The sequence below is a fragment of the Vigna umbellata genome, chromosome 1 (genome assembly GCF_029865625.1).
Source record: "Vigna umbellata cultivar VRB3 chromosome 1, Vumbellata_1.0, whole genome shotgun sequence".
Lineage (NCBI taxonomy): Eukaryota > Viridiplantae > Streptophyta > Magnoliopsida > Fabales > Fabaceae > Vigna > Vigna umbellata.
Genome location: NC_142165.1, coordinates 39,132,434 through 39,198,340, shown reverse-complemented (window position 1 = coordinate 39,198,340; position 65,907 = coordinate 39,132,434). Strand labels below are relative to the sequence as shown.

The window sequence follows — 65,907 nt, the reverse complement described above, 5'->3', positions numbered from 1 at the left end:
ATTTCTGTTTTATTTGTGATTCATATTTTCCTCACATTATGCATTGATTCCTCTAGTGTTAAGGAAACGAGAGAAGAAAATAATACTTTTTAACACCTTTTGAAAAATACACTCACTTAGCAAATAACCCACTTTAATAATATAACAATGTGTATTAAAATTTAAAATTTAAAAGTAGAATAAATACGGCTAAAATATTATTACCTGTAGTAGTCTCTACTTAATGAGATCAAAATGCTACCATCTATATTGAATTATTAATCAATTATGGCCCAATATTTCATTAATTTGAATTTTTAAAAAAATGTACCCATTATTTTAAAAAGGGTCCGGCACTCCTAAGTGGATACGGGCTGTCCCAACGCCATCGTTGAATCATTTTATTAAGCATCTGCATCACATTTTTAAAATGCAGACACACAAAAGTACAGACATGTCAAAATGTCTCTTTAGTTTGTTAAATTGATTAACAAAATCTAAGATCTTATCTAATTTATTCAAGGACAAAAACAATCAGTACTATGTTAAAAATGAACACTACAAACGACCTTTGAGTGGCTAGAAACACAAAGCAAAAACAGCTACTAATTGCTGTTTTAGCCAAAGGGGCAGATATACACCCCATTGGCCATTATTGATGAACAGTGTATTCTGCAAGAGCTCAAATACTGCTAATTCATAACATCGACAATCTGTCATCGAATTTATGTTCATAGTTTTGTAGCTAAAATACGAGGGTGACATTCACGAATTAAGAGTTTGCAAAATCCAAGTACATCAGTATCAATCTCTAAAGCCAAACAGACAAACCAAACACCAAATTCGCGAAATAGACAAATCACACGAAAAAAGTACACATCAATAATAGAACGTGGTTCCCAATCATCCACCATACATCGAGCACATCAGGTAATAATAATATTCATCAAACCAAAACCAATTCAAACCATGCAACAGTGACATGCCATATACCACATTCTGTGACACAGATCGAAAATGAATTGCCAAATATGGGAATACACAGCATAGAGCATGGATAAAAAAAAGGTATTATACTAAAAGGGGAATACAAAATAAAAAAAAGATGACAGGGAAGCAGTTAAAGTGGTAGGTGAATAGTAGAGAGAGATCAGTGGCGATGAGGGCAGAAAGTGAGCAAATAGTTAGCTTTGGTGCAGGTGGCGATGCTGGTGGGGTCGTCGTAGGCGTATGAATAGGCCTTTGGGCAAGCGGTCTTGAAGATCTTCGAATAAACGGTGGGCTTGCAGGCCTGCGGGCTTCCGTAGGAGCCCGTGCAGCAGTACTTGGGGGAGTTGAAAGCGGAGCAGGCGCTCTTGCAGGCCACCACGCGTTTGTTGTCGCGTGAACGCACCTGCAGGCCCACTGGGCACATGGTGTTGAGGTCGCTGACGCAGCCGGCGTAGCTGCATTTTCCGGATCCCTTGAAGGGGGTGATGGAGATGGGCAGGTTGTACCCGTCCACAAGGCTAACGTCGTAGAAGTCCTGCTCGTTGCCGAGGGTGAACTCGGCCAGGGTGGCCGGCGGGGTTCCGCCGATGCCATTGCAGTAGAGGGACCCGCCGCAGTCGCCAGTGGCGCAACGGCCTCGTCCGGAGGCGTCGAAGGTGCAGCCGTGACGGCCCCAGAAGCGGCCCGACCAGAGGGCTGGGAGTTGGAGAGTGTAGGCCCGGTTGGAGGCGAGCTTGAAACCTCCACGGGCTAGAATGGGCTTTCCGGCACTGGGCTGGATCCCGGGCCACACTGGATGCGGACATTTGTTGTAAAGTACGAATGACGCCGGTGCTGAAGCACCGAGCGGTGAGAGAGTAGAGACTAGAAAGAAGATTGCAGTGAGAGCGATGGACATTGAAGCCATTGTGAGAGTGATGAGTGTGTTGGTAAGGAAGTTAGTAGGTTTTATAGAGTGATAAAGGTGGATTTAAGAGAGATTAGTAAATGATGTTGTTTACATTGATTGGTACAAAATGAGGTGAAAGGATTGAAAAGGGGAATTAGGTTAAAATGTGGACCCCATTGTTAGACATATACGTTGAGAGACTCAGCTTTTATAAAGTGTGAATGTGAAAGTCTCTGGCTTGAGCTCATGACCCGATGAAGAACAGTGGGAAGAAAAAGTAGAAAAGAAATTCGTATGCTACAAAATCTGCGCACATTTGATAAGAATCACACGCGCTCATCCATGCACGTCTATCCCACTGTCACTGTGTGTACGGTACGATTATTTGGAGACAGCATATGCATGCATTATAGTTTTGTTTATTGTCGTTTACAAAGATCTATTTGGCATAATGCAAGATTTAGTATTAAATTTTACTGGTAAATGATAAAATGGAGAGAAAATGAAGAAGTTTAGGTAGTTTGAATAAGTTGCCATTGTATTGTAGCAAAAAAAAAGTTAAGAGGAGAATTAGACAGTGCAGAAGGCTAAAAGGCTACACGACATCTATCCCACGTGAGAGCTACTGTTTTTAAGGACAACCTCTTCTACTACTGTTTTTGGTCACAAAGTCAAATATACCTGTTACATGTAAGTATATTTTCACAATTTTTTCTTTGCTTTTAAATTTTTACTCTCAATTAAATCAAAATAATTTAAAAAACAAGTAAGGCAGTTTTTTTTTTAAATTAATATTGCTGATATTACTAAAACTAATCCTACCCAACTTCTTCAGATGGATGGAAGTAGTGAAGGTAACGCTGTAGCATTTTAAACAACTTTTCAACAACGGTTACCTAACGTTTACAAACTTTGGACAGGGAATCGTAGTATCTTTACTAAAGCATATTTATTATAAGCTATGTTAATGGCTAAAGATCATAGTGTCAAAAAAATGGTTAAGAGATTTTTTTTCCTTTTTGAGATAAGAAAATATTGATTTATGTAATGGGCATGTGGCAAATTATAGAAATCATTATCTATTTATTTTTATTTTTTCCATTATTAATTAATGTGCCCAGTTTAATTAAATAGTTAGCTTTTTCTCTTGGTGTTTTTATTATTTCAAAGTTTTGGTCAATGAAATATGTTTTTTTTAGCTATAAAAAATAGATAACGCAATAAAGCTCCTTGGAAGAATGGCCCAATGGTTTTGGGTTCGCTAAATAGCCCAGTGTAAACTGTATCCAGGGCTTTATTCCAATTCACTTTTAGAAACAATTCCAAATGTGTTTTTTCTTTTCTCCCACTTTATTTCTTTTTTTTTCTCTTTAACTATGTTTTGTACATTTTCTTTTTTCATTCATTCATTTCTTTTTTGAATGTCAAATTTAATTTTATTGGGAATTCAAAATCTAGTATGTAAAAGGACTCATTAGATTTTGTAACTTGTGGAATGAATAGTTTCAATCATTATTCAATTTCAAAATTTGGTGGAGGAAAACATTATATTTGGAAATCTGATTTATAGAAGCATTAAATTTCCAAATATGATTAAGTAACTCTTGAAGAATTCATTATCTCATTTAACAATTTACTTGAAAATCCTTTTTAAAAATTTATCTAATTTTAAAATTAATTTAAAAAACTTAGTAGATTTTGAAATCAAGTTAAAAATCTTGTCAAATTTTAAAATTTGATTTATAAATTCATTAAATTTTAAAATTCTATCAAAATATTACCAATTTTCTAAATCTCATTGTCAATTTTTAAAATCCAGTTGATAATACTACTAATTTCGAAATCCAGTTAACTAGATTTCAAAATTTAATTAAATATCCTTCTCGTATCAAAATCAAATTAAATATTTTCCCATATTTAAAGTTCAGTACTATTTTTATTTACTTAGAAAACATAAAAGAAAGGCCTGTATACCCGTAAAATGGGTCAAATTGAAGCCCAGAAATGACAAACGTTAACAAAATTTATATTTATACTTAATAAAGAAAATTCATTTTAGTTTTTATATACATTTTTTTAATTTTATGTTTGTATTCATTATTTTTTAAATTCAAATAACTACTCATAATAAAAAAACATTAACATAATAAACAAGGTTAATCTATAATAAAATGATAAAATTTACTATTTTTATAATTTTTTAAATTACTTTATAATTTAATAATATATTTTATTTGAATAATTATAATTTTGTTGGTATAATTAAAAAAAGTGAACACTGATGAACACATGCATACTACATTTAGTTTTACTAGTTACAGATAAATAAAATTATATATATTTAATAAATAAATTAATCATTGTATTTTAATATACACCAAAAACATAAAATGAAGTTATTGTGGTAGGAATATAGATCTGCTAAGAGTTATTGATTACAAAATAATTATTCATTTAATATGATATGTCTCTTTTTATTTATTATTATTATTATTATTTTACTACGATTTAAATTTTGTTGTCATAATAAACCACTTATTTTTTTATTTTGGTAACATAATTAACAGACAATTTTTTTTTTCAAAATATAATATATTAAATGCCACCAGCATCAAACTTCAAGTCATTTAGGCAATTTTAATACAAATAAATTATTTATTAATTTAATATAAAAGATGTCCTTTTAGTACTTAAAATACCAGACTTATATAGCATTAAATTTTTAGTACTTTAAGTAAAGTTAATATCCAAGTTAATTGAGAGTTTAAAAGTTAGTTAGAAACAAAGTTAAAAGGTATAAGTGTTCACTCTGAACTGTTGTGGTTACAGTGTGATTGCTTTTCATCATGTTTTTATTTTAACATCTTTATTTAATGTTATTTTTTTAATTAATATCACATTTATGTTTTTCTTTATTTTGGTCATTTGTATTTTAAGGTGTTTGTACATTTGTATTTAAAATAATTAAATTATATAACCTAATATTTCAATTTATTGAGTTTATTTATATAATTATTAATTAATTATCTATTTAACCTTTAAAATAAGTAGTGAATCAAGTTCTTGACTCAAAATTTAAACCAATATAGTTTTTTAACTTTAAAAATTTGAATGGTAAATTTGATGAAGTAGAATAATTTTTTCAAATTTATTTATAATCCTTTACCATTAACTTTGAATTATTAGAGTTGTGTATGTTTTTAAACATTGAAAGATTATTTTTTTATATATTTGGAGAGATCAAAAGTCAACCCACTGTATATATTTCAGAGACCAAAACCATTTTACAGCTGAAATTAAGGTTTAAATTTTGTTAATAGTTAAAGTAGCCATTAAATTTATTTCTGCATTTTATTTTTAACATCCATTCATTCATTTCTTGAACAGTCTCTTACCTTTAGCTTCTGAACCTTGACACTTTTATTATCATTGTGTTGCTAAAGAGCATTATTCCTAATTGTAAAACATTGATTTGAACATAACTGTAATTTCATAATAAATAGGTGGTTCGGTTTAACTGTTCAGACACAACATGTACATTCAACCAGTTTTTGTTCTCTCCGAGAATGAGATCCTTTTCATTAACTACATGAAAATTTAAACAAAGCTAACGGTACTGGATAGTTTTTTATCCTTTGATTTACTAACTATAACAGAAGTGCGATGAATATATCCAGTTGAGTTCCATGTTGAAATCATTTAATAGTAAGAACACAGAGAGAAATGAAACAGATGTAGGAAGAAAAAAAAGAAGGAAACGTATGACCCATAGTTCCTATCGTTGGTTCAGTTTGGTTCTACAGCGACGGATCTGTGGGTGGCTTGGATTTTAGTTTCTGCAACTTTGGAGTAGATGCTGTAGGGACTAACAGAGTACCAAGTAGGTAGGTAAGCAACAGCTTGGAAATCACCCCCTTTTCACAAACGATTGCGCCACCCGTGATCACCAATCCTCTTCTCTCTCTCCATATACACATGCATACATGTTTTCAAACATATTTCAAACATACTTGTTCTTTCCAACCTAATATGTTTTAATGTTTGATTAACCCTTGTAGATAAAACGCGCAAATATATATGTATGGTCCAAAATATGAGACTTACTGTGCATGCATATTGTTTTAAACTATTATGGTCCCCCACTCACGGCTTCAATGGCTGCAGCGGGAATATTTTAGCCTTCTTTTTACCCTGGTGATGCTTGACGCTTCTTGAGTGACACGTCCTAGTCTTAGCCCTTAAGATTTTTGAAAGGTTGATCATATGCCCTAATGTAATAAACCCTATCTCACATATACAGCTAGCATCTAAGAAGCTGCCCAAATGTCACAGGTTTATGTCTGTAATTTTTCAGTGTTGTCTGTCGGTGACAAAAACAAACAATTCCTTCTAAACTATACTCAAGATAATTGTTTTTTTTTTCTTTATAGAATTAAGAAGGGTCAAGAAATGGTACTGGTTTAGATGGGTATTCTTAGGAGATGTTTGGACAAATCAATTCAATCAAATCAGACAAACAAAGACTGTATATTTATGTATTTCTTGTATTTAATATAGTGTGTTGGTTGTTGGAGGATGATGGGTGGATATTCTCTTCGTAAAACTCAAATTCTACTCTGACTATAGCATCAGGATTATTTAATTAGCTAGGAAAATAGTTTAAACCTGTTTGGATTGAATTCACTAACTTTACCTTAAATGCACAGGCTGTGTTTCCTATCGGTGCATTGATGTGATTTCTTTATTGTAATAAATTGGACTACAGAATTCATCCGGTCAGAACATTGATGGTAATGTACTGTATTGTTTTAAGAATGCAACAAAAGAACAAAAGTAATTCTCCAACCCATGCTCATAGTTACTTCAACATCCTAGTCTGTCACATCTCATTCCCATTTCAGATACTATGCCTTCAATCAAACCCTCACATCAAATTCCTTATACATTCTTTATTTACTTCCCTTCCCCACCATCTTTCCTGTTTCTCTCGCCACACATATCAGATACCAGAAGCAACCATGTGTACATACATATCAAGTTACTCGAATAAGGTCCCTAAACAATGAACTCTTGGACTTAACTACTTTTTTGATTCAATCAACATAGTCCAAATGCATTTTAAGGCAAAATACCTCACTCAAACTACCGTCCTATTACAGCACCAATTCCTTGATACATAACATCCATAACAATAAAAGTAGTACTATTTTCTAACAAAATACAATGTTTAAACGCAGCCCCATGATTTTACATACACGGCAAGTTTTTGTTTTCTAATATCAGTTCAGTTCTTCAATGGAAGGAACTCAAAAAACTGGCTTGGAGCATTCATTGCTGAGACTGATACATCTGTCTCCTTTTGGTGGTTAATGTTATCACTGCTTTCATCCCCATTCCTGACCGGGAAAAGTTGAAGGGTTTGAGACTCCACAGAGTTATCATCTGGGGTGTAGGTGTTGATACTGCTTAAATGGATAACACCATTTTCTCTGTTAGGTGAAATAAAGAAGCTGAGATCATGAGTCTTAATGAGCTTTGGGTCCATTATTCTTGGTGTAACTGAGGGTGTGGTGGACATGCTAGCAGTAGATATGGTGGGAGGTGCGTTTATGAAGTGGGGTGAAACTGTAGGAGGGGAAGGACAAGATAGCTGCATCATATGCCACGTGGCATTCCTCTCCATTAAGTTTCTTGTGTGCTGTAACTCTCCTTCATCGAATTGGAGCCATCCATCTGTTCTACAATCTGCAACCGCTGCTTTTGCTGCTCTTTGTATTGAAACAGATTCCTGAAGATTTTAAATGTAGGCATGCAATGAAAACAAACTAGTGAAAACCTAAACATGTGTGGTAAAAAGCCAAAGAGCAAAGGTGAAAAAGTTATTGGACAGCACAGATTTCAAATGGGCATGCACTCCTAGTTGGTAGTATTTTCAAATAAAGTTGCATGGTCTATGAGAAGTCAAATTAAAGTAGGGTGAGAGTTGTCTTTTCCACCATCAATACGGGTGCTCAATTCCATAGAATATTGTATGGAGTGTCCAAAAGCTACTGGCCTGAATGACATGAATAAGCACAAGCCCCAAAAGCCCAGCTAAGTTTCATAACAGCAGCCCCGACAGAAAGGAAGGAATGCAGCTTTTAGGACCTTTTCATTTCCCAACAAACAAAGCTTTTGTTAGGGTCCTTTCCCTAGCTAAAGCTAGCCAGCTAGTGCATATCTTTCTATAACGTTTCCAACATCAACTTCATTCTCCAGTAATCATGTGCCAATAATTAATTAAAACACTGCTTAATGGACCCTTATCATACCATAACACTTTTGGGTGATGAAGTAGTGAAAATCCCAAGTTCAGAAAGAAAAAAAAGGTTTAATTACTTCATCAACCAGGACCAAGACAAAGGAGGATATAGAATAATAGACCTTTGCAAGCGTACTGCAGTTTGTAGAGGGTGCCCAGTTCTTGGTCTGTTCAACTTCAAACACTGTCCTACTTGCGCCTGTAGACAAAAAGAAAAACAAAAAAGAATATAACTTTACATCTCAAGCAACAATCCTGATGAGAAAAAAAAGAAAAGATAAGCAAGGCATGTAAGAACAAACAAAACTCAATTGGAGAAAATGAAAAAGAAACAAAAGAAGCCATCGGTCATGCATTGCAAATCAAGACATGAGAGCCTCTCATTAGTTGTCACTTTCATGCAAAGAAACAAGTATGGTGGTAATTATGTCGTGCGGTTTTTACCTAAGTCTTTCTTTTCAAGAGTACCATCAAAGTCACGGGTGTGATGACCCTCAGCCGCTGACTCCATTTGACGGCGGCGTTTCTGTCTTTCCCTCGCTTTGTGATTCTGAAACCAATAGAAAACATTCTTCCCCTCAATTTTTCCAAACCTTCGAAGCTGTGCCGTGATTTGTTGGATTTGCTCCGCAGACGGTGTTCTTGTCCCTCTTCTGTACAATTCCTCCAATGCCCTCAGCTGCTCCGGGGTCGGATTCCACCTCGAACTCACCACTACGGGTGGAGGGTTGAACTCTCTCTTGCCCTGATCTGCGACTGATGCTAATAATAATAAAAAAGAACTCTTTATACACACACCATATCTCGCATGCAAACACAACCAGAGAAAGAGAAAGGGTAAAGAAAAAGGGTGGTGGGCTGGTGGGTGGGGGAACTCAAAGAAAGGAGCATACCCAGATTATGATATTGTGAGAAGAAATCGTTGCCATGATGAATACGGGTCAAGCATGGAGAGTTGGCGTTGGGAGTGTTGTTAGGAGAAGACACGGGCCTTGGCATGAGAGGCCTGAGTTTTCTTCCATTGAGTGCATAATCAGCCATGGTGAAGTCGGCAGCTTCGTTGTAACCAACCATCCACATTGGTGTTGAGTTAATAAAAACGAAAAGTTAGGGTTTGAGGAAGTGTTGGGGTGGTGGAAAGGGGTTATAAATAGGTGAAGGAAGGTAGCGTACCTATATATGGGATCTAAAATCAATGAAGTGCAATAATAGTTAGAGGGGGGGTTGTGTTGTGGGTGATGGAAATTGAAATGGAGGAGTGGGGGAGTTAAAGTGGAGAATCTAAAAAGGGGTGTGGAGGATGGAAGGCAGTGAGTGATGTGAAGGTGGCCCAGAAAATGGTAAGAGGTAGGTGGTTTAAATGAAAAGTAGAGAAGGCTTATATATGGCATGGGTTGATGGGAAGAAAGAGGTGAAGGGTTTGGCCATTGTTGAAAGTGAGTATAGTTAGTTGAAGTTGAAGCTGAAAGTAGAGAAGTGAGTGAAGTATTTTGTGTCTGAGAGGATTCAGAGATGGGGATTGATCACTCTCTCTCTAGCTAGCATATGGGGGAGAGAATGAGAGAGAACGAGAAAGGATGGTGTTGTTGGTTTAATATGGGACAAAGTGAGGGGGACATGAGGTTGACTAGGGTATTTAGAGAGAGAAAGAGGGAGAGAGGACAAAGGCAAAAAAGAAAAGCAAAGAAGGGAGTCAGTGAGGAAGCGTGGAATTCTGGGAGATTTTTGGGAGTAGCGAATGAAAAACGACGTGACGATCATGAGGGTTATCATGAGCCTCATCACCCCTTCTCTTTTCCCCCTCTCATTTATTGTTCCCTTCACGTCTCGTGCCTTTCACACTAATTCTCAATCCGAACTGCCCCTCTCTCCCTCTCTGCTACTCCTTAACCTTTTCTTTGTCTAATATGCTGTCCATGCACACCACACTCTCTCTCTGCTGCACCATCCACTGTACGGACTTCAATTCTCTCTCTCTCTCTATATATATATATATCTATCTCTCTTCAATTTCATCTCACCACATTATGTATGCATAGTAGTGTGTTTGTATATATCTATCACTATTCTGTGTATATTTTCCTTTCCCAACAGTTATTTTTAAAGGGTGAGAGAGCTGAGATGTTGTTTTGTTGAAGTAGGGTGGCTAGGTAGCTAAAAGTTAAAATCTTTGAGCAAGGAAAATTACTGCATGTTATGTTATGTTATGATATGTTATGTTACCCATTTGGAATCTTTTTGCATGGTCCAGATGTATTAATTGGAGGGAAATGTGTAGATTGCTTCTCTCTCCTTTTGCCTCTTAGGTATAATCCCTCGGTCATTATGAAGGAATGACTCAATTCTCGAGCTTGGGAGAGGAAGTATTCTGTCACAGCTGATATATGGAATTTGAAAGCTATAATTGATTAATTATTTCTAGCTTTTCGTTGGGTGGAGGGCCTACACCCTGCAAATTCTGAATCCCTACTATTTGTATGTCTGTTATTTATGAGATGTGCATGCAAAATATGTAATGAGAGTACCATGCAAACTACAGCACAATGCATATCCCATATCCACTCTCCACTGTCATTCTGTAATGTTGTGCATTTCCCCTACTTCTGCCACTGCCAATAAAAGCCCTAATCAGTTGTCATTTCTGGCTGGCTATGGAAAACCAAACCAAACAAAACAAAAGAAGCAGCACCACCACCACACTCACCTACTCAATACATTTCCATTGCTACTTCTCCCTAGGGTGGCCCCCTAAACTGTTCTCTATTAAGACCCTTCACCTGCATTTCCATTTAGTCAATGCTCTCTATTACATTGTGTATGGGAATGTTTTCTTCTCCAATGCCTCTTCGTCTTTTTGCATGTTTAAACAATAATAAAACAAACCCCATAACTAACATACCATCAATCAACCCAACTTGTCAAGTCATATTCAATGTAATCTTCCTCTTTTCTTTCTCTCCGTTCTCTCTTCTACATTACGCCTTACCCGTGAATCTGAATCATTCACATATGCTAGCTAATACCTGCACCTACTCTTGCATGTCTGCTTTCCAACATGTGCATGATTAATTCTTCCTTCACTTCGCCACTATTTTTTTCCCTGTTTAAGATTTCAAACAAATATATAACTATTATGTATATGTGTTGGAATATCACGTCAGTCAATCTACTAGAGAGAAAGTCAATATAAAATATGTAAGTATAAATTTTACTTTATAAATATTTTTTAAATTAAATTAAGCTTAAAATCTACTTTTTATTTAATGTAATTTTCTTAAATAATTATTTTAAATATTTATCCTAATTATAAGATTAATTTAAAATATATGAGTGTATAAATAAAAGGTTTCAGTCACGAAAAGTTTAAAGACAAAACAAGTTCCTTTTTTTAGGTCGTAGACATAGCTTTAGCAAGAAATGACATTCTGTAATTAGGCAGGTTTCAAAAGCTAAACCACATTAAGGTGGTGTCTTTAGTTTCTCAGAGTTTGTGTCCCTTTTTTATAATACTTACTGTCATTCAAGAAAAACACTTTAAATATTTAATACGACTGTATTGGAACTGAATAAATAAACTGAAACTATATTATATACTGTAATTGATTAATACACTTGGTTATGTTTCATTGCTACAGTAGTTCATTAAATCATTTTTCTTTTTTGAGTTTACAAGGTATTGATTAATATTTGCATTTTAACAGGTTTTTAGAAGTAAGATAATAAAGAAAAAAATTGAATATTTTTATAGTAATCGGATTTTATGTTCTTTTTATTGTGATTGTTATTTTAAAAAATATATATAAGAAGAAAAAAATGAAATTTGTTAGTACATGTTGTCTACATGTGCACGCGTTGGCATTCATTGTTTTCACAAAAATTCAGGTGACATTGGTCTTGTTCTAACTCGAGAATTTCTGTATTTCCCAAGAGTATAGTAAAACTCTCAATCTCTACGACAAAACATGATGAAAAGTAATCACACTGCAACGACAACAGTTCAGAGTGAACAGTTATAGCTTTTCCCTCATAAGAATTATATGCGTAATTTTTCTTTATGCAGTCACATGATTAACTTTTTAACTTTTAACTTTTAACCATAAGTTTCTAACTAACTTTTAAACTCTCATTTAACTTGGAGGTCAACATAGCTTAAAATAGTACAAAGTTATTACTGATTACTCTGGTATTTTAAATACTAAGAGGGCATGTGTTATATTAAATTAATAAAAGAATCTTTTTTGTATTAAAATTGCATAAATGACTTTAAATTTGATGTTAATGGTATTTAATAATGTATAATTTGTAAAAAAGAAATGTCTTTTATGTTATTCATAAGGTGTGCAAGATTTGATTACAAAACTACATTTTACATCCTCACGACTTTTGTTATTAAATTTTACAATTATTACTATCTTTATCGTGTTATTTGTTTTCACAATTAGTATTTTTTTTTAATATTTTGTCTCTTGATGTATTAGTTTTATTAATGGAAGGAAGAATGAAAATATGAATAGACTTGCTTTCTATAGTTTCAAGTATTAAAAGATTCTAGTCACTATTGTAGATTTGGCTTTTAAATTTATATTATATGTTTTTATTTTGAAGAAAATGAAATATATAAAAATATTGTGACAATTTTGAAAATTTGGCGAATTTATAAGTCTTGTTTGTATTTGAAGTGAAATCATATATCTCTTTTTGTTTTCATTATTCGATATCTAAGGATGAAAAGTACGCGAAATTTTTAAAAAAATTTCAATGTTATTTTAATTATTTTATCTAAAAGAGGATATTTAACTTTGATTTTTAAATAATTGAAATATTATATATATGGCTTCGATTATTATAGAATCAAGACAAAAATGTGTACCAAATAAGTCCTACTTTATTTAAATATTTTATATGAAAAATGTTATATAGCCTTGGTTGCCAAAAAAACTCATGCCAAATCTAAAGAAAAAAAGTTGAAGAGAACTTTAAAATTGTTAATCTTTTTATTTAATAATTTGAGAAGGGATATAACCTTGGTTACCAAATAATCGATGTCATATATAATCTAGATCCGAAACAAAAAAAGTTAATGTAAATTTTAAAATTATCACTCTTTTTATTTAAATATTTTATCTAAAAAAATATTTATGATAGCTAGCAATCGAAACCATATACTGCTATGACTTCGATTTTTCAACCAAATCATAATACTCATATATTGATTATAACTATTTCTTATAAATAAACAATTAAATTTATGTCAAATCACTACTCAATATTTAGAAATACCTATAGAAACACCTATGCTGTTTTAGGTCTCTATAATTTCAATATGACTCTCACAAACTTAAACACTTAAAATTTACTCTCTCGTTTAAGATTTTCAATTTCAATTCCGAATTGAAAAATCCAAATATGTTTTAAAATGTACAATCCAAATTATAAATTTGTATTATGTGCATTCCAAAATAAGAATTTTTATTGTAAATTATATTTAAGAATGTATAATCCACAATACAAAAAATGTATTCAAAATGTACAATAAAAAATACAAAATAAAAATACATTATAGATTATATAATTTTTACAAAAAATATATATTTTTAAATGTACTTTCTAGAATGCATAATCTGTGATAAAAAAAAAACTAAAGTCTGATAATGACTTAATTTCCATTTGGATTTTTTTTTTAAATTCTTTTTTGTCCTTATCTTTTCCTACCTCGCCCCGTTTTCTTTTTAAATTATGTAATTCATAATATATTAGGAATACTTCTGACATTTACTACACTTTTTGGCATTTCTCACAATGGTGGAGGTGTGGGAAGAAATGGCCTTTTCTTTTTCTTATATTAACGCGGGAATTATTGGGCCAGCCCACATAATACTGCATGGAATATAGAATGGTTAATGATGGCTACGGTATCGATGAATTGCAATGTTACTGAAGTGTAGAACCAGAATCTCCAAGCTTCATGGATTTCTCAGAAACCTTGTACCTTGTCCTTCTACCAAAGCCAAAGCCATGCATTTCCTCAAGCAGCATCAAGGCAAACCAAAAAGCAAACCCATTACTCCATTTCGCAGTGACAGCAACACCAACATGAAAAAACCTGAGAAATTGAATTTGAAATTGAAAGAAAAGAAGAAGAAGGATGAGCCCAGAGAGTATACGAGGAATGTAATTGGGAAAATTTACAACACGCTAAAGTACTCAACCTGGGAAACAGCTGAGTCAGAGCTCAACAATCTCCCTTTGAAGTGGGACTCATACAGGGTGAACCAGGTTCTGAAGTCACACCCGCCAATGGAGAAAGCGTGGCTGTTCTTCAACTGGGCCTCTGAGCTCAAAGGGTTCAAGCACGACCAATACACTTACACTACCATGCTTGATATTTTCGGGGAAGCTGGGAGAGTATCTTCCATGAAGCACGTTTTCCAGAAGATGCACGAGAAGGGAATCAAGGTTGATTCTGTTACCTACACTTCCATGATGCATTGGCTTTCCAGTTATGGGAACGAGGATGAGGCTATGCAAATGTGGGAAGAAATGAAATCCAAGGGGTGTCATCCCACTGTTGTCTCTTACACGGCTTATATGAAGATTCTGTTTGATAATAAAAAAGTAAAGGAGGCCACTCGTGTTTACAAGGAGATGATTGGCTCTGGTGTTGCTCCAAATTGCCACACTTACACTGTCCTAATGGACCATCTTATTGGGTCTGGTTAGTGTACCCTTAACATGTTTGTCGTATGGTCTAGCCGGGTATTCAGTTCTTGTCTGTGATACTTATTGAACGATGATTGTTATAAATGATACAAATGTATGATTTGATTGTGTGCCATTAGTTAATGAGTGTAAATTTTTTCACTACCTACCTAATGTAAATCATTTTAGGTATGACCTCTAAAGTAACATTATAGAAGTCAACAGTCCTAACATAGACCATATTCATGATTGGATGACAGTACAAGTGTCAATGCATTCTTGTTAAATTCTTAGTGATTTTATCCTGTCAGTTGCTCTACCGTTTTATAGCTAAATGAGCTTGGGTCTGGCTTAACGTGTCATGATTCTTTTCTGTAGAGTTTGACGAAACAGTAGTTTACTTGCAGAAAGCTCAAGCTTATGGCCTATTATATTAACATTTTCGTTCATGGAGTCCACTTAGGACTTACTCAAAGCCATATGATCTCAGTCCTGATGAAAAAATTTAAATGATGTATTTACTTTAGTTGCATCATCTATAAAGTTAAAGACATATTACTTGAGTTTACAAAATTCTGCAGATCAGAATGATGGCTTTATGCGGTGCACTTTCAGCGCAATTTCATTTTGAAGCTTCTAAGTTACTCGCCACCTTTCCTGACTGTTCCTGACTTTTGTTTATTGTTATGGAGTTAAATGTGGTAATTTCATTTATTATTGTATTGTAGGAAAATGTAAAGAGGCCCTAGAGATTTTTGAAAAGATGCAAGAGGCTGGGGCACGACCTGACAAAGCTGCATGCAATATTTTGATTGAGAGGTGTTCTGAAGTTGGTGGGACTGAGTTCATGACACATATCCTTCAGTACATGAAAGAAAACCGTCTTGTTCTCCGATACCCTGTTTTTGTTAAAGCATTGGAAGCTTTAAAAGTTGCTGGTGGGAGTGATACCCTTCTAAGGCAAGTGAATCCTCAGTTTTACATTAGCATAAGGAAGAACAAAATTGATAGTGTCACGGTTGCTGCAGATTCTCCTACTAACATGGATAAAGAGCTTTTATTTGTTTTATTGAAAAATAGAAATGTTGTTGCTATTGACCATTTACTTAGAGGGATGATGGAAAAGAAACTATCTTTAGATCATAAGGTTATCTCAACCATTATTGAGGTAAATTGTAGTCATTGCCGACCTGAAGGTGCTTTGTTGGCTTTCAAGTACAGTGTTACAATGGGAATAAGTATAGAGAGAACAGGATATCTCTCCTTATTGGGCGTGTTGACCAGATCAAATAAGTTTTCAAAGCTGGTGGACATTGTTGAGGAAATGACTAGAGCTGGACATTCTCTTGGAATCTATCTAGCTTCACTTTTGATCTTTAGGCTTGGTTGTGCTAGGAAGCACACTTTTGCTATGAAGATTTTCAATTTATTACCTGATAGCCACAAGTGCACTGCCACCTATACTGCTTTGATTAGTGTTTACTTCTCTGTTAAAAGAGTTGATAAGGCACTTGAGATTTACAAAACCATGTGCAGCAAAGGATTTTGTCTTGTGTTAGGTACATATAATGTACTAATAGCCGGCTTGGAAAGAAATGGTAGACACGCTGAAGCAGAACATTATAGGAAAGCAATGAAAACCCTGAATTCCAATAATGGTTCTCAGGAAAGTGTTTCCATAGAGGGAAACATATGCAATCTTATATTTTCTGTGGATGTCATACTTTAATCTTGGTACTCTGGGAGTTTTCACTTTTGAGTTCAAGTTGAGGGCATGCTGAATAGTTGCTACTGGAGAGTGAAGGAGTGCTGGTTATGCAGCACATCTATCAAGAAATAAACCGACATTTTGATCTAAGTGGCAGTTTATTGGAGATGCCAACAAGGTCTAACTGTTATGTTCTACCTCCGCTTGAAGCAACCATATGATGCATAACACAACTTTTTGAAGTGTGTTCACATGCATACGGTCATGGATTTGTGAAGTCAAAGGCAGATAGAATTTGTGATTGAAGGAATGTGGGATGACAACTATTTACTGAAAAGTCCCTATATTAAGCATAATTGCTTTGCATCTGTTTGTTTTCCTTACGTATATTTGGTGTTTTGTAGACAAAGTCATATCTGTAGTGTATATGAAAGGAATTGCAACATTTTTGTCACGTAAATTTTAACCTTTTTGCTGCATTAATTTTGACTGCCATTTAAAAAGTCCACAGACTTTTTAATCTTATAATTAACACTTTTCAAATTGCATAGAATCATTACTTTAGCTTTTCTTATTATTAGTTAAACTTTATTAAAATATATAAAATTACACGAGTTTCTTTTGTTCTTTAGTAAGTCTTCACTAAATTTTAAAAATAATTTACATATTTTAATCTTTTATACTTATAATTAACAGGCTTAAGTTCATCCCTATTGTTATTATATATATGTAATTTTGTTTTTTAAAAAAAGGAAGTTTAAATTCACTTTTGATCTTTGTACTTTTGAAAATGTGTAAATTTAATTCCTGTAAAATTTGATTACACATTTCGTCCTCTAATTTTTCAAAATTAAATAATTTTGGTCCATTGCAACATAAATTATGCATATGGAAGTTAGAATAATATTTTTTTTAGTCAATAAGATATTAATAATAAAGGTTAACGATAACCTTCTAACATCTACCATCTTGATTGATTCATTAACATTTAATATGAGAACCAAATGCAAAACTGAATTTTTCTAAGGACCAAATTTACATATTTACTCTAGGAAACAAAAAAAAAAGAGTGAATTTCAAGTTTTATATATCCTTTCACTTTACTTTAAACGTTTTGTCGATAAACAATTCTCAACATATAAACACCGTGCAATGTTGAAACAAATACTGTGATTTGTCAATGTGATTCTTATACTTAAAAAGAAACAATTCATAGGTAACAATCAAAAGAACCATCCATCGCGCAGGATATTAGAGATGCTGCTACTACGGATACTGCTCCAATGGACTATAATAGCTAGGTCGATTTTCTTTAGGGGAATAGAAAGTAGTATAGTTCAAGCTTTTGTGCATCTAAGCAGCAACAAATACTACTTTTTTTTATCAGCATATATATATTAGTTAGAGATTTTGAAATATTTGAACAAATTCAAGCTTTTGTGCACATAATCAACAATCAAAGGAAATTGTGCAAACAAATAGTACTTTATTGGTTTTACTTCTAGATAAGGTGGAGCAACATTTATTGCAAGAAAGCTGGATAGTTACTGCATGCTCATCGTTGATCAGAACTTGCCGGCCTTAGCATACCCAACAGATTCTATTTTTCAATTTTCTATTCTATGCTTTCTTTAAGTTGCAGTCACTTTCCACTGTAAATAAAAGACAATAAATAAGTCATTTGGGTCTCTCAAATGGACCAGTCCTTTATATTGTAAAAATAGATGCTGATGTTATATTAAGAAAACCAAAAACTGAAAAGAGTAAGTCCTCTGTGCTAACTTACTATATGGTGGCTTCCAATCTTCTGATATTTGCGTACGTCAGTGGTATAATAAAAAAACCAAGTTGAGCAGGAAACATAGTAACCCTCTTGTGATGCCGGCGAGGTTGCAAGTAGCATCTCACAAATGGCATTCAACCATTCATCCAAGTCCAACTCAACCTTCACTTCATGCTTATTTTCAAAGGGCAATCATGTAACTAGGTCCATTTTCATTTATCTATAAATGTAACCTCTTTCCTTATTTAATCCAAGTGCAAAGAGTTAATTTTGCCTTCTAAGCCAAGCTAGAAAATGCGTGAGATTCTGCACATTCAGGGAGGGCAATGCGGGAACCAAATAGGAACAAAGTTCTGGGAGGTGGTGTGTGATGAACATGGGATTGACCCTACGGGGCAATACGTAGGGAACACCGAACTTCAGCTTGAAAGAGTGAACGTTTATTACAATGAGGGCAGCAATGGTCGATACGTGCCACGGGCAGTGCTTATGGACCTTGAGCCTGGTACCATGGATGCTGCCCGCACAGGCATTTATGGCCAGATTTTCCGGCCGGACAACTTTATTTTCGGCCAGTCTGGTGCCGGAAACAACTTTGCAAAGGGCCACTACACTGAGGGTGCTGAGCTTATTGACTCTGTCCTCGATGTTGTAAGGAAGGAGGTTGAGAATTGTGACTGCTTGCAAGGTAAAAAAGTAACCAAACATCATGCTAGACAGTTTCATTAAAATATGAGACATTTATGTATTTTACGGTTCTGGTTTTGAATCTAGGATTTCAAGTGTGTCACTCCTTGGGAGGGGGAACGGGTTCTGGAATGGGAACTCTGCTGATTTCGAAGATAAGAGAGGAGTACCCTGATCGGATGATGCTTACATTCTCTGTGTTTCCATCTCCAAAGGTGTCAGACACGGTTGTTGAGCCTTATAATGCTACACTTTCTGTTCACCAGTTGGTGGAGAATGCTGACGAGTGTATGGTCCTTGACAATGAAGCACTATATGACATCTGCTTCAGGACCCTCAAGCTCAGTACACCAAGCTGTAAGCACAATTGCCGTAGAATTGAACTAATGAGCACCTGTGCAAAAGATGTTCTTCCTTTTACTTAATAAGCATTTCCTCAACTAACTTTTTGCAGTTGGAGACTTGAATCATTTGATATCAGCAACAATGAGTGGAGTTACTTGTTGCTTAAGATTTCCGGGTCAGCTCAATTCAGACCTGAGAAAGTTAGCAGTAAACTTGATCCCATTTCCGCGACTTCACTTCTTCATGGTGGGTTTTGCTCCTCTGACATCTCGAGGATCGCAGAACTACCGTGCATTGACTGTCCCAGAACTGACACAGCAAATGTGGGATGCCAAGAACATGATGTGTGCAGCCGATCCGCGCCACGGTCGTTACTTGACTGCCTCAGCGGTTTTCAGAGGCAAGATGAGCACAAAAGAGGTAGATGAACAGATGTTGAGTGTACAAAATAAGAACTCTTCCTACTTTGTTGAGTGGATTCCCAACAACGTGAAGTCTAGTGTTTGTGACATTCCTCCCAAAGGCCTTTCTATGGCTTCGACTTTTGTTGGTAACTCTACATCCATACAGGAGATGTTCAGGAGAGTGAGTGAGCAGTTCACAGCCATGTTCAGAAGGAAAGCCTTCTTGCACTGGTACACTGGAGAAGGAATGGATGAGATGGAGTTTACTGAAGCAGAGAGTAACATGAATGATCTTGTTGCAGAGTATCAACAGTACCAGGATGCATCTGCTGGTGATGATGATGATTCTGGAGAAGAGGAAAATGAGGGTGCTGAGAGCTGAGAGCGTTCGACAAACTTGATGCTTCGAATGTTACAAGCAGTATTTAATCTTTAATATTCAGTTCTTTGGCTTTTAGAAGGTTGTGGTTGTTGCATTGCTTCTGTTGACCCCCTTCCCTCCATATGTGTTTTCTTTCTTATATTTTTGTCGAAATACTAGACTTACCGCAGAATGAGTATTTCGTAAGCTAACTTGGTAAATTCTTATAATATTTCAATACAGCCATCTCATCATGACATTGGACACCGCATAGTACATATAGTGCAAGCGTGCAAGTAAGGGTGTTTGCCGAGGGAATATTCATACATCAATCGAATTGGAATGAATATCACGTAAATCGTGAAAATGTAATTTTATATCAAGTAATAACAGTTAATGATTGGAAACGGTGAACCGCTATGGAAAAGATGTATAAATACTCAATTGGCATGAGATATGCATCTATATGAATAAATCTTCTACTCCAGGCAATTTCCATAGATAAATCTGAAGGATAGTATTAATACAGATAATTAAAGCAGGCAATGTAAATATGCATTGTATACTCCATATGAACACCATTCTTTATATACAGACAGATGGGTTGACTGTTTCTGCAGTCTTGAAACGTTACCAAATAACATTTCCCTATGCTTGAACTAATCCTTGAACTAATCCGATCCCAAGCTAAATAACTTCAAAAGGTGAACAGTTACATTTACATCAAGGCAGTAAAATTTATCAAATCTAAATTTCACCACTAAAACGGCAGAATTTAATAAGGACCTAAAAATCAAGTCTACCTTATTCAAGGATCGAACCCTGGTTCGGTTCATAGAACAAATGCCTTCGGCTACCATGTCCAAAAGTTTCTCTATTTATGGTCCTTGAGACCAGATTTTTAAAATGAACACCCACGGTATTCATTCTATAAGATAAGTATGACTTTTAAGGTCCCAAAATGCAACACTCCCTTTAAGAAACCACATAACTTTTGGACATGATAAATGTGATTACTTATGGAACTATAGATTAGTTTAAACTTTACAGAACAAATACCTCCGTTATGATCCTTCAGATCAAACCTTTGAAATAAACAGGCATAATATGCATTCTAGATGATGAATTTTCCTTTTCTATATTATGGTTTTCTCGCTTACAAATCCGCCATTCATTTCAAAACTCTTTGATTTGTCTCGTTATAGTGACTATGTCTGGATGAGATGCTATTCAGCTGATCATATCCAGCAAGCACCCCAGCTCCTGCCATACCAAGAAGCATGTTTGCTGTAACTCCTCGAAATAGAGCTAAGAAACCCTCTTGTCCAACAATATCACGAAATGCATGTATTGAATTACGGTACTTGTTTGGATGTCCAGAGGTAAGCATCATTCTCCTGCGCAATGTATCAAAAGGGTATGCACAAACCCCTGAAAAAGTTGTGATGCTCCACCCTAAGAAGAAACTAGCAAGAAAGTTCCCCTGCAGAAAATAAACCGAAACTCATATTGGAAAGACTGTGCATAAACAAACAGAACCAACAGTCTAAATTCATGAAAGTGCCATACAATAAAGAGATGCATCTACGATAAGTACACTGCAAAGGAAACATGGCAATCTTTTTTTCCAAAAAAGCTTTTGACTTACGTCTTGAAAATGAATGTTCAGACTCAAGGATTCAACTATCAATGCAAATCTGCAGAATCTATGTGAACTTCAATATTTAGCACACACACCACTGTGGAACAGACTAAACATATCACCAGCCCCGTAGCAATAGAAGGCAAAAATTCTTACCTCAAATGGCCCCACTAAAACAATAGGCTTCATGGTGTCATAGATCCCAAAGTACATCCCACGATACATGGCAATTCCCCAAATAGAAATGCCAAATCCCCTGTACAATCCAGCAATTCCATCACTTGATAAGGTCTTCCTATACACATCAATTAGTCCTTTAAACTGGCGTTGACTGGTACCGCGGCACTCTATTGCATCAGTGCCCAATCGTGTACGTGCGTAATCTAAATGATATAGTAGAACTGAAGTTGTTGCTCCTGCAGCACTGCCTGAAGCCACATTCCCAGTAAACCACTTAATGTACCCGTCTCTCTCTTTGGAATACCCAAAAATGCTTTTGAAGTAACCTTTGAATGCAAAATTGAAAGCCTATAGACCAATTAACTGTTTGCTCAAATATTATTTTAATAATAAAAAACTATTATTTGAGACACATGATTCCAGGAATTGATGTATCTTTTTTTCCATATATGTGGAGAATTATTTTATGAAAAAAACAACACACAGGTTATTAATAATATTTGACATGCATTGACAATTTGTCAGGAAAAGCATAAAGCAATCAAGCTTGTAGGTTAACGTAACAGAACAGACTGGAAGCGATCATATATCAAAGAATGAGATTGGATGCAAAGTCTTATAGATGCATCATGCAATGGAAAATACAATAAGCCAAGGCTCCAAAATAAGGTATATAATGATTTATTTGAGAATATAGAAAGGATGGAAATAAGTTAACAGATGTTCCCTCTAATTTGAATACCTAATTAGATGACAGAGAATGCAAAATCAATGCACAAAAGAATGAGTATAATATTTGGTTTGACGTTTTGGAGAATATCATGAGAAATAATTACCCAGATATTCAATGGTTAAGTTTAAACCCATCACTCAGAAGTCCCAATAACTAAACATACTCACTCTTTTGTTTTCTTTTTCTCTTCCCTGATATCATTTAGTGGAAGTGTTCGGTAAAACTCGAAAACAAAACAATACAAAGTTAACAAACAATAGCCCATTGACCTCACAGTTGTGACAACTTGAAAGGAAGAGAAAAATAAATGGTGAGGGTGAGGATACTAGTCTTTATTTAACACTAATCAGGATGCCAGTGAAGTGAATAACTCACCTGTGTGGGAAAGTATCGGATAACATTGGCCTGGTGACCTCTCCAAAAGGCAATCAAACCCTCCTCTGTGAAGACCCTCTTAAAGCCATCAGACACGCCCAAGTATGGTCTTTTGAGTTGTCCTCTTTTAATCATTTCACCTTGGTTTTGCAATAAAAGCTTTACTCTCTCAATTGGTGCTGCAGCAGTCTTTGATATGATTGCTGCTGCTCCTCCCATTACAAAATCCTTTGAAAATCTTTCATATGTTGGTTTCACCATTTTTAGTCTCTTCCCTCTAATCCTGCCAGATATATTAAAACATAGACAACGAGAAGTGGACATAAACTCTCAAAACTTCCAATAAAAATACGTGGTTCATATCAATGTATACATGACTTAAATTCAACAGTTATATTCAATTCTCCTCGACTTAAAACCAAACAAACACCAAATCTTACAATAATCACAAATAGAGTGAAATAGCAATGACATAAAGCATAACTCTGTTCTATGCATTCATCGAGCAAAAAACCATGCAAACTGTCGGGTTCGTTTCAACCATGAAGAAGAACAGAAAATAAAAATTACAGCAAAAGAAGATGAAAAGCAGGTTAGATAAAAATGAAGATCCCCAAGAATATGCAAGCTGCACAGCCGAGTACACACCTAAGCAAATTATAGGTGAGGAAGAAACTGCTGAAAAAGGACTTGTCCCCTCAAACACGTCTAACCAGGTTTATTCCCTCTTTAATCTTCAAATGAACAACGGAAAAACGAAAATGGTGTATTCTGATTTCTGATGTTCAAAGACTGAAAATAGTATAATTCTAGATTTCACGGGAAAAAGGCCAACTCCTACGAAAATTTAACTAAAAGTAGAATCCGGGGCATGTTTATATAAAGCAGAAATTGAAAAGAAAAAAAAAAGTTCGTGAATTCCATTGCACCCAACACAGAGGTTCCGAAGGGAATGGTTTGAAGCCACCAGAATCCAGAAAGTTTGGATGCAAAACAAGGATGAGATGGTAGACGGTAATGGCATAAATGGGTGAAAAGAATAGCAATCGATGAGAATAGATGGTAAGAAATGTGATAACTAGCAGATGAAATGTGGAATGAAAAATTGAAATGGCACGAATAAGGAGAGAAAGATAGAAAGGGGAAAGGGTACCTGAAGAGAAGAGAGTGGGAGTGCAACAAGGATGAGATGTGAGTTTGTTTTTATTTGACTGACAAATCAAATTTTCTTTTAGGTTGCCCAGCATGTGGAAGAAAATTAAAACTGAAATGATAAATTTTATTTATTTGTTTATAAATCCGAAAGAATAAGGCTTTTCTCTAAACTCCAAAAGAAAAAACATTCTTACTGGTTTTGGTTCACATGTCTTTGAGACATTATGAAGCTTTCAAAAATCACATAGTTGTCTTTTGATTATAAGATTCTGAGTTTCAAAGCGAGATACAGGTAAAAAATAGTTAAAATTCTACATTTAAGATTCATAATATAGATATAAGAATAGGTCTTTTCAATTCATGAATAAATAAATTATGTTTTACGAAATTATTATTTCATAATAAACATTATTTTTTAAATATAATAAAATATGTGAATTAGTAATTATATCACAAAAATTATTTTATTATAAACAATTTTTATTCATTTCATAAATAGTTTCTTTTAAGGTAGATAATTATTTTGGTTTGAAAATTTTGCTAGTTTTTTTTGGTATAGGTAGTTTTTTTACTGTCCAAATTATTTTTAAAAATTGTGTTTAATCTATTGTTTTAGATTTCTAATAACCTATAAGTAAAGAGTAAACGATTTACATTGATTCCATGAACACGTGTAATCTACATGTATTCATCCACGTTTGAATTATAACGATGAATAAAGTTGTTATAGTCTTTCTTAAATTATAATAAAAAAAAAAGAAGCTAAATGAATTGACTATGTGGTTGATCCTAACTATATATACTTCCTTTACTTAACAATAAGTAGTAGAAGAATAAATGATAAATCAAAATTACTTGCCATTTTACCTTATCGACGAAGCATACTATTTTAATTAGAGAATAATACTAACTAAATTTACAATTAACATGTTAATCACACCAACAATTAATTAAATATTAACGACTCTTCTTGTCTCTATTTTTTTTAAAAGTACTCATTAAATAAAACAAATAGATTTATATTTTTCTATTTGGTCATTTAATTTATTTATTTCAGAATAAGTAACCTTTCCTTTACTTCAATGGGAAAATCCTCTTTGCTTATTGAGTAAGTGTTCCTTTAAAAAATATTTATTTTAAATTTAAAAAAACTACTCTAATAAGTTAAAGAGATTATTGTTTGATATTTCCACCTACAAACAAGTTTTTTTTTTTAAATTTAGTTTTTATGTAGAAAACATACAATCAGAATAAAATATCTATAAAAAATTGACCAGTCACTCAAATTAAAACTGTATTTTCGGCAGTACCCGTGAGGTAAAAATTTAAATTTGTAATTTTGTTGTAAAACAAGTAATTAGTTTTATGAATTTGAAATTTATAAATTATGATTTATTTTTACCATTTTTTTCTTTCAATTTTGTATATTTTTCTATTTTTGATGCACACAGATCAAGTAAGAGTTTTTATTACTGCAAATAGTAACAACTTGTAATTTTCTAAAATTAATCAATCTCAAGTTGAAAACCCAATAGATAATTAATTGTTTTGAAATGAAATTAATTATGATTATAATAATTAAAAAAAGTTTTTTTTACACCACCTACACTACTACTCGACAACTCATTTTTGATTTTATATTTGTTAAAATAGAAAAAAGATTAAAAAAGAAAATAACTTGGTAAAATTTTTGTTATGCCCTAATTAAAAATTAGTTAATTGATAACATATGTCAACCTTTATTAGAAAAATTAGTCTTTACGTTATTTAAATGGATAGTTAAAATAATTTACGTAATTAATAATATGTAAATTATTCGACCTAGATATTTTAAATCAGTTGATGTTATTTAATTTAAATTATTATAGTATAGAAGAGACCAATAGGAAAAGATGTTGTGGTTGTTATATAATGAAGTTATTTTAACAGGGAAGAGAGATAGATAGAAGGAAGTCGAGGCGGCGAGAGTAGAGAATCCTATCTTCTCCGTGCGTCTTCTTCGTAAAACCATACACACGCAGTGCTGTGCTTCGGATGTGGAGTTGAAACAGAGTATCGCATCAAACGAATCAATCGATGGCGACTCAATCGGCCAACCTATGGGTTCTGTTGGGGCTGGGTTTAGCGGGAATTCTTCTTATCACCAGAAAGCTCAAGAAGTCTGTCAGAGAGGATTTCGGCGCTTTTCTCGAGAAGCTTCAGCTCCTTCCGCCGCCGCAGCCTGCTCCTCCCAAAGCTCCTCATCCTCTCACCGCCCTCACTTTCGCACTCTCCGACTTGTAAACCTAACCTAATCACTGCTATTCTGTCTTTTCCTTTATTTCTTACTATTTAACAGCATTTTTCATCTTCCTCTGATTTCGATTTTCTTTCCAGATTTGACATCGAAGGACGTGTCTCTACGTTCGGCCATCCCGAGTGGGCTAGGTCTCACGAGCCCGCTTCTTCCACTTCTCCCGCGGTTTCTGCTCTCGTCGAAGGAGGCGCCACCTGCGTTGCAACTACCGTTGTCGATGACTTTGCTCTAGGGTTTGTCCTTTTTTTTTTCAGTTCCTTCCAAAAAATTACATCGCAACATACTATTCGCATGCCTGTGAGAGAGTGGTGTAAACGATGTGCTCTTGTTTTGCATGTAGGGGTTTGAGTTTTGTTTTGCTATTTCATGAGTTGTTTGACCTTTTCTTTTTAATTTTCAGTATCGGTGGTGAGAATAGGCATTATGGAACACCGACTAATCCCGCTGCACCTGCACGAGTACCGGGTGGATCCTCCAGTGGTGCTGCTGTGGCTGTTGCTGCCAATTTCGTTGACTTTGCATTGGGTGAGCTTCTTCATATATTATTTATTGCCTATTATCCATTTTTTGACGTGCAAATCGTTACTTCATTGCTACTCTTACTGATTTTAGCTAGCGTATGGGATAAACTTTTATCTTATTTTCTTTTCCCGCAAGTGGTTATGGTATTGTTTATCCAAACGTTTAGTTAGGAGAATTCTTCTAGTTATATTGTAATCAATACATACCATCTTTCTTTTCTTGTATTTTTAATTATCTTCGTAACAATAACTAATTATTTGAAGAATTTGCCAGTTTAATTGTCTTCCTGGTGATATCTGAGGGTTACACGTTTATACGATGCAATGGAGAATGTTTTTTATACTTACGCACCGTCATTTACAACAGGTATTGATACTACTGGTGGGGTGAGGGTACCTGCTGGATTTTGTGGCATTCTAGGATTTCGACCCTCACATGGTGCTGTTTCACATTTGGGAATCATACCTATCTCAACAAGTCTGGACACTGTTGGTATGGACAATTCAAATTTTTTAATGTAGTTTAGTTTATGAGCTTATGGGTTCAAGTGACTGTTTAATTTATTTATTTTGAATGATTATTATTATTATGTGATATAAGGATAAATTGCTTGGTTGCCTTTGTTTATTATGTTGGGCCTTTTTGTTTTTTAAATATTTCTCAGTGGACAAGATCTTTTGAAATTTAAATACAAATTAAGGCAATGCAAAAATACACCAGGAAGAGGAAGAACAGATGTACTCTTATAATTGTTATACATTGAGACATTTTTTGTATAGTTGCCTGTACTTAAATTTTTGTATGTGGAGGCTATTAATATGCCATCTGCTGCACTTTACAAATTTTTAACTCTGAAATGCCATTTTCAGGTTGGTTTGCAAAGGATCCCTCTATATTGCGTCGAGTTGGCCATATACTCTTACAAGCACCATTTGTAGTTCAACGCAGTCCTAGACAAATAATTATAGCTGATGATTGTTTTCAGCATATAAATGTTCCTCTTGACAGGAGTTCTCAAGTGGTGGTCAAAGCTACTGAGAAGCTTTTTGGAAGTACGTCATCTTTCCCTTTAATATGGTCCCTCTTGTTTCAATCATTATTAAAAGCTCTTACCACAATTGTCACTCGCTGCTTCTTTGTTTGTACAACTTTATTCATGAAATCGCAATCCAAAAATTATTGTTCATCGTCAACTGTCTTCAGGGCAAGTATTGAAGCACATAAATCTTGGGGACTATATAAGTTCGAGGGTTCCAAGCTTGAAGGGGTGTTCTGGTCAGAAAACAAACGGTGAAGTGAAAGCTTCTTCACTGAAGTTACTTGCTAACATTATGCAATCCCTACAAAGGTTAGTCAGATTCTGTGATATGGAGTAACTATAATAATTTGCAAACTGTTGTTAACACTGGTTTGGATAATGGCATGCTTTTCAATCTGTCATTTAGAAAACTTTTCTTTGGGATTGTATCACATACTCTATTACTAACATTTGGGCTAACCACAAGGTAGCCATGTCATACTTTCTGTTTTCAATTATTATTCATCATTCTGGGTGTGAATAATTAACATTTGTTGTGTTATTATGACTGTCCGCCGAAGTCTTCAATCATATAGTGACTATTTTCTGTATATTTGTGCAGGCATGAATTCAAACATACACATGATGAGTGGATGAACACTGTAAAACCTGACCTAAGTCCTTCTGTTTCAGTACAATTGCATGAAAAATTTGAGGTATCCGGTGTAGAGATTGAAAATTCCAAATCCATCAGAAGTGAGATGCGTTCGGCTATAAATTTGCTTTTGAAGGTAATAATTTGACACCATTCTGCACCCTAGTCTCCTCAAGCCCTTATTTTTGTGTTATTCTTTATGCCTTCTCAATTGAATTTGACTTACATGTTCTGAAGTATTTGATCTTAAACAGTGTCTTGATAATTTTTTTTCTTGCTAAAAATAAAGTCAAGTTCCTGTAGATGTTCTTCCATGAAGTTTTATGTTCTCTATGTATGAGGACTATATCCTGAGTTCCTTATAAACAAGACATTGTTGTGCTGAGTTGCATATTTTTTAACACTTTCAAGGATGAAGGAATTTTGGTTATCCCCACAGTAGCTGATCCACCTCCAAAATTAGGTGGGAAGGAGATCTTATCAGATGATTATCAGAGCCGAGCATTTAGTCTGTTGAGTATTGCAAGCATCTCAGGCTGTTGCCAGGTAAACTTTTCAGCAAATTGTTTCCTAAATCAACATTACACGTAGGCTGTTCTTTTCTATTGGTGTAGAATTGAACCTAGTGAGTAAAGCTTTGGTGGTGATGGTGGTTATGCATTTTTCATTTGTGTTTTCTTGATTTATCCTTTCAGGTCTCAATACCATTGGGATTTTATGACAAGTACCCTATTTCAGTGTCTTTGATAGCCAGGCATGGTGGTGATCGATTTTTACTTGACACACTACAGACCGTCTATACCACTCTCCAAGAACTGGCTGATATTGCTTCCAAAAGCAAACCATCTGAAAATGTTGTCAGTAAAGAGCAGTCTGCTGAGTTCGCTAAAGAGAAGGTATGACATTAAATAAATTATGAACTCAATCCTCTGATTTTAACTGTGATCGTACAATTCAACTGCCACTGTTTTACTTCTAGAACACCAATGATTTTGAAAACTGAATGTTGTGAGCCACATTTTTTTGGTTATTTTATCTAAACTTATCAGAAAATATGTTGGATTTTGGTATCAAGTTCGTTTTTTCCTTTCTGTGGTTGATGCGTAGACTTCAATCTGATATTGATGCATATTAATGATGGATTTTTTACAAGTTTCATTTGGTGTATGTTCATCAAAGTTGTAGCTAATTGGCAAACTTACATTAACTTCTGTTGTTTTCGTCTGATCTGATGTATGAGTACAGTAACATTGCAAGCATCTTATAAATTTTAATATTGGTTTTCGTAGTTTTTATGTAGGAGAGTTCTTGTTTCTGGTTTGACATAATCTTGTCTTTCATGAAAATACTATATGCCAGAATTATGTAAACTAAAAGATAACTTTCATTAGTTCATTAATGTCAAACGTATAGTTAAACTTTGCTTTGGGACGCTATAATTCTGCCTTTGCAGTCCCCGATGTTGTCCTTTGTTTTAGATTTAACTATCTATCCTAATAATGGAGGTGAACTTTACTTACATAATTTAAACTTTAGTCCATTTAGGAGAAAGTTTTTTTTTATTCTTTATTAAATCAAATATGGTAATTTTGGCTGTTTAATTCTGAGTATTGCATTTATTTTCAGCTAAACCCTCTATTCTGCAATGTTTTGCTACTAATGTCAGGGAAATCAAGCATATAAAGATAGGCAGTGGCAGAAAGCCATTGGATTTTACACAGAAGCTATCAAACTCTGTAGTGATAATGCAACGTACTATAGTAACAGGGCTCAAGCGTATCTAGAACTCGGAAGGTAGTGTTTTCTTCTGGCCATTAGTTGAAAGTGTCAGGCAAAATCTTGATTTGTTTCCTCTGTTTATCCAGTTATCTTCAAGCTGAGGCCGATTGTACCAAGGCAATTAGTCTGGACAAAAAGGTGACTTCCTTAAAAAAAACATTGTGCATGGATTTTGTCATCATAGTCTTGCAAAAGCTTGTCTTCATTCCAAATATGCATGGGTTTAAAATATAAAGCTTTGTGATTGAAGACTAACCACTATTCTTTGCCATACTAAAATAAAGTCTTTATATAATTACAAAGACATTTGAGTTGTATAACAACTTTGCATCAGCTTCCAGATTTAGTTTAATAAAGAGAAAACAGAGAAAGATGATAGTGTCTTTAATGGAATAAAGCAGGAAAAATGATGTTTCATACTGTTTAATTCGTAGATTATACCATAAGAATTTTATAGTAACGTGTTTATTATGCCTTTTACCCAGAATGTGAAGGCCTATTTTCGTAGAGGTACATCTAGAGAGATGCTAGGCTACTACAAGGAAGCAATTGACGGTAAAATCTTTTCATTCTTTCTGACATTTTTTTTTTGCATCTTATTATTTCATTAGAAAAATTGAGAAGGAATATCAATGCGTTATACCACACGTTTCCTTTTTTTTTTTTAAACGCATGCATGAATTCATCTTTTCTTTAAGTTTTTAAAATATAAGTATTACATCAAGCATGGGGTCTATACTTTGCTGGTTTTGAGAATAGAAAACACAAACTCTTATTTGATTAGAGTAGTTTTTGGAAACTTTTATTTGAAGTGGCCCACTGCATGTATTAGGAATTAAATCTGTCCCAGAGCCTGTATTTCCTTGATTCTGATTAGGTGTTATCATTTTGTTTTTAGTATATATATATATTTTTAATTTGAAATGGAAAATCAAATATTGGACTGCCGAACTTCACACACATTTTATGTAGTTTAAAATAATGTGATGAAATTTGGAGTTTCACTTTCAAATTAGAACATATTGACAGGGTTCATCTTGTTTTATTGGGATTGTTTTCATTTTAGGTAAGATAGGAAAATTTTCCTGCGTTTTTGCTAACAATGGTTTGTGCTTTGCAGATTTTAAGCATGCTCTTGTACTTGAGCCGACCAACAAAAGGGCATCTGCAGCGGCTGATAGGTTGAGGAAGCTATTCCAGTAGGTACATAATTTTGGCATGGGATAAGGGTCTTCAATTCATTGTTGGTGGTGCTGGTGACCTATAAGCGCTGAGACGATTAGTGAGTTTCTAGTTACAATAATAGAAGAGTAATCCGCATGTGATTTCTGCAAAATGATAATGATTCTTTTGTGCTTTGAGGCATATCAATTCTTAGACATGGAAAGCATGTATCGTACCATCCCTTCTTCAGGTTCTTTTGACAAAAGTTACGTATTTATTGCCAGAATGAGTCCCAATTTTGCTGGAGGTAAATATATTCGGATTGTAATCAGTCAAGTGAGGCGGTTCGTAGGACTATAGCTCGGTGTTTAACTGTTTCTCCATTGTACTTTCACAGTTTTATAATCTTTGCCCAGCTGATGTTCCCCATTTGTTAGTGCTTATTATGACTACAGCTGTGCATTTTTCTTAAAAATGGATCGTACGTCGCTGGTCCTTTATTACTTTGCGCAGTTGAACTCTTTCATTCGGTAGTGTTAAGCTGTTATTTACCTCCGAAAGTGCCTCTTGGAGCAGTGGAGGAATGGCTCTAGAAAATCCATTTTGCCTCTCTAAATTGACAAGGTAATTAAATGTATTTTAAAGGCGATGGAAAAGCTGTCTTTAAAGAGAAAAGGAAAGCTACTAGAGAGCTTCTGAAAATGTTTCTGCCCTTGTCTTTTTCTAGTAAGAAATATCAACTTTTCCAATTTGATAGGGATTTGAATTGCTTAAATGCAGGCTTTATGTTTTTGTAAATACGCGCAAAACAATTAAATATTAGGATGAAAATTATTTAAAATGGATATGCTCTTATTGTGTTTATAATTGTTAACTAAAATGCTAGTTAGAAACCAATAAACTATCATATTTACCTCGAAGTTTTTGGTAAAAGGTGTTAAGCTACCATAATAAAAATGTAATGTAAAAAATTATAATTATATATTTTTATATAAACTTATATTTTTGACATTCTTCTTACTATTTGATGTTTTAGTTTTTTGCAAATTTTGAATTCTTATGATTTTAGAAAATATATTATTAAAAACTAAAATAAAGAATGTAATAACTAAAATAGTATAAGATAGAAAATATGCAAAAAAGTATTTGAAATAACAGTTTATCTGTATTCATTTTATTGTTTGATAAATGTTTAACATGAATGTGGTATATTCTTAGTGACTGTGTTTAGATGAAATAATACGCAATAGCTAGAAACCAATGAAGTAACATATTTACCTATAAGTGTTTGATAAAAAAAATTGTTAAACTATTTGAAAATTAAAAGGAATGTAAAAAATTATAATTATATGATTTTTTTTACAATTAAAATAGTAAACATTTCATTAAAATATTATACTATATAATACAAACATCTTAATAATTAAAATAGTTGGTTGAGCAATGAAGTAGTATAATAATTAAAAGGGCACAAGGATAGCAATGAAGTAGTATAATAATCAAAACAATAAACACCTAACTATTCTATATAAAAGAAAAATAAAATAAAGCACGATTAATAGTGCAAAAGAAAAACAAAATGCAAACACCTGTAACATTCCTAAATGGAATTAGAGACAAGCCAGTTCTCATCTATGAATGAATGTATTCTTGCACATATTTACCAAACGCATGCATCTTTAAAATGCAAATATGCGAACTGGGGATATACCATCATCCTCTAGTATACTTTTGATTTGACAAACAGAAATTGTTACCTCAATCAAACGCCAAAAGCTCATCCAGCTGTTCGTCTGTCCAATGGGGGACTGAACTTCTTTGACTATCCATCTGCCTCTGACTTTCCAACTGAATTTCCATCTCAGTTTTTTCAGCACGAGATGTATGAACTGAGTTCGATGTAGAACTATTGCCTTGAGCAATCTGCGCTAAACTATCGGCTTCTTCATTCAATTCAGGAGGATTGGGTTGATCTTCCATCTCACTATCAAGCTCACTAACACAATTTACTTCCACATGTCCAGCATTATCCAGACTTAACGGCAAGTTCTCTCTTTCTGAAACAGTTTCTCTGTGAGACGACGTTGAAGCCAAAACTTCAGCTCGCTGCCGGTCAATATCTGCTACTTGTCTAGAGCTTGACTCAAATCTGAGACCAGACATGATTTCTTCATTTCTTTCCAGGGGCGGAGAGGATGTACTTCCAGATGCAAACAACCTTTCAGGCCTTTCTGTTGCAAAGAGAGCCATGTATGAGTTTCCAATAGCTCGGCATTATCAATTACGCACAAAAAATGTGTTCAGGAATACTTGATTCATAGATGTGCACCTACCCGTACTAGGTGTAGCGCGTATCACTGGGCGTACAGGATGTATTAATTGTTCTGATGGAGGTCCACAGTCCTTGGAGAAGACCTGTGTAACATATTAACAAGCTATGTATTCCTGAACATAAGCATATGTATAGAAAAAGGATTATACAATTTTTTCATCCAATCATAAATTGATAAATGTATCAAGTCTATCTATTTTTGCAATAAATACCTTGAAAGTCATATCTACTGAGATTTCTGATTGATCTACGTTGACAATGCACATAAATTAAACTTAATAAGAGAAGATAGTGTATTGACCAGTGTCATCTAATCATAGACTGACAAATATGATAAATTTGTCGTTCCTAAAGAACTAACTTAAAAAACATAATATTATGTTTCTTACTAATAAACAGCCAAAACAATGTTATATTCACAATGGATGAAAACTAAACTCTATAAATAAAGTAACCTAACTCGTCTAGAACGTGGAATTGAATTCATTAACTAATTGGGAGTAACCTGAAATGAAAAACAGAGACGACCCTACGGCTTACCTGTAGAACGTTGCGTAATGTTACATTCAGATAACAGGTAGAGCGGGTAGGACAAAACACAGCAACCTGTAAAGTATAATAGAATTAAATGTAAGAATTGAAAAGGTGTGAGACAGACACAGAAGAAGCAGTATCAAGGAGAAAGACCTCGCGCAGAACCACGACAGAACCAACAGCGAAGTCCTTCCCAAATTCCGGCTGCGCCAAGACTTTGCGATGGACACTGGCACTAACAGTGGCCGTAGGATCCTGAAATGGGAAATTCATATGAATCTTCTCATGAAACGCATATGAAAGCAGTTACATACATCTATAGATAGAGAGAGTAAAAGTAGAGCGAGTACCTTGAGCGTAATCTTCATGTCACCAAGACCGTTGGGAGTGCAGGATTTGATAACAGCTACGACCAGCGGCACTCTTTCAGTGTTCTTGATCGAGTTCAACGGCGTGCCGTGTGAGACGTCATCAGCGTCCACCATACCCTGCGAGCGCACAAATTGGATGGCGCAGAGCCAGGGATTGGTGCCGAAATCGCGGTGGCTTTCGAGGCCGACGCGCCTTATGAATTCCTGAGTGGGAAGTGGGTCGTCGAGACAGCGGTTGCTCATAACGGCTTGGACGGCGCCGGCAGGGCCAGGAATGAGGGAAGAGGAGCTGGATTGGGCGTTGCAAGGGCGGAGGAAGGCGGAGAGATCGGACTCATCGACGCCAAGGGCTTCCCAGGGTTCCATTTCCATCGCGCGGGAAAAGAAATCTCCCGCCACTTCCTTTTCTTCTGTTTGGAGGAATCCATCATTAGCCGGGCCCAATTGAAAAGTTATATACTGGAGCCGGGCCCAGTTTGGGCTTTCTCTTGATGCATCCCCCACAATACTTTGGCACACCTCAACAATCTTGGAAATCACTATTTTATTTTGGTAAATTTTAAATGACTTTCTATTATATTTAGAAAGAAATTCCAGTTCCATAAAATAAAATAAAGCAAGGGTTGTGAAAAGAGAACCACAAAATCGGAGGAGAGTAGCGGGGAACATCGTACACGTTGAAGGTGCAAGGAGACTACCTTCAACCACTCTCCTCTCTTCTATAAAACCAATCCAACCCTAGCCAGCGTCAATCTGTATCTCTCACAATCAATCACACAAACGTTCCATCTCTCTCTTCCTCTTAATTATAGCAATTACACCAATAAATTACACAATATTATCGCCAGGAGGAGGGAGACAGTGATTGGGAGGTACACCAGTCTCAAACATGGATGAATTACTCGGCCTTCTGAGAATTCACGTCAAGCGTGGCGTCAACCTCGCCATTCGCGATGTCAGCACCAGCGATCCATACGTCGTCGTTAAGATGGATAAACAGGTCTCTTCTTTTAATATAATCCACCAAGCATTTTCTTAATTATCCGAACTCAATCGTCACCTGTTTCTGCAGAGGCTCAAGACTCGTGTGATTAAAAAGGACATTAACCCTGAGTGGAACGAAGATCTTACGCTTTCTGTGACAGATCCCTCTGCTCCAGTGATACTGGTAAAACTACATAACAGAAGAAAAAATAATGTTATTATTTCGGTTTGGTTGATGCATTTTAATACTGATTAATAATTTCAGACCGTGTATGATCATGACACTTTCTCCATGGATGACAAAATGGGAGATGCGGAATTGGATATCTCACCGTATATAGAAGCCGTGAAGATGAAGGTGGAAGATCTTCCGAATGGAACCATAATCACGAGAATACATCCGTGTAGACAAAACTGCCTGGCGGAGGAAAGTTGCGTGGTTTTTGAGAATGGTAAAGTGCTGCAAGATGTTGTTCTGAGACTAAGACACGTGGAAAGCGGTGAGCTGGAACTTCAATTGGAATGGATTGATCTTCCTGGGGCCAAGGGATTGTGAATTTTCTTTAAGATTCATGCCTGCTTCCTACGCCAAAAATTTCTTCAACTCTACTTATATAATTTCATTTTACTTTTTTTTCTCCCATTTCTAGTGTAATATTGTAGGCTTCACGAGAGGCCAGCCAATCTATGGCGTTTTCCACTCATAACATTGCTTATATGCTATTTCTTGTATATATTTTACAGCTTTTTAATTCTCGTTTAATCACTAAATCATGGTTTACAAAGGTAACAAACATGTTTGAATGGTGAAGGTCAATTTTATAATATATGTTAATTAATTTAGACTTTTATCATTCGCTAAAGATAAAAAAAATGTCATGATTCAATTCAAGAACACTTGAATGGATTTTGAGATTGGAAGTAAACTTAAATTTGTGGATTGAAGAGATAGAAGGTGTTGGAAGATGAAAGGGGAAGTGTGATGTGTACGAAATTGACTGAAGGAATGTGTTTGAAATATGGGTGGTTGGGCAAGAAAATATTTAGACATTGGTTGAAGGAATGGAGTAGGTAAGAGGTAAATAAGACAAAGGAGTTGAAATCGAAATGCATGCACTGGTTTTATGGTCTTAGGAAACATAAAAAGCCGTGGTAGTGCGTGCAACTAAGCATGGCGTTTAGAAATTGGAGAATTCATTATCTAACTACTCTTCCCATTTCATCCTCTGCTCTCTTCAATGTCTTCCATCATTAACTTCCATGCACGCTTCACTTATCCCTTATAGGAGATACATATATCATATATACTACTATTTCCTCTTTTTTTTCTTAATCACTATTTATATAAAAGTAAAAGGAACAAATAACTTAATTAATTTTATGAATAGTGTGTAAGCCTGATCATTAATAACAAATATTGAAAGAAATTTTGTACGGTGCAAAAGTCATTTTTTATATAAACTTGTAATTAACTACCAAAAGATTTCTCGATGTTTTTCTTAAACTGAAATAACTAAGACTTAACCATGTCTAGCAAAAGTGAAAAAAAGTAGCAATGCAAATAACCAAACCAGTAACACCTTCACATTGATATTTCAGTTATTTTTTTCAATTACTGACATATTCATTACTTTCAATAAATACATTATTAAGGTGCGAATAAGAAGTATATAACTAAATTAAGTCCGATCATAAGTTTACATTAATACCCATATTTATTATATAATTGCGAGCATCAACTTTCTAATGTTTAAGCAAACATGGATAAAGTACTTTTGACCAAAATGTCTGCATAAAAATCTGTTTTTTAAATTTAAATTTGCTGCTGGATTTTTTTTTCTGTGATTTTTAAAATATACTAAAGAAGAACAGTGATTTTAATGTTTTAAAATATGTTGATTTTATTTTTTTAAATACCAACGTGAATACTTATTTTTAATGTTGGGGCAGAAAAAAAAACACAAAGAATTTTGGAAAAAAAATAATTAACAATATCCCCAGCCCCTTCTCTCTCTGTGTTGGGGACTGAACTGCAAGTGGAAGCTCGTTGCACGCACGTACCTCTCGAAGATGAAAATATTTTTGTTGTATTTTCATTATTACCCCACTTCCACACCACCTCAAAAACCAGACACACGTGCTCTGCCTCTCCTTCATCAACTTCATCATCGTCTTTACCTTCTCTCTCTCTCCCCACCAACTTTGTCCTTCTCTCCCACCTTCTCTCATAAACCTCTCTTCTTCTTTCTCCAAACTCACTTCACTCAACCATCCGAAGGAAGAACAAAATGATCACTTTGGCCGACTTTTACCACGTCATGACCGCAATGCTGCCACTGTATGTGGCCATGATACTCGCTTATGGTTCGGTGAAATGGTGGAAAATCTTCTCCCCGGACCAATGCTCCGGCATAAACCGCTTCGTGGCTCTGTTTGCAGTCCCGCTACTCTCCTTCCACTTCATCGCGTCGAACAACCCCTACGAGATGAACTTCCGGTTCATCGCGGCGGACACGCTGCAGAAGATGATCGTGTTGGTGGTGCTGACGATCTGGAGCAACGTGAGCAAGAGGGGGAGTTTGGAGTGGACCATAACGCTCTTCTCCATCTCCACCCTCCCGAACACGCTGGTGATGGGCATTCCGTTACTAAAAGGAATGTACGGGGAGTTCTCGGGGAGTTTGATGGTCCAGATAGTGGTACTCCAGTGCATCATCTGGTACACCTTGATGTTGTTCATGTTCGAGTACAGAGGCGCCAGAATGTTGATCTCTGAGCAGTTTCCAGACACTGGCGCCACCATTGTCTCCATCCACGTGGACTCCGACGTCATGTCGCTTGATGGACGACAGCCCTTGGAAACCCAAACCCAAATCAAAGAGGACGGAAAGCTCCACGTCACCGTCAGAAAATCCAACGCCTCCAGATCCGACATCTTTTCTAGAAGGTCCCAGGGCTTCTCTTCCACCACTCCTCGCCCTTCCAACCTCACCAATGCAGAGATTTACTCGCTCCAATCCTCCACCAACCCTACTCCCAGAGCCTCCAGCTTCAACCACTCCGACTTTTACTCCATGATGGCCCCTCCTCGTAACTCCAACTTCGCTACCAATGACGTTTATGGCTTCTCTGCTTCCAGAGGACCCACTCCCAGACCTTCCAATTACGACGAAGATGCTTCCACCGCTGCTAATACTAACAACAACGACAAACCCAGACATCATTACCCTGCTCCTAACCCCGGCATCTTCTCCCCCGCCACGTATAAAAATGGTCCCAAGAAGCCCAATGGACACCCCCACGCCCACCCCAAACCAGAGGATTCAAGCAAGGAACTTCATATGTTCGTTTGGAGTTCAAGTGCTTCCCCTGTTTCCGATGTGTTTGCCGGACATGAAAACGACCATAAAGAAGTTAAGCTCGCCGTGTCTCCCAAAAAAGGTTTTGCTTTCACATATATATGTGTGTGTATACATTCTAATACATTTCTACCTTAATCTTAGTTTGGTTGTTTATCATTATGGTCGTTGTGATCGACAGTGGAGGGTAACAGAGACGGTCAAGAAGACTACCTTGAGAAAGACAGTTTTAGTTTTGGAAACAGAGGGGCTGAGAATGAGCATGAAGGTGAGAAAGCTGGGAACGGAAATCAAAAAGCTATGCCTCCAACGAGTGTAATGACACGGCTTATTTTGATCATGGTGTGGAGGAAACTCATCAGAAACCCCAACACCTACTCCAGCCTGATCGGCTTAACCTGGTCACTTATTTCATTCAGGTAAGTCTTTTCCTTGTTCAACATTTTCGTTCTCATGATTCGTTTAATTGATTATTATTGTTGTGTTTGTTTGGTGGTATGGTATGTTGGCAGGTGGAACGTTGAAATGCCTATGATTATTGCCAAGTCCATTTCCATATTGTCAGATGCAGGGCTTGGGATGGCCATGTTTAGTCTTGGTAAGTATAGACAGTGGTCGTCCTTCGTGTATGGGAAAATAACTTTATTTGGTAAAGTATAATTAATTAGTGTAAAGAAGTAGGAAGGCATTAACATGTTCTGACCTTTGTTTTCTTGGAAAAGAAAAAGAGGGAGCAGGAAATCTTTTCCGATTCTTTGTTAGCTTTGGTTGACAAATATTAAATGTTTTGTTTTGATAAAGAAGTGGGCAAGTGTAGTTGTATGAATCTAGTCTAGCAGAAAGAACAACAGTATCGTGTTGTTCTGGTATTATTATATTGTGTTGGTGGGGTTGATGATGATGACGATGATGAAATGGTGAGTTTGAAAAACATACTGCTGAAAAATTGTGATGGATTGATATGCACGACAACAGGTCTGTTCATGGCTTTGCAACCGAGGATCATAGCATGTGGAAATTCCACAGCAGCTTTTTCCATGGCCGTGAGATTCCTTACAGGTCCAGCTGTCATGGCAGCTGCTTCCATGGTCGTTGGACTAAAAGGTGTTCTCTTACACGTTGCCATCGTTCAGGTATCCAATCCTCTCTCTCTCTCTCTTTCTTTCTGCTCCTTTCCAACAAAACCAATACAATATTCACTCACACAACCTCAAGAAATTCCATTGCATTTAAATATGTATGAGCATATATGTAGCTCTGCCAAGATAAGATATTATATTGGTTAAATTTTCTGCTGTAATGCCGATCTGCACCGTGGTTGGTTCCCTCGGAAAAAGGTTCAAATTCTCTGCAAAATGGTATCTTTAATTGGCATGCAAAGACTGAGTCCGAAAAGAGAACAGAACAGAAACCCACACACCTTAAAAAAAGGTTTTAATCATGAAAATATCTTTCTTGAGGTTGTGCTTGTACAACAAACATTTGACTGTTTTTTGATTTTGGCGTTTGAAATAAATATACAGGCAGCTCTTCCTCAGGGAATTGTCCCCTTTGTCTTTGCAAAGGAATACAATGTGCACCCTGATATTCTCAGCACAGGGTAAGCAGAAATTACAGTTATCATTATAATTATTTACTGCTTTCCTGATATGAAATGAATTACTTTTTCTGTTTTCTATCAAAAAAAAGATTCTAACTTGGTTAAAGTCAGTGTTAAATAATTGTATTGATCGTAAAATATAGGAGTTATAATTGAAAAATGGTATTGAAAATGCAGAGTTATTTTTGGGATGTTGATTGCATTGCCCATTACACTGGTGTACTACATCTTGCTGGGGTTATGAGAGAATGAGAATATGAAGATTACGTGTGACGCCCATGCAGAGTTCTTAGAGAAGGAGAACGCATGATAGAATAGGAGGCACTGATCCTCGAATGAGTTTTCGTTTTTCATGAATTGTCCTTGCTTTTAGTGAAAATGTAAAATCATGTTTGTAGATAATTTTTTTTTTCAGGAAAACTTAATTTATAAAATGACCATCTCTTTAGATTTTAAATTAAAATTTCTCCTTGATTTCTTGTTATTCTTCACATTTTTATTGAAAATTTAAATAAAAAATATTCTATAAAATTAAATTCTATGTTTTGAAAGATGGAAATATATAATGTTGTTAAAAATTTTGAATTCAAGAAAAAAGTTTACCCGACTTATTTATTTGAAGTATCTTGAAGAAAAAGTTTGTTTGAGCTAACTAGTGATGAATTTAAGATTTTGTAATGAGATGTTTGGAACATGTTACATGTGTGATGTTTGTATCTAGCAGCATGTTTTGTCATTGAATATTTAGCTGATGACGTGGTCTGAAATCCATAAATGTAATAAATGAGTTTGACTATGTTTGAAGTGTTTGGAAATATACGAAGGTATAGTGAAGAAAGGGACCCCATCGTAGGTAGGTGTTTGATTCGATGTCGACTCGTTTGGAATATTAGGGGACAACTTTCATAATCTAAAGTTCAATTTTTTTTATTGGAATTATAAAAATCGGATACCTTAGAAAAAATTGGGTATTTTTTGGGTTAAGTTAACATAATTTCTTAAAGAAAAAATTGGGTATTTTTATAATTTCTTAAAGAAAAATTATGTTCGCTGAATTTTACTATAATTGAAATGAAGTAATATAAGTCAAGATAACTTTCATATAAAATTAAAATCTATCACGCATATTTGATGGTTATAAATCTGATCTTTGACATAAATCTAGTCAGGAGTATCTGGCTGTGCTCGAAGCATGTTTGATTTTTTATTATTTCAAGCAAAAAATTCAAAATTACAAAAAAAAGACTTAATATGTTATTTATTACAAACTATTCATCCTTATAAATGAAATAACAAATTCATTTTAATATAATTATTACAAATGTAACCTGTTTTCAATGATTTAATCATCAGAAATTGGTTTAAATATATATTTTTTAATCAGTCTGACTCGTGCAAAGAAAAAATAATTGTTTATGGGCCCAGAGGCCCAATATTTGTACAGGTAAGGTTGAGTATGCATGCATGTCAAGATACTCTTACCTGATACCTAAATTATATATATTAACATTGCTATGTATTTAATCCTTCACAACTTTCGTTGTCATTAGTATAATTATTTTATCAAATAAACATAACCTTAAGTATACTATCTAAATTTTTTCTTAATTAAACATTCTTATTTTTTGTTAATCAAGGTAAGTAGCATTATATCTATAGATTCGCCTTCACGCATCCATCTCTTGTACTAAAAAAAAAACTTATTCATTGATATGTATATTAAATACAATTACTTGTTTTTTTTATCAAATTTTGAAATGAACTTTAAATTACTCTTAATTGTAATTAAATTGAGAGTGATCAAACTTTTTATTTAATTGATCAATGTTAGAATTAAGTTTTCTATAAATTGACGATTTGGAGAGTGTTGTGTAGTTATGTTTGTTTTGAGGAAGAATGTTTGGACCATCTATTCATAATTGACCAAATAATTATACAGGACAACACTTATCCATAAATTAAATTGATAAAATCAATACAATAAAAGATAAAATGAATGTACTAATTAGATATTGTTAGAATAAATGATAGTTATTTTCTCACTTAAAATTTTAATTAATATTAACATCCAAAAGAAAAATATTTTTTTATTAAACAGATTTTAGTAACAATTAAGTTTATCAAATTTTATTTCTTTTGATAAATTATTATTTTTTCCATTGATCATTATATTAAACTATATTCATCTCTCCCGTTAAGAATTACTTTAATATATTTCTTTTCATTTCTAAATGACATATCTTATCATTTAAATTGAATTCATAAGAAAATAAAATACGTGATTTGTCCCTAATTTTTAACCACAAAAGAATGATAAAAGGATATAAAGCAATAAAAAAAATCGAAATATTATTTTATTTCTTATATTATTAGTCACTGCCTGTAGTCTATAATAATATTCTGATTCTATGCAAGAAACGTCTCTAATTAATGACTACTCATAGGAAAATGACACTTGAACAACCATTTTTGACAACATTTAGACACGCGCACACGTGTCTAAATTTGAGTGGTCCATTTTCATTTAATTTTTCCAACTGGACCACTCAAATTTAGACACGTATGCGCGTGTCTAAATGTTGTCAAAAATGGTTGTTCAAGTATCGTTTTCCCTACTTATAATGAGAGAAAAGTTAATACCGTAAGAGTTATACACAGAATACATCCTTTACAATATTTTATTTTTATTTTCTATTACTATTGCTATTAATATTTTTTTTTTCTATTACTATTGCTATTAATATTTTTATTTCATGTTTCATTTTTTACTCTTTATATGGTCTCTTAATTATGAATTATTTTATAAAAAATACGTTAAAATATAATTTCGTAAATTGCCACAAGCTTTGTCATTCAAGTTGACTGAACAGAAAACAGATTAAATACTGTGTATGATGTACTATTTTCACTGTATTTAACATTTTATTAACTAAATTCAATAAATTAACTGACTTTAATGTATTAGATTATATTTTAACTTTAAAATTTTAACATTCAATTGTATAATTCAATTAAAATTAGGATAATAATAATTTGGTAACATTTTTCTAACAATATTTTAACATTATTTATGTATCACTGTGTGATTGGTCTAAAATTACTTCATAATCAATAATAATAATCATAAACACTAACATAGACCAATCACAAAAATAACATGAAAATGATATTAAAATGTTGTCAAAAAAATGTTGTCAAAGTATCGTTATAATTTTAAAAAGGTTTAATATATCGTAAGGTTCCTATTTTAATTCAGAATCTCAATATAGGTCTCTTTTTTTTAAAAAAAATTTGGAATTGCACGTATGTTTTAGGGAAAGACAAAGTGGCAAAAATGTAAATATTTAAATGCAGTCCCCTGCTTTTGTAAGTAATGACTACTCTTTTTTGTCAGCTAATAAACCTAGTGGGAATGATAATTTAGGTTACAACACTCATAAATCTGTAGAGGGATAGGTGATTTTGGATAACTTTGGCAGGTCAATATTGATAGTTGATGCAAATCAAAATAATATTGCAATTGTGTTGCCTTGTTCTTCTTCATACAGGCAAAATTTCAGGTCAAGGGAACACAATAAGGCCACACAACCCCTGTTTGGGGCATTCTCGGCTCGAATCCTCAACCGAATATTGGAACCCCCACATCAAAGATGTTGCACTATCTTCATCATCTCCATCCCTCGGGTTTGGAGATGTGCAGGATACTCCAAACTCACTGGAAAATGGAGGGGCATTGATGTTGCAATCAAGCACGTTACTGATACATGTTTTGCTGGAAAGCCTTCAGAGCAAGAGCGCATGGTTTGTGTCTCCTTAATTGTTTTGTTTTCCATTTTCTCTAACTCTCTTCCATGACCTAAGAATTAACTTCATAACGATTCTCGGTTGATGCATCAAACAGATAAGTGACTTCTAAAATGAGGCAATTAAGCTTGCTGACTAAATCATGGCTATCATTAGATGTTCTTCACCCACGAACCCTCGGGTCAAATGGAATCGCTTTCTTTTCTCTCACACGAACCTTGATAATACGGAGCCCCGACTTTTGTTTTTTTCCAAATGTATTTCTGAATTGCAAGAGACTGCACTTAATTTTTTACATTTTTCCCATTTTGTCTTTTCCTGAATCTGATTCAACATCTGTAGAATTCAAAATTTTTAAACAAAACTTATTTTTAATGCTATGTAATCCAAATTTAAACGGTCGTTTGTCTAATTTAAAATAAATCTCTAATTACTTTAATTTAAAAAAGAACTGATTAAGACGCCGAGAAAAACAGAGACCCACGTGACCGAAGTCACAAAGAGGATGAAACTATATTTGGGGGAAGCGTGTATTGCGTGACGTTCTCAACGTGATATATCCAGGATCTCACATGGAAGCACCACGTGGCGACAGATGATTGGCAGAATTAGATCCAATAGATTCAGTTTAGGTCTACCAAACATTTTATTTAAGTCAATTTATCGCAAACAAAATCTTCTCTATTCCTAGTATAAAAAATAGATTAATGTCATGATTTAAGAAATTAACGTTTTAGAATTTAAGATTCACTCGGACTCAATTTTCAAAGTAACAAGACAATAAATAAATGAACCTTGAATACGATTCCAACAACAGAAAAAACAACATTCATTCACATGTTTTCAGATCCAAAACTGTCCTAAAATATTATTTATTTCACATATTTGCAAGTTTAGAGTTTCCTTACAATCATTTTTACTTTATGCTGTTATGGGTTTTTGCACATAATTTCCAAGAGAAATGACAAAAAATTACCTCTTTTTTCTAATCATCAACCAATATTTAACTTTTTATTACAATGTTTTATTTTTCAAAAATGAAAAAAATAATAATAACTACGTTAGTTAGTACAGGGGGTACTCTTTTGCAAATTTTAGATTCATTTACAAATATTATTGTTATTTAACTTTGAAAAGGGCTTACGTACTGTTTTTTTTAATAAAATTTAATCAATTTAAGTTATATGTATTACCATATATCTTTTTTCAACATAGTTGTATAATATGATTTGTATCGTATAGACAAACAACTACAACAAATTTAGAGTGAGTGAATGATAGTTTTTAAACCTTTTAAATTATCATTGATCTCGATCTTATATCCAAAACATGATTTTATTATTTTATTTCATTAATATATTATGATGATAAGATGATTTTTATCAGATTTTATTGTATAATATTTTTCGTGATCAATGTAATATTTTAAGAAAACTAAAAAAACACTTAAAAGTAATGTAAAAAGAGATTATATTAATTTTTTAAAAACAAAGAAGAGAGTGTGAGATTTGAGGGTTATAAAAGTTTTACTGACACATAAAAAATAGCAGGTCGTCTATAGAAAATAAAAATATGATTTTTTAAAATTTTTAATAAATTTGAATCACTAAAAAAATTGATCTTAAAAGCATGGTGTATATTTGACATGATAGTTTATTTGGTTAAATAAAGAATTAATGGAAGAACATTATATTAGTGAGTTAATTTGATATTTTTTGTGAAGAAAGAAATGGGAAGTGTTATATATAGGGATGAAGAGGAGAAAGAAGAGATAGAAAGGAAAGTAGGGTAATGCAGCAAAAAGGGAGAGGCAACAACCGAAGATCGAGGAGTTTCTCAAGGTCTCGTCTCGCCATTGAAGGCACTTAGCCATCACAACACTTTCTTCTCTTTGTTCTCTTCTGCTCTCTGTTCCTTCAACAATGGCGCCAGGTGAGATCACCGTTTTCTCATCTTCTTTCTTTCGTATTCCATTAGAAGAATTTGAAGTTAAGTAATCGTTTGGGATTGAGTGTTCTGTGCAGGAAATGGAAATGGAAATGGTGTGAATGAGCGTGACATTCAGAAATCGTACTGGGTTCAACATTCCACCGATTTGTCCGTTGAGGCAATGATGCTCGATTCCAAAGCCGCTCATCTCGACAAGGAAGAGAGACCCGAGGTATTCTCTCTCCCTCTCCACCTCTCATATTATTTCATCGTTGTTTCACTCATCTTGCAATAACATCATACGCATTTTGGAATATTCTCCTTCAACTTCATCTCATAGAGATTTGATCTGTTCGCTCCAACAAAACCAACAACTGTTTGTGCTGTTCTGTTTGTTTTGTGCTGTGTCGTTTCTCCCTGGTCTTGAACTGCAGCTTTTATCTTTTCAGCAAAAGTGATCACTGTTTTGCCACCTCTTTGCTTTAGATCCATCTTTTATACATTGCTAAAATATGCTTCTGAAGTAAATTCTCTCTTCTTCATGTTGCTATATATATTTTTTGGTTATGATTGTGAATGAAATTAGTACTTTATCCTGTTAATTTTGCTTTGTATCACAAGCAGCAAATTGGGTTGCAAAATTCTGTGTACATTTCTCAATATCTATTATATTTCCACGCCCCCCTCCCCTTTTTTTTTCAAGCTGTTCGTGCTTTTGCACGCAACTCAAAAGTGTTTAATTTTTATCTGCCTAGGTACTTTCTCTATTACCGCCATGCGAAGGCAAGTCCGTTATAGAGCTAGGAGCAGGTATCGGAAGATTTACTGGTGAATTGGCTCAGAAAGCTGGTCAGTTGCTTGCTGTGGACTTCATTGAGAGTGCAATCAAGAAGGTCTTGTGGGATTTGTCTTTCCGAAAATCAATATGGTTAATTCATGCCAATTTTATACATACTCGCATCATGAAGTAACCTCAATCACTAGTCTTTCACAATGTTTTGCAGAATGAAAGTATCAATGGACACCACAAGAATGTCAAATTTCTCTGTGCTGATGTCACATCTCCAAACATGTCTAATAGTGTTTCCGAAGGATCAGTTGATCTGATTTTCTCGAATTGGTTACTTATGTATCTTTCGGATAATGAGGTCCGTTTTGTTTATTTTAGAGAATACAAGTTTGCAAAATTTTCATGATTCTTTTGTCAATGCGGGCCTTCTTGAGTTACCCTTTTGTTTTTCTCTTGATCCCTCAGGTTGAAAAATTGGCTGAAAGGATGATGAAATGGTTAAAAGATGGTGGGTATATATTCTTCAGAGAATCTTGTTTCCACCAATCTGGAGATTCAAAGAGAAAACACAACCCTACTCACTACAGGGAACCTAGATTTTACACTAAGGTCTGTTCTTCCGAGTGTGGTTACATGTCATCCTTAGTCTGTCTGAATAAAAATGGGCTGGACGTCAACTTTGGGCTCATTTGTAGTGTATGATTTTAATTTTATGGAGTCAGAACCTTTAGATTAAATTCAATAAAGCGTACTTTAAAGTGCAATTAAACCTGTTCAGTGGGAGTTTTTGTGGTTGGAAATATGGACCATGGATCATCGGTTCCTTTCCAAAATTTAGTGTCTGCCTCGTGTTAAGTTCTTTTCAATCTACTATTTCTTTTAGACAATGTTTGGGTTAAGTACTCATGGAAAAGAAGGGCCCAGTCGATGTGAACCATATAGGGTAAGTTTAACTAATGAGACTTTACTGAAAATAATATTTTTACATGCTAGCAACTTAAATCTAAGTCAGTTGAAAAATTGTCTTAAAATATTTGTAATTCCCTGTTGCAAGTGAAAAAGTCTTTGATCCTTTATGCCGCGGTTTCAAGATTTTTCTGTTTTATGTATACTTGGCATGGATAAATAGCTTTCTGTATTTTAGAGGTAACAATCTTCTACAAAACCTTGGTTTTGATGACTTGGATCTCTCAACCCTTTCTCTCATGCAGGTTTTTAAAGAGTGCCAAATGAGTGATGATATGGGAAATTCTTTTGAGCTGTCTCTCGTTGGCTGCAAGTGCATTGGAGCTTATGTCAGAAACAAGAAGAATCAAAATCAGGTAATAAAATTGGGATTCCATTTTTTGCAACGTATTATCGTTAATTTCTGCTTACCCAATTGACTGACTGTATCTGTGTACAATTTGTTGCATAGGTCTGCTGGTTATGGCAAAAAGTTAAGTCTGAAGGCGATAGGGGTTTCCAACGTTTCTTGGATGGAGTTGAATACAGTCATAAGAGTATTTTACGATATGAACAGATGTATGGTCCAGGCTTTGTGAGCACCGGTGGACTTGGTATGTCTTACGAATTTTATTTCTCTCGTTTTGGATTGCTAGCTTAGAGATCTTTCCTTTTCCCTTAGCACTGATATGGTAGATATGGTAGTATGATCTTCCGTGACTGTCCACAAGAGCGACCTCTTCTCATTTACCCACTATACATAACTGGCTGATTGCTATGTAGTGATTTGCTCCATGACTACAAGGCCTTGATAAGTTATGATTTTGGTAGCATTGATTTTGGATCCGTGAGAGGGACCATGCGGTTCAAGAAAGAGTTGTTCATCATTCCCTCCTTTTTTTTTTCATTTTGAAATGTAGTTTATCAGTCGCGAAATGTTTGTGTGGTGACAACGACAGCTCTGTTTAATTTAGTTTTTGACTTTTTTAGACTATTTCATAAACTATCGCAAAATGTGGCATTTCATCATTTTTCTTAATTTAATATGTTTTTGTTATAGAGATATATAGTTATACTCTTTTTATTAATAAACTCAGTTGTTCTGAACATATTTATGTGCATATTTTCTTTTCTCTCTACTAGCATATATTAAGTGTAGTTTTTTTAGTAAAAGTTATTTGAAGATCTTACGCTGTTGATCACTTAATGTTGTTCTAATTTTGCTCTCGTTCTTAGATTGCTCAATATTGTATGATACTTTGGTATTTTTTTCTTTTTTTCTTCAGAAAATCGTCGGGGTCACAATCTTAAAAAAGGATATGTGCTGTGTTTATCATAATTGTCTCTATGTATCTTAACCTATGATGTTCTGCTTCTCCGCTTGGCAGAAACGACCAAGGAAATTGTGACAAAGCTAGGACTAAAGCCTGGTCAGAAAGTTCTGGATGTTGGTTGTGGTGTTGGGGGTGGTGATTTCTACATGGCAGGACATTTTGATGTTGAGGTTGTTGGCATTGACCTCTCCATAAATATGATATCCCTTGCCATCGAACGGGCTATCGGACTGAACTATGCTGTGGAATTTGATTGCGCGGATTGCTTTAAAAAGTCTTATCCTGACAATACATTTGATGTAATCTATACTCGTGACACCATGTTACATGTCAAAGTAAGGGGCTGTCCATTTTCTTTTCTTGTTTGATTGTTGATTTTAGTAGTATTATGGGTTAAACCTTGAAATATAGTAAATATCAAATGTGATATGCTGAGGAGAAACCAACATTACTCTGGATCAATACAGGATAAACCAACGTTATTCAGATCATTTTACAAATGGTTGAAACCTGGAGGAAAAATCCTGATAACCGATTATTGCAAAAGTGCTCGAAGTCCGTCTTCAGAATTTGCTGAGTACATTAAAAAAGGAGGATATTATCTCCACGACATGACGGCGTATGGGAAGGTATTGTTGGCTGTGCTATCAATGACATCATCTGGCTTCTCTTTCACCCATTTGGTTTCGACCGAAATCATGTGTTAACTTTTCCTCTTATTGACAATCTTTTCATTTCTAAATCATTTTCAGATGCTGGAGGATGCTGGATTTGATGATCTCATTGTTGAAGATCAAACTGATCAGGTTGTTCTGAGATCTTATGATATAATACTCTCTGCGTAGTATCTGTATTTCTTTGATTCTGATTCTAAAGTACTAATAGCTTTATTACTTGTTCGGTTTAGTTCGTGAAAACACTAGAGAAGGAGTTAGATGCCCTTGAGAAGAAGAAGGAGGATTTCATTCGTGAGTTCGGCGAGGTGGGTTTTTGATTATGTTGTGAAGATAGTTATTTTATGGCATTTGTTTCTGTTAAATAAGATTTAGGTTTGGATTGATTGGTTTCAGGATGACTACAATGAAATTGTGGAAAGATGGAAGGCAAAGCAGAGCAGGGGTGAATCTAAAGAGCAGATGTGGGGCTTGTTCATTGCCAAGAAAAAATGACATGTTCTATCTATATTTAGTTTCTGTGTGACTCTAGTTTTCCATGTAGTTTCACTTTTTATGTTATTGTATGTTTAAAATCCAGAGCTTTAGGATGATAACTTGCCATTGGTTTGAGTAATTCGTGAATCTCCCATTTTATTTGGATAATTTTTGAGTGTGAAGATGTTGGAGAATATAATTTCCCCACAAGGCGAACACGTTTAAATAAGAATAAAAAATATATACACAATTTAAAGCATGTTATTGTAAATTTGTATCAAAGTAGATTAAAGATAGTTTTTTTTAGGCCAAAAGAATTTAATGTTAAAGATTTCGTATCAATTAGATAAAATAAGTTTATATTATATAAATGAATAAAAGTCTAACGGCTATTTAATGTTCTATTTTATTTTTTTAATTTTATTCTTTTAGCTACTACTTTATAAATTTAAATAATCATTTATAATAAAAACTAATTTTTCAACTTTATTATTTGAGTAATTAAATTTTTTTAAACTCAAATAATTATTCGCTATAATAAAATTATTTATATTTTTATAATTTTAGGAACTATTTTTTCAAATTCAAATAATTACTTATAATAAAAAATTTATTTACTCAGTATAATTTATAATATAATTTTTTTTTATCTTTAAATATATCTATAACTATATATATTTTTTGTTTTCTAATTTTATCCTCTTAATTATTATTTTTAAAATTTAAATATTATTATATATATTATATTCATCAACGAGAAAAATAAAGATATTTGACAGACGAGAGGTATGATGAAAGAAGTGTGAGCATTATTAACATTGAAATTTAGATTCTGTATAAGAAAATAATTTTTACTAGAGACAAGAAATTGTAACACTTTTCTTTAAATCGAAATTAAAACATTGAAAAACTGTAAACAGAGAAAATGAACCGTCACAAAGAGTCACATCACTGTACTTTCTTTTACAGTTTTTAATATTATAATAAACAATAACAAATATATTAAAAGAGTTTTCGAGGGAAGGAATCAAATTGGTTTTTAGGGTTTAAGAGATTGAGAAATACAAAGGGAGTGAGACTGAGGAATAGTTTGATCTTGTCGTCACTGCGAGATGGATGTGCCACTGCGAGATGTTTGTAAATATGTGAATGGGAAAGTAAATGTCATTGGCGTTGTTGTTGAAACTACCTTTGCCAAGAAAACAATGGGCACGGGTAAGCCTAAATCCTAATTTTCTGCATTTCATTCATCAAAGTTTGGATTTGTTCGAGTTTAACTGGCAATGATGATTAAAAGGCCGGACTTACGGCTGCCATTTACTTCCTTGGTAGTAGATTGATGAACTTTATCGTGAAAGTGTGTTCTGAGCCAGTTGTTTTCACCTCTTTTCATTTTCAAAACAATGTTAAAATAGGGAATGAGAAAAAGATATAGGAGTAGGAGAGGAGAGTTGGAAGCTTGATAGAAAAGAAAAGTTTCAATTTTTGTTTTGTTCATTTAACTTTTTCTTGTGTTTTGGGTCCCTTGATTAATACTTTCAAGAGTGTTCTTTACTTTAATGTCTCTTCCCAGTTATTATTAACATGAAACACGGTATATTATATCCTGTATAAAAATCTTTTGCAGATTATTGTTGTGCCCTCAGAATCATTGATGACACACGACACGATTTTAGCATGGCTGCTAATGTTTTTGGTAAAAGTACCGAAAATCTTCCTCTTGTGGCGGCTTTGGGAGATATAATTCAACTTAGTTTTGTATCGGTAATTTTTAATTGTATTATCTTTTGTGTGGATAGAGATATGTTTGCTTTTTGTTTTCTTGTCATCGGTTTGCTCTTGAATACATGTGTACTGTTTTTTCTTATCTTTTCTAGGTAACAACGTACAGGGGAGAAGTAAATGTTACTTTTAACAAAAATACTTCAACATTTGCTTTATATAAAAGCAAAGATGACGATGGTTTAAATTCCTATCAAGTTTCTCGTCCTTATTTTGTACCCAAAGACGAAGACAAGATAATCATAAATAAACTGAGAAAATGGCTGATCAATTTCCAATTCTCTGAAGGTTTTATATTATTTCAGCTTTGAAGGTTTTCTGTTAAGGGTTTCTGTAGTTATTTATTTGCTATTGATTTCGTTCTCTATTTTGAATTGTATAGATTCCAGTAAATTTCCTTTGTTCAGAGAACTCAAGGAAGAAACTTTCGTTAATTTGGCATGCAAGGTAATTAAGTTGTTTTTTAGTTTCTAAATTTTGCATAATTGAGTTTGGGAGATCTTCATATAAATACAATAATTAAACTGTTTGAACTTCCACATTAAGATCCTTCATCATAGTGAGGCTGCCAAAGATGAATGGGTGATCTTTGTCTGGGATGGTACTGATACCCAATCGAATGCAATATGTTCAAAGTGAGTTGATGCTATTTTACTTTTAAATTATCAGTTCAGTTCCTTTTCCCAAATGTACATCTCGAATTTGGATAGAATTAATATCTTCTAACTGCTTTATAGTGCTCTATTTATAAAGTCATATCATATTCAAGTGTTGGAAATAGGCATAACATTGCCATATTTGGTGTTTTATTGCTTGTTTCACAATATTGTACGATTTTTGTATAATTATAATATTTTATTTTGTGAGAGTAGCCTAATATAAAATTTTGTTTGTTTTCTGAATTTCAGCCTAGAAAATGAACTTAAGCATCCACTTCCTTTACAACGGGACCATTTGCCTTTGCCAAGAGATATTTTATGTACTTTTCCAACGGTTGGAACTATCCTTAGAATAATTTTTGATATAGGTGTTGAAAAGAGTCATTTCCACCTTCTAACCATTGGTAAATGGGTAAAAATTAATAATTTGCGTCTTACGTTGTATGCTGGACTGTGGCATGGTGTTTTTACTGTTCAAACAAAGCTTCGATTTATATCAAATGAAGATCAGCTTATTGCAGAACGCCAAAGGTCCGTTGCTAGTTTAGTTGACTCTATATGGTTTATCATTTTACTTAAACTTATGTACGTCTCTTACGAATTTTGGTCTAGGTTGGCTTGCGAGAGGCTATCCTTAATATTAGGAAGAATGCCTAATTTGAGCTTCCCCGAGCCTTCACCGATTACAGGTATCTCATTCTTTACACATTAAGTCTTTGATTCGTGAATGTTGACTTGGATTTATGATTTTCTTATGGGATGACACTAATTTTTTTTCTTACAGTAGTTAATCATCGTGATCATGTGAGACCTGTTACTTTAATGAGTGTCCTCACTCATTCAAAGGTATTGTAAATTATTTTCTTCACCTAAGCCTACACTCTTAACATCAAACTCCCTATTAATTGATGCTATTTACCTTTGAGCGTTACTGTTGCTACTCGTTTTTATAGCTAAATTCTTATGTTGAAGGTGACGGCTATATTCAAGTGTGTTGTTCGGGTGGTAGCAGCAATGCCTTGCAAAGCTGAAAATCTCCGTTCTTCTACTGGGAAATATAGGATGCGTCTAACACTAGAGGACTCAACTGCTAGAATCCATGCTCTTGTAATTGAAGAGGATGTGGTAAGAACAAAGTTTGACTTGCCTGTTTTTAGGATCTTTTTGACACCAATTACACCCCATTACACAAATGATGTTACACTTTACTATTCAGTGGCCATTGTTGATTTCAAATTGTATTCTTGGCAATTACATGTACTAGTCCTGCAAAATGTTTATTTGTTTGCGTTCTGCTTAGCTGTTTTGTTTTATTTTCCGTGTTTGTCATGATGATATATGATAGGTGACCCTTTTTGATAGGTGACTCTTTTTGATGGTATTCCTGACGCTGAAAAGTTGGAAAGAAAGCTGAATAAATTACTTGGAATATCTGAAGATAATAGCATTGGTGGGGTAAAAGATACTACAAGAAATCCACCTTGGGTTTGTGTTTGTCTCAAGTCATACTATCTCTCCAAAGATGATATCTGGGGCACTAGAAATTTCAGAGTATTTGACACCAAAATTCTGGAAGATTCATCATAGAATGGATATGTTATGAATCCTGTTTTTTGCTTCCTTTTGAAGGAATACGTGGGGAAAACCAGAGGATCCTAGGAGATTTTCAAACTATATTTTGTATAGAAAAATGAAATGACTGACCATGTGTATAGAAAGCCTGGAAATCCTTTTGTAGTAATCTTCCAGGCTGTATTTTTTATGTGAATATTTAAAGTATGTAAAATGTACAAATTAAGGATGTTAGCAAGTATATATATGTCATTATTACTGCTAGAGCGATATTCTTGACCTGCATGCCTCGCTGATTTCTCCTCTCCAGATTAAATGCATTTTTGAGAATGTATCTGAATTATATTTTTGGATGGTTCTAAACTGTTTCAGAGTTAATTGTTTTTTTGCACTAGTTTTTAAATAATTATAAATGAATAGTGTAATTTCTAAGTAGATGTTATTTTATACAGTATGATTTGTGCGCTAGTATTTATTTGAAAGTATGTTTACACAAATTCTCTCTACTGATTAGAATTGATATTTTGAATGAAATGGTTTTAAGGGTTGTTTTCATAGAATTCTGTTTTTAGATATTCTTCGAATAGGGAAGTTTCTTAAATTTTCTCAGTCCTGTCTCCTTTAATATATTTGATTTCAAAATTGAATTTCAACGTTTGAAGTTAGTAGTATAAATAATATTGATTTACAATCTAAATTTAAAATATCATGTGTTCTTAAATTATTCATTATAAACTTTTCTGATTTTATTTATATATTCAAAAAATATTTATTTATAACTTATATATATGCTCATAATTAAAATTTATTTTCATGTATTGAGCGATTAAATACTTGTAGAGTTTAATTGTTTTTTAATGTTTATTATTCAATTGAAGTGTATGGAATATTAATAAAATCAAATTCACAAATCGGTTAATCCACCTTTTCTCCAGTTCTTACATTTAAAATGAATGAACAAGCCCAAACAAGTATCGTCCTGGAAAAGAAAGATACAAAATCGTCCGATTAAACACCTTTATTATTACTGACTGATATGAATTGAGCAAATTAATTGTGATACCATAAACAAGGACCCATTTATTTAATGTTGAAATCAGTGTCAATGAGAAGTACTTTAGGAGTATATAAAATCTAAAAGAACTGCCGGTTAGTGAAATTGCTCTGTAAAGTCGATCACAAAAGATACAAAATCTTACTTAGTGAGGATCTTTCTTGAGCTCTCATATTGGGCTATGTGAAAAAGTGTGAAAGCCGTTCCCCTAACTTACAAATGAATATCTACAATGCACTTATAGGTTTCCCTATGGTACGGTTTGGCCTATAACTAAAGACAGATTGTATGTAATAGGGAAGGGCAAGCCGAACTAGCGTGCAGGTACACCAAGCTCGTTGGGGAGATTTGGTTGAGCCACCTCTCCAGCTGCAACACCAGCTTGCCTTCGTTGCCTCTCGCGGAGATATAACACAGTTATGAGGCATGCAAAGAGGGTCAAAATGGTAGCATTTCCCTCCTCCATGAGCACATTCTCCACCCAAGCTTCTAATTTAGGATACAGTTCTGGCAATGAATCAATCACGTGGACCTGATCAAAAACAAAAAGCACATGCAATCCAACAGTGAGAAACCTGAAATATTGTTGGAAAAGTTACATATTGAGGCCACAAATGGTAGACTGTTTGGAAATCTGAAAGCATCAGGTAGATGTTTATTTATTACATAAGAGAACATGAAAACACACTCAACCCAAAACCTTACAGTGATAACTTTGTTAATCTTTCTTATATATTGTTTAACTTGCTTATCTCTATGTACCGTATGACTCCAACTCTTTTAAATGTGAGTCCATTCACATTATAATCTCTCCAACACCCAGACTTGATTCAAGGCCAGGCAGGTTGCAAGAGTACATTAGCATTCCATGATCCCCCACCAACTCCATTATACTCGTCTGATTACTTTGATATTCACTAATGGTTCACGAGCATACATACACAAGATAATAAGCATATGTATCTTTTTTTCTTATATTTTAAACTTGTCCATTTCTATGCAACGTTGGATTCCAATTCAAACTTGAATTCCAGTCATGATACGGGGTGATGACAAAGAAAAAGGCGGTGAACTTAGTGATGCAGTGTCTTTACGCAATATTAAGAGATTATACACCAAATAAGCCAGTTGCCGAATTTGAGTGCATAACTCCTTTGTATCAAATAAAACTCTAACAGCAACTATAGATTGATGTTATGAGTTAGCTGTAATTGACTTCGTTAGTTTGTTACAAGTGATTCCTATTGGGTCACTGTAGTATAAACCGTCGTACTATTCAGTCTATAACAACCATACATTTTCTCTCTGTATCCCACTCATTAAAAGGCAAAGAACTAAGCTTTGTTGATGAAATATAAACAGCTCGATGTCATTTACTAAGATTATTCAGGAATTAGAGATAATATATATCAATATATTCAATGTATGGGATATTAGGGAAACCAAAGAAACTCACCATGAAACTATCAGCATAGTTCTTACGAACCCACAAGCTTGAAAGAGCCAGTGTTACTGGCAACTTTGCGGCACGATCATGATCCAGAGCTTCATCATAGTACCGCTTGGCTAGATGAAGGTCAAATGGAAGTCCTTGTCCATGCTCATGCATGTATCCAAGATTGAACATGGCTTGTGCATTAGATTGTGATTTGGCATGCATGTAAGCTTCAGCAGCTCGCTCATAATCCCTGGCTGTACCCTGACATGAGGTAGAAGGAAAACACAAGAAAGTGAAAAAATTGCAGGGCAAGAGAGAACAATGGCAGAAATTGAATTCATAGCATTGCAGAGTCAATTCATCCCAAAACCACATACCCGACCATAGTAATATGCATCTCCAATGAGTAAAGCAGCATGTTCATTACCCTGCTCAGAAGCTTGCCACCACAGAGAATGTGCCCTCTGATGCCTTTCTGCATCAGTGCAAAATCCAGATTCACCCATGCACATGCTACGTTCCCCGTATTTATCAAGAATCCAAGCAGCATTACTTTGTGCCACCTCATACCCCATCTCAGCCATTCTTGAATACAACATAAATGCCTTGCCAAGATCACCTTTTAAGTATGATTCTAGAGCCCATCTAGACAAAGAACTCCAGGGACCCCGCTCTGCAACTAGTTTGTACAGTGCAGTAGCCTAAAAAACCAGAAAGGAATGTTAGAACATACTTTGTTGGCAGAAACTTTGATGACAGATAGTCATTAAAAATACAGCATTTCATTAACTTAATTTAAGGCCAGTACTCAGATTAAGTTTCTCTAATAATCGCTGCTGCGTGTAAATGAATCATAGATATGATCTCAAATGGTATTGCCCAAAATATGTGTGTATGAGCCATTGCTGTACAAAAAGCTACATACAGGGGATGTATTAGAGAACACAAACAAAAATGAAGACTACTTGCACCCTATCAGTCATGCATCCATATACGCACCACTCAACACAGAACTTGCAAGAACTACACATAAAATCTAAAGCATTCAGATGTCACTGCTATCAATAATAAGAAGAGTGGGTATACAAAACACGAAAAAATTAACAAAATCCTCAAGCATCACTAGTCGATGTCCCTTTTGGATAAGTAGACACTCATTATCTCTGTTTAGGACCATTGAATTCTTAGTTTTATAGCTTTCATACTACAGTTTGGAAAATTATATACTTCAGATTAGCCAACATACCATAATCCTCATCTAATTAACTAAAAAAAATGAAACAGTGAGGACTCCTCGTTTTCAAAGGTGGTAGTTGTCCTTCTAATTGTAAGTAGATAAAGGATTGTATCTTAGTATATTATAATTGAATCATTTTATAATCATCAGTCCCAAATTTCAATCAGCCTTTTGATCAATTTAATTCTGCTGGTGCAAGCATCAAAACACATTAAAGCAATATTCAGTAACATTTAAGAATAACTGTCAGCCCAAATTTTTAGACTGACATACTGATGAACCCCACAGATCAACCAATTTAAGAAAAGATGAACAAATAATTGGGTCATCAGCAGAAAACCGCAGTTAATAAAATATGATTGAACTGAAATTAGACAACTCGAAGTTAAATATATCTCTTACATAACCTGAAATATATCACATTGTATTAAAATTACGTGAAAATCATATTACCATCAGACTGTCACATACATCTATCCTTCAGATTTAGCAACACGTTCACAAAAGAAAGAATTGATCAACTTACCAAGTGAATATTCTTCTTGAACCCAACACCATTGTGGAAAATCTTAGCCAACTGGTAGAACGCTTTTGGTTGACCATTGTTAGCAGCCACCACAAAGAACTTACAAGCCAGCTTAACATCCCTCTTAACTCCAATTCCCTTGAGATACATGACACCCAAGTTATAGTGCCCCCCAACCTCATCATTCTCTGCAGCCTTTTCAAAATACTCCTTTGCCTGTGATTTACAAATGATATCATAAGTCAATGATAACTAGACATACGCACAGAAAGGGAGACAAATAATGACTAGGTGGAAATATAACCACATTCCTACCTTAGTGTAATTCTTCTGGTCAACTCCATAGCCTTTGACATACAAATATCCCATCCCATTATAAGCAGAATACAGTTGGTGCCTGGAAGCAAGCGTCAGCCACTCAAACGCTTTGGTGTAGTTTCTCTCAACACCTGCTCCCCTAGCATAGATCTCTCCAAGAAGCTCCATAGATCGGGGCTCTCCCTTCTCCACAGCCTTCAAAAACCACGACAGCGCCTTGGAATGATCACGCCTCAATCCCCTAAGGCCAAAGTAGTAAAAGAGGCCAACTTTGTACATGGCAACAGCATTCCCCTTCTGGGCTTGATACTCCAGTATCTGAAAGTCCTCATCCTCTTCCCCCTTTGATTTTCTCAGAGCCTCCTTGTTCTCCTCAGCCCCATTGTGGAGCCTAACCGGTTCAATCACAGGAGAATCTTTCGAAATCAGAAAATTATTCACTGCCACTTCAGCTAATTCAGCATACAGATTAACAGCTTTGTCAAACATCTGTACCAATAGTGATGCAATTTATCACACTATTCACAGAGATCGTAAAGAGAAATGAAGCACGAATCAGAAAGGGGAAAAGAAAGGAAAAAGGAGGAGAAGCCACACTCACGTCTTGACGCGTGTACTTATAAGCCAAAGCCATCTTGGACTGCATGTTGCCGCCCTCGGCGGCGAAGTGGTGATATAAAAACGCCTTCCCCTTGCTTCGCTCTCTCAAAAGCCCCATTTCCCACAAAAACCCTAGAACCGATTGCGCGGCGGGATGGCCGGTCTCGGCTGCGGCAGCGATCTCTGCGGCGCCGTCCTCAATGAGGGCGGGGTTACCGGACATGAGCTTGTCGACGGCGGAGTAGTAGGCAGCGTCGGGTTCCGAGAGAGGCTGGGGTTCTCCGGAGGGGGGCTCGAAGATGGGGCGCCATGAACCAGGGTCGAGGTCCTCCTCGGATTTGTGGGCGTCTCCATCGCCGAGCTCGTCCCATTCGGCAGAGGAATCGGGTTCGGCGCCAGGGTCGTCCTTGAAGTCTTCCTGAGATAGCACGAGCACGAATTGGCGTGCGGCGACGGAGCGAGAGAGAGTGAGGAGAGAGAGAGAGAGCGCGAGAGAGAGGAAAAACCACTTGGGGCGAGACATGCTTCTTGCCGCGGTGCTGTACGGACGAGGATTGCAATCACGCACAGTTTTTGGGACTAAATGGGAAGGAAACGCAGTTGCAGGGGTATTCTTGCAATTATAATCTTCAACTTCTCTTGCCACGTTTATTGATGTACCTCTCTCCACTAAGAAATTGCCACGTCAAAATTCCTCAACTCATCTTTGCCAAACTTTGACTTTCTTTTTAGGCCTTAGTCTGCATTACTCGTTTTAAGTGAAGCATTTGCTTCATTAATTTTAATTAAATATATAATTTAATTTTATAATTTTAAGTATCAAGAGAATACTATTTTTATGTGTTTGGATTGGTAAATTTTAATAGAGTAAATTGTTTTTTTAGAAAATTTAAAATATTCTATGGTAAACTAGTTGTTTGGATAAAAAAGTTTATAAGAAATTGAAACTTTAAAATTTTATTAAAATAATTAGATTAGATCATTTTAAATTACATCTAAGTATAAGAATTTGAAACTATTTATATTCTAGCATTTTGATCTTTGGATTTTCCTTTCAACTTAAATTTTAATTGTAGACGTCATAAATTTTATCAAGAACGATATATTCTCAACTGTTGATTTACATTTTTTTTATTGATGTTAATCAGTGTTATTCTGTTATATAATTTATTAGAAGTTCTGTATTAGTTGAAGTTTTTTCAATTAATGTCGAGAGATTATTTTTCTGTTAATGTGAATTAAATATTTTTCAATCAATGTTGTCATGATTATCTTTTTGTTGATTGCTTATTTTTTTCATCAGCATAAATGTTACTTTTTTGTCAATAAACTATAATATATTTGTTTTACTATTGATTACATATTTGATTAACATTAATTAGTTTTTTTTTATCAATAGAGAACATTTTCCAATTTACAGTGATACAAAAATCGTACAAATAATCTTGGTTACTCTTAATTTAAGTAATTATATTCGATATTAACCAAAAATAATATTATGAGAAAAGTTTTGCAAATATCAATTAAAAAAATATTGACAAACCTTAACTAAAAAATAATATAGATGAAATGAAAAAAATAAATTATTTTCACATTTTGTAATGTTTAGTAATTATTTAATATTTAACTAATTTGTTTATTTTGTGATAATTGAAATATTTCATTCCAATAAAAAAATCTAAATTTATTAAATTTGAATTGTATTATTCAAATAAAACATCTAAAAACAATGAAAAAATTTAAAATTATATCTATTCAAATTCAACATATTTAAATGTTTTGAATTTGTAACTGTGAAATCATTTATCCAAAAATAAGTTAAATGTCTCCTTCTTCAAAACATGACTTCAATAATTTATAATTTGCAAGGGTGGAGTCATCTACTGGAAGAATCTGTGAGGTCTGGGGCAGGCTCTTTCTTCTTCACCCAATTCTTTCATATTCTTCTTCAATCTTCCATCTTCAATCTTCAACCTTGAAGCTCATTCTCATGTCTTCTCTCCTAGGTAAGCCTCCCACGATTCAGTGTTCTTAAAGTCAAAACGATGCTGTTTTTGGCTCTTTTGGACTCAAAACTCTGACAGATGATTGCAGGGAACACTTATTGGAAGTGGATGCAAATGCCAAACCCAAATTCCAGATAAAAAATCTCACCAGAGTTTCCGATGGTGGGGTTTCAATCCTCAAAGGCATCAACCTTGACATCCCAAAGGGTGTCATCGTCGGGGTCATAGGCCCCAGCGGCAGCGGCAAGTCAACGCTCTTAAGAGCCTTGAACCGCCTCTGGGAACCGCCCTCCGCCTCCGTCCTCCTCGACGGCCAAGACATCTCCCATCTCGACGTTCTCTCCCTCCGCCGGAAAGTTGGCATGCTCTTTCAACTCCCCGCCCTCTTTCAAGGTCACAACCTCTCTTCCTTTCAACTTCCCAAATTAATCACTAAATTCATTTGCTAGTTTACTGATTCTTTTTGTGTTGAAAGAAAGATTAGTTTCTTGTGGTTGATTTAAGTTTAACCTTCTGATAATGTTGGAGGGTATCTGTTCTACAGGCACAGCTGCTGACAACGTGAGGTATGGACCAGGGCTTAGAGGGAAAAAGCTAACTGATGATGAGGTGCGCAAGTTACTGGCGATGGCGGACTTAGACGCTTCTTTCATGGATAAGTCCGGGGATGAACTCTCTGTGGGTCAAGCACAAAGGGTTGCACTTGCTAGGACTTTGGCTAATTCACCGGAGGTAACATAAAACTATTTTTTTGCCTTTTAACTTTATTTTCTGTCTGTATTTCTGCTTGTGAATGTGATGTTCGTTTTATTTGGTATCTTTTGAATTGAAGGTTTTGTTGTTAGATGAGCCTACTAGTGCGTTAGATCCTATATCGACAGAAAACATAGAGGATGCCCTGATGAAGCTGAACAAGAACAGGGGCATGACAGTGATCATGGTTTCTCATAGCATCAAACAGATCCAGAGGATCGCAGACATAGTGTGCCTGCTTGTTGATGGTGAAATTGTTGAAGTTCTGAAGCCTGATAAACTCTCTGAGGCCAAGCATCCCATGGCACGAAGGTTTCTTGAACTCAGTTCTTAGGGGTCCTAATCTAAGCTAAGAGTTCGTAAAATTCTGTCTCGACTTGTTTGGATTTGAATTTTAGTCTGTTCTTGAAGCCACGATGAATGTACTTGCTGATTGTTGACCTGTTCTCCATTTTAAATCATTGAACCAATCATCTGTGATTATTTATTTCTATACGTTGCTTTCAAGGCTGCTTCATGACATTCTGGGCTGACATAGGATTGTGATAGTGGAAGTTTGGTTACAATATGATGTTTTGCAAAATGCTTCTAAATACGAATTTTGTTCTTTAAGATTACCATTGCGTCATTGTTTCTGTTTTTTATATATTTTTTTTCAATATGCTATTCAACCAGATTTCGTGCAGAAAGTTTGAGTCCCACCCACTAATCCCACTTGAAAAGTTACAATAAGATAAGGCCTTGAACAGTGAATTCTTCGGTATCCTAATATTTTCAATCATCAAATTATCCGATCAGAAATTTCAACGTTGAACAAATGAAAAACTGAAATGACCTTAAGAGTGAAACATGAGGTGTCCAATCCTTCTCACAGAAACAATCTCCAACCAATTTGAATAAAGGAAACCTTTTTATTGCACTGTTAAGAAATAGTGTAGTTTTTGTTGCTTAACGTGAATGAGTTGTGTCGTGTTAACGTGATTTTGGCAGGGGAGACAGAACAGACGAGCATAGTCGGAATGATAGATGTGTTTTACAGGGCATGTGGGTGTGGTTGTTTCATTTCCAAATTTGAATTTTTACCAGTTGTTGCAGTTCAATGCCGAAAGATACATGTCTTGTCGTTTGGATTGACGTCGACTGTTCAACAATAACCATATAAACTTTCAATTATTGCGTTCGGATTTATAATGTTTCAGATTTAGTATCTCATACCAATGTTTTATTCTGTCTCTGATTGAGTTTAAACCATGAATCTAAAAGTTGTGGAACAGAGAGAGAGAGAGGTGAAAGGTGTGAAACGGATAAGGATAAAATGATTTATAATGTTCATCCGACATCCAAATTTCCAATTTCAATAATTAAGTTAATAAAATGATTTATTTCTAACCTATATGATTCTCAATCAATTATTAATATCAGTTAATGTTTAATTACATCTAGAAAATGATCACGAACTAGATTTCTAAAAGCTTAATTATTTACAAGTTTTTAACTTTAAAACAAATAAAACACAAATTATAAAGAATTTCAAAGTTAGAAGAATAAAAAATTTTGAACAGGCAAACAAAAAGGAATATGAAAATCAAAGAAATTATAAAGCAAGAATGAATCCAAAATCTAATCCAATGGATGTGCCTCCTATATTAATGTCGGCCATACATGCAATGATTTGATTTTGAAGCATGTAAAAATATAGTCAAATTTGAAACACTGATAGCAATTACAAGACAGAAAGTCAATTTATTATACAGACAGGAAGGGAAGTAAAAAAAAAAACAGAAATAAATTGTACTAATTTGAGAACTTTGAATCTGTAATTTGGGTAAATCGAAATTACAGAGCATAGCGTTTGACGTGCATGAAGCAGGTGGGTAGCAATCTCTCAGAAGCCATCATTCATTGGTAGTACTCACAAACAGTAATCACTCAACTTAGTATTAAGTTGTATTGTAGTAACCATATTCTCATCTCAAACTAGCGTTTACAGGAACACTCAACAATGCTAGATCCAGCCACTGAACTGCTGCCACCACCATCTTCACCCACCAATTCATCCATTTCCTCCTCTGATCTTGACACCGAGGTAATACTTTTACCCTCAACAAAATCAAACCCAACTCTCGTAATTCCTAAAGTTTTGTTTTTTGCACTTATTGGTTTCATCTTATTTCTGGGTTTTCGATTTCACAGTCTACGGGATCCTTCTTCCATGACAGAAGCACCACACTGGGCACTCTTATGGGTGTCAGCTTCCCGGCTATTACCTTCAGAGCCTCCGACAGCCATCCACATTCAACCATCTCCGCTGCCGCCGCCGTGGCTGGCCCCCAGAGGGCTGCAGAGTCTAAGAAGAAGAAGGCCATCGTGGCTGCGGAGCGGCGGCGGAAGTGGTGGTGGCTGTGCAGGGATGGCGACGCGAGGCCGGCTTCTCTCGGTGAGTTTCTTGAGGTGGAACGGCGTTGCGGCGATGGCGCGTTTTTTGGTACGGCGGCGGAACTTGAAGGAATGGTGATGGATTCGCCAAGGAACCACGGCCGGGCTTTGTTTTCCGACGGGAGGGTTCTTCCTCCGTCGAGCGTTGACGAAGGAGCATCGACGGCGGGAAGTATTTGCAGTAGATTTCCAGTTTTGCTTACCGGGATCTGCAGCGGCGGCGCCGGATAAGATTGAGTTTGAATTTTGATTTTTTTTCCTTTTTTCTAATAAACTGAAGAGAGAAATAAAAAATGGATGATAATTTTTTTCTATAATTATTTGTTATTATTACAATGCCTGATTTACATGCAGACTTTTACTTTTCACTCATAATAGCCACTTTTTGTCTGAGATTATATAGCTTTGTGTGGTGTGATATGCTGATAATGCAAGGCAAAATAAATTTAAATTGGTTTATTATTAATAATATTATTATTTAAACATAGGGGGGTCGATGTTATATATTATTATTCATAAAGTTCATTTATTCAAAGAATCAAGCAATAAAATAATATGGACTAATTTGCTTTTTGTCGATGAATGTTTTCAAAGAAAGGTGACTGTGCAGTCTTTATTCAAAAGGGGCCACGTGGTTTTCGAATTGGAAGTTTGAAATGGATTACTTCTTTCTTTTTTTCATATTCGAAATTTAAAATTCAAGCAAAAGACACACTAGTAGTTTTCAA

General features: G+C 34.7%; 14 protein-coding genes and 1 non-coding gene across 22 annotated transcripts; 10 read left to right on the top strand and 5 right to left on the bottom strand.

The window, feature by feature from the left end:
* Window positions 1–852: 852 nt before the first annotated feature.
* On the bottom strand, window positions 853–1,914 carry LOC124819465 (thaumatin-like protein). The gene has a single exon (XM_047290987.2). It carries the CDS (start codon window positions 1,874–1,876, stop codon window positions 1,130–1,132), a length of 747 nt encoding a protein of 248 aa, XP_047146943.1. The 5' UTR covers window positions 1,877–1,914; the 3' UTR covers window positions 853–1,129.
* A 4,764-nt stretch (window positions 1,915–6,678) lies between these two features.
* On the bottom strand, window positions 6,679–9,736 carry LOC124819471 (WUSCHEL-related homeobox 1-like). 2 transcript variants are annotated; one of them, XM_088110356.1, is made up of 4 exons: window positions 9,053–9,736; window positions 8,604–8,915; window positions 8,282–8,358; window positions 6,679–7,646 (listed from the first exon to the last, which is right to left on the bottom strand). In XM_088110356.1, exons 1-4 carry the CDS (start codon window positions 9,237–9,239, stop codon window positions 7,143–7,145), a joined length of 1,080 nt encoding a protein of 359 aa, XP_087966482.1. In that variant the 5' UTR covers window positions 9,240–9,736; the 3' UTR covers window positions 6,679–7,142. The 2 variants fall into 2 exon arrangements, with proteins under 2 accessions (XP_087966482.1, XP_047146949.1); XM_047290993.2 differs by having other exon boundaries at window positions 8,604–8,921; window positions 9,053–9,735.
* A 4,347-nt stretch (window positions 9,737–14,083) lies between these two features.
* EMB3111 (Tetratricopeptide repeat (TPR)-like superfamily protein) lies at window positions 14,084–17,049 on the top strand. The gene is made up of 2 exons (XM_047293437.2): window positions 14,084–14,874; window positions 15,587–17,049. Exons 1-2 carry the CDS (start codon window positions 14,088–14,090, stop codon window positions 16,585–16,587), a joined length of 1,788 nt encoding a protein of 595 aa, XP_047149393.2. The 5' UTR covers window positions 14,084–14,087; the 3' UTR covers window positions 16,588–17,049.
* Window positions 17,050–18,219: 1,170 nt separating this feature from the next.
* LOC124821535 (tubulin beta-3 chain) lies at window positions 18,220–20,331 on the top strand. The gene is made up of 3 exons (XM_047293430.2): window positions 18,220–19,037; window positions 19,124–19,393; window positions 19,491–20,331. The coding sequence occupies exons 1-3, from the start codon at window positions 18,644–18,646 to the stop codon at window positions 20,165–20,167; spliced, it is 1,341 nt and encodes a 446-aa protein (XP_047149386.1). The 5' UTR covers window positions 18,220–18,643; the 3' UTR covers window positions 20,168–20,331.
* A 348-nt stretch (window positions 20,332–20,679) lies between these two features.
* ER-ANT1 (endoplasmic reticulum-adenine nucleotide transporter 1) lies at window positions 20,680–24,318 on the bottom strand. 3 transcript variants are annotated; one of them, XM_047293432.2, is made up of 4 exons: window positions 24,230–24,318; window positions 23,077–23,359; window positions 21,945–22,316; window positions 20,680–21,629 (listed from the first exon to the last, which is right to left on the bottom strand). In XM_047293432.2, the coding sequence occupies exons 2-4, from the start codon at window positions 23,335–23,337 to the stop codon at window positions 21,318–21,320; spliced, it is 945 nt and encodes a 314-aa protein (XP_047149388.1). In that variant the 5' UTR covers window positions 23,338–23,359; window positions 24,230–24,318; the 3' UTR covers window positions 20,680–21,317. The 3 variants fall into 3 exon arrangements, with proteins under 3 accessions (XP_047149388.1, XP_047149390.1, XP_047149387.1); XM_047293434.2 differs by lacking the exon at window positions 24,230–24,318 and adding an exon at window positions 23,725–24,222; XM_047293431.2 differs by lacking the exon at window positions 24,230–24,318 and having other exon boundaries at window positions 23,077–24,223.
* A 1,841-nt stretch (window positions 24,319–26,159) lies between these two features.
* TOC64-III (translocon at the outer membrane of chloroplasts 64-III) lies at window positions 26,160–32,106 on the top strand. Its single transcript, XM_088102964.1, has 13 exons — window positions 26,160–26,510; window positions 26,608–26,760; window positions 26,928–27,052; window positions 27,416–27,541; window positions 27,919–28,101; window positions 28,253–28,397; window positions 28,690–28,858; window positions 29,134–29,268; window positions 29,418–29,618; window positions 30,389–30,516; window positions 30,588–30,639; window positions 30,987–31,056; window positions 31,622–32,106. The coding sequence occupies exons 1-13, from the start codon at window positions 26,308–26,310 to the stop codon at window positions 31,702–31,704; spliced, it is 1,773 nt and encodes a 590-aa protein (XP_087959090.1). The 5' UTR covers window positions 26,160–26,307; the 3' UTR covers window positions 31,705–32,106.
* A 1,019-nt stretch (window positions 32,107–33,125) lies between these two features.
* LOC124821541 (uncharacterized) lies at window positions 33,126–35,571 on the bottom strand. The gene is made up of 5 exons (XM_047293440.2): window positions 34,882–35,571; window positions 34,685–34,786; window positions 34,538–34,603; window positions 33,999–34,080; window positions 33,126–33,896 (listed from the first exon to the last, which is right to left on the bottom strand). The coding sequence occupies exons 1-5, from the start codon at window positions 35,569–35,571 to the stop codon at window positions 33,424–33,426; spliced, it is 1,413 nt and encodes a 470-aa protein (XP_047149396.2). The 3' UTR covers window positions 33,126–33,423.
* Window positions 35,572–35,760: 189 nt separating this feature from the next.
* Window positions 35,761–36,649, top strand: LOC124821543 (protein C2-DOMAIN ABA-RELATED 4). Its single transcript, XM_047293441.2, has 3 exons — window positions 35,761–35,902; window positions 35,975–36,070; window positions 36,152–36,649. The coding sequence occupies exons 1-3, from the start codon at window positions 35,792–35,794 to the stop codon at window positions 36,440–36,442; spliced, it is 498 nt and encodes a 165-aa protein (XP_047149397.2). The 5' UTR covers window positions 35,761–35,791; the 3' UTR covers window positions 36,443–36,649.
* Window positions 36,650–37,968: 1,319 nt separating this feature from the next.
* On the top strand, window positions 37,969–41,317 carry LOC124821539 (auxin efflux carrier component 1a-like). Its single transcript, XM_047293438.2, has 6 exons — window positions 37,969–39,327; window positions 39,427–39,664; window positions 39,758–39,843; window positions 40,221–40,378; window positions 40,769–40,845; window positions 41,023–41,317. The coding sequence occupies exons 1-6, from the start codon at window positions 38,175–38,177 to the stop codon at window positions 41,087–41,089; spliced, it is 1,779 nt and encodes a 592-aa protein (XP_047149394.1). The 5' UTR covers window positions 37,969–38,174; the 3' UTR covers window positions 41,090–41,317.
* Window positions 41,318–46,414: 5,097 nt separating this feature from the next.
* LOC124821540 (phosphoethanolamine N-methyltransferase 2-like) lies at window positions 46,415–50,966 on the top strand. Its single transcript, XM_047293439.2, has 12 exons — window positions 46,415–46,581; window positions 46,674–46,810; window positions 47,334–47,471; window positions 47,583–47,726; window positions 47,834–47,977; window positions 48,580–48,690; window positions 48,786–48,927; window positions 49,702–49,982; window positions 50,115–50,276; window positions 50,400–50,453; window positions 50,555–50,629; window positions 50,718–50,966. The coding sequence occupies exons 1-12, from the start codon at window positions 46,572–46,574 to the stop codon at window positions 50,814–50,816; spliced, it is 1,497 nt and encodes a 498-aa protein (XP_047149395.2). The 5' UTR covers window positions 46,415–46,571; the 3' UTR covers window positions 50,817–50,966.
* Window positions 50,967–51,819: 853 nt separating this feature from the next.
* On the top strand, window positions 51,820–55,090 carry LOC124821546 (protection of telomeres protein 1b-like). Of its 3 annotated transcripts, none has more exons than XM_088102963.1 (10): window positions 51,820–52,013; window positions 52,426–52,562; window positions 52,676–52,868; window positions 52,963–53,027; window positions 53,127–53,215; window positions 53,489–53,770; window positions 53,852–53,928; window positions 54,027–54,085; window positions 54,212–54,364; window positions 54,602–55,090. In XM_088102963.1, exons 1-10 carry the CDS (start codon window positions 51,911–51,913, stop codon window positions 54,824–54,826), a joined length of 1,383 nt encoding a protein of 460 aa, XP_087959089.1. In that variant the 5' UTR covers window positions 51,820–51,910; the 3' UTR covers window positions 54,827–55,090. The 3 variants fall into 3 exon arrangements, with proteins under 3 accessions (XP_087959089.1, XP_047149403.1, XP_047149401.1); XM_047293447.2 differs by having other exon boundaries at window positions 54,024–54,085; XM_047293445.2 differs by having other exon boundaries at window positions 53,489–53,928; window positions 54,024–54,085.
* On the top strand, window positions 52,077–52,171 carry LOC124821547 (small nucleolar RNA snoR113). The gene has a single exon (XR_007027475.1). It is a non-coding gene; the product is annotated as a small nucleolar RNA snoR113 (small nucleolar RNA).
* Window positions 55,091–55,939: 849 nt separating the features above from the next.
* On the bottom strand, window positions 55,940–60,573 carry EBS5 (HCP-like superfamily protein). Its single transcript, XM_088102961.1, has 6 exons — window positions 59,986–60,573; window positions 59,382–59,873; window positions 59,067–59,282; window positions 57,681–58,004; window positions 57,322–57,564; window positions 55,940–56,397 (listed from the first exon to the last, which is right to left on the bottom strand). The coding sequence occupies exons 1-6, from the start codon at window positions 60,505–60,507 to the stop codon at window positions 56,179–56,181; spliced, it is 2,016 nt and encodes a 671-aa protein (XP_087959087.1). The 5' UTR covers window positions 60,508–60,573; the 3' UTR covers window positions 55,940–56,178.
* A 1,240-nt stretch (window positions 60,574–61,813) lies between these two features.
* On the top strand, window positions 61,814–63,360 carry ABCI17 (non-intrinsic ABC protein 3). The gene is made up of 4 exons (XM_047293443.2): window positions 61,814–61,990; window positions 62,069–62,383; window positions 62,535–62,722; window positions 62,823–63,360. The coding sequence occupies exons 1-4, from the start codon at window positions 61,975–61,977 to the stop codon at window positions 63,075–63,077; spliced, it is 774 nt and encodes a 257-aa protein (XP_047149399.1). The 5' UTR covers window positions 61,814–61,974; the 3' UTR covers window positions 63,078–63,360.
* A 1,058-nt stretch (window positions 63,361–64,418) lies between these two features.
* On the top strand, window positions 64,419–65,547 carry LOC124821533 (uncharacterized protein At3g17950). 3 transcript variants are annotated; one of them, XM_047293427.2, is made up of 3 exons: window positions 64,419–64,613; window positions 64,734–64,829; window positions 64,937–65,547. In XM_047293427.2, exons 1-3 carry the CDS (start codon window positions 64,605–64,607, stop codon window positions 65,408–65,410), a joined length of 579 nt encoding a protein of 192 aa, XP_047149383.1. In that variant the 5' UTR covers window positions 64,419–64,604; the 3' UTR covers window positions 65,411–65,547. The 3 variants fall into 3 exon arrangements, with proteins under 3 accessions (XP_047149383.1, XP_047149385.1, XP_087959086.1); XM_047293429.2 differs by having other exon boundaries at window positions 64,420–64,648; XM_088102960.1 differs by having other exon boundaries at window positions 64,421–64,613; window positions 64,725–64,829.
* The last annotated feature ends 360 nt before the right edge of the window (window positions 65,548–65,907 follow it).

Coding starts and splice junctions, on each gene's coding strand:
- LOC124821535 (XM_047293430.2), top strand. CDS start 18,644: ATGCGTGAGATTCTGCACATTCAGGGAGGGCAATGCGGGAACCAAATA. Junction 19,038..19,123: donor GAATTGTGACTGCTTGCAAG/GTAAAAAAGTAA, acceptor TTTTGAATCTAG/GATTTCAAGTGTGTCACTCC. Junction 19,394..19,490: donor CAAGCTCAGTACACCAAGCT/GTAAGCACAATT, acceptor AACTTTTTGCAG/TTGGAGACTTGAATCATTTG.
- TOC64-III (XM_088102964.1), top strand. CDS start 26,308: ATGGCGACTCAATCGGCCAACCTATGGGTTCTGTTGGGGCTGGGTTTA. Junction 26,511..26,607: donor ACTTTCGCACTCTCCGACTT/GTAAACCTAACC, acceptor TTTTCTTTCCAG/ATTTGACATCGAAGGACGTG. Junction 26,761..26,927: donor GTCGATGACTTTGCTCTAGG/GTTTGTCCTTTT, acceptor TTTAATTTTCAG/TATCGGTGGTGAGAATAGGC.
- LOC124821533 (XM_088102960.1), top strand. Junction 64,830..64,936: donor CCTCTGATCTTGACACCGAG/GTAATACTTTTA, acceptor TCGATTTCACAG/TCTACGGGATCCTTCTTCCA.
- LOC124821541 (XM_047293440.2), bottom strand. CDS start 35,571: ATGTTCCCCGCTACTCTCCTCCGATTTTGTGGTTCTCTTTTCACAACC. Junction 34,604..34,684: donor CTGTCGTGGTTCTGCGCGAG/GTCTTTCTCCTT, acceptor TATACTTTACAG/GTTGCTGTGTTTTGTCCTAC. Junction 33,897..33,998: donor ACGCGCTACACCTAGTACGG/GTAGGTGCACAT, acceptor TCTTTGCAACAG/AAAGGCCTGAAAGGTTGTTT.
- EBS5 (XM_088102961.1), bottom strand. CDS start 60,507: ATGTCTCGCCCCAAGTGGTTTTTCCTCTCTCTCGCGCTCTCTCTCTCT. Junction 59,874..59,985: donor ATAAGTACACGCGTCAAGAC/GTGAGTGTGGCT, acceptor CTATTGGTACAG/ATGTTTGACAAAGCTGTTAA. Junction 58,005..59,066: donor TCAAGAAGAATATTCACTTG/GTAAGTTGATCA, acceptor CTGGTTTTTTAG/GCTACTGCACTGTACAAACT.
- LOC124821543 (XM_047293441.2), top strand. CDS start 35,792: ATGGATGAATTACTCGGCCTTCTGAGAATTCACGTCAAGCGTGGCGTC. Junction 35,903..35,974: donor TCGTTAAGATGGATAAACAG/GTCTCTTCTTTT, acceptor CTGTTTCTGCAG/AGGCTCAAGACTCGTGTGAT. Junction 36,071..36,151: donor CCTCTGCTCCAGTGATACTG/GTAAAACTACAT, acceptor TAATAATTTCAG/ACCGTGTATGATCATGACAC.
- ER-ANT1 (XM_047293431.2), bottom strand. CDS start 23,400: ATGTCCACTTCTCGTTGTCTATGTTTTAATATATCTGGCAGGATTAGA. Junction 22,317..23,076: donor TCCGATACTTTCCCACACAG/GTGAGTTATTCA, acceptor ATTGGTCTATAG/GCTTTCAATTTTGCATTCAA. Junction 21,630..21,944: donor TTTTAGTGGGGCCATTTGAG/GTAAGAATTTTT, acceptor TATTTTCTGCAG/GGGAACTTTCTTGCTAGTTT.
- LOC124821540 (XM_047293439.2), top strand. Junction 46,811..47,333: donor ACAAGGAAGAGAGACCCGAG/GTATTCTCTCTC, acceptor TTATCTGCCTAG/GTACTTTCTCTATTACCGCC. Junction 49,983..50,114: donor ACACCATGTTACATGTCAAA/GTAAGGGGCTGT, acceptor GGATCAATACAG/GATAAACCAACGTTATTCAG.
- EMB3111 (XM_047293437.2), top strand. CDS start 14,088: ATGTTACTGAAGTGTAGAACCAGAATCTCCAAGCTTCATGGATTTCTC. Junction 14,875..15,586: donor GGACCATCTTATTGGGTCTG/GTTAGTGTACCC, acceptor ATTGTATTGTAG/GAAAATGTAAAGAGGCCCTA.
- LOC124821539 (XM_047293438.2), top strand. CDS start 38,175: ATGATCACTTTGGCCGACTTTTACCACGTCATGACCGCAATGCTGCCA. Junction 39,328..39,426: donor CGCCGTGTCTCCCAAAAAAG/GTTTTGCTTTCA, acceptor TGTGATCGACAG/TGGAGGGTAACAGAGACGGT. Junction 40,846..41,022: donor CCTGATATTCTCAGCACAGG/GTAAGCAGAAAT, acceptor TTGAAAATGCAG/AGTTATTTTTGGGATGTTGA.
- LOC124819471 (XM_047290993.2), bottom strand. CDS start 9,239: ATGTGGATGGTTGGTTACAACGAAGCTGCCGACTTCACCATGGCTGAT. Junction 8,359..8,603: donor TCTTGAAAAGAAAGACTTAG/GTAAAAACCGCA, acceptor TTTTGTCTACAG/GCGCAAGTAGGACAGTGTTT. Junction 7,647..8,281: donor ACTGCAGTACGCTTGCAAAG/GTCTATTATTCT, acceptor TAAAATCTTCAG/GAATCTGTTTCAATACAAAG.
- LOC124819465 (XM_047290987.2), bottom strand. CDS start 1,876: ATGGCTTCAATGTCCATCGCTCTCACTGCAATCTTCTTTCTAGTCTCT.
- ABCI17 (XM_047293443.2), top strand. Junction 62,384..62,534: donor ACTCCCCGCCCTCTTTCAAG/GTCACAACCTCT, acceptor TCTGTTCTACAG/GCACAGCTGCTGACAACGTG. Junction 62,723..62,822: donor CTTTGGCTAATTCACCGGAG/GTAACATAAAAC, acceptor TTTGAATTGAAG/GTTTTGTTGTTAGATGAGCC.
- LOC124821546 (XM_047293445.2), top strand. CDS start 51,911: ATGGATGTGCCACTGCGAGATGTTTGTAAATATGTGAATGGGAAAGTA. Junction 54,086..54,211: donor GTGTCCTCACTCATTCAAAG/GTATTGTAAATT, acceptor CTTATGTTGAAG/GTGACGGCTATATTCAAGTG. Junction 54,365..54,601: donor TTGTAATTGAAGAGGATGTG/GTAAGAACAAAG, acceptor CCTTTTTGATAG/GTGACTCTTTTTGATGGTAT.